This window comes from Lucilia cuprina, chromosome 4 (assembly GCF_022045245.1).
Source record: "Lucilia cuprina isolate Lc7/37 chromosome 4, ASM2204524v1, whole genome shotgun sequence".
Classification (NCBI taxonomy): domain Eukaryota; kingdom Metazoa; phylum Arthropoda; class Insecta; order Diptera; family Calliphoridae; genus Lucilia; species Lucilia cuprina.
In genome coordinates this window covers 29,299,279-29,371,367 of record NC_060952.1, presented here as the reverse complement: position 1 = coordinate 29,371,367, position 72,089 = coordinate 29,299,279, and the positions used below count along the sequence as shown (strand labels likewise).

Below are 72,089 nucleotides of genomic sequence, written 5' to 3'. Positions count from 1 at the left end.
TAGATAGATAGATAGATAGATAGATAGATAGATAGATAGATAGATAGATAGATAGATAGATAGATAGATAGATAGATAGATAGATAGATAGATAGATAGATAGATAGATAGATAGATAGATAGATAGATAGATAGATAGATAGATAGAGATAGATAGATAGATAGATAGATAGATAGATAGATAGATAGATAGATAGATAGATAGAGATAGATAGATAGATAGATAGATAGATAGATAGATAGATAGATAGATAGATAGATAGATAGATAGATAGATAGATAGATAGATAGATAGATAGATAGATAGATAGATAGATAGATAGATAGATAGATAGATAGATAGATAGATAGATAGATAGATAGATAGATAGATAGATAGATAGATAGATAGATAGATAGATAGATAGATAGATAGATAGATAGATAGATAGATAGATAGATAGATAGATAGATAGATAGATAGATAGATAGATAGATAGATAGATAGATAGATAGATAGATAGATAGATAGATAGATAGATAGATAGATAGATAGATAGATAGATAGATAGATAGATAGATAGATAGATAGATAGATAGATAGATAGATAGATAGATAGATAGATAGATAGATAGATAGATAGATAGATAGATAGATAGATAGATAGATAGATAGATAGATAGATAGATAGATAGATAGATAGATAGATAGATAGATAGATAGATAGATAGATAGATAGATAGATAGATAGATAGATAGATAGATAGATACATAGATAGATAGATGGGTTTTGAAATCATACTCTTTTAAGTACATTTCACTCCTTGAAACAACTGCCCAACACCAACGTTTAGAATAGTTTATTATAATTATTATTGTTATTTCTTTAAACTTGTAATCAACAAACATACAAATATTATTACGCCTAGAGGAGTAAATAATTCTTTAGCTTTGTTGGACATTTTTAATACGAAGATATTAATGCGCGGCATTTGAAACATGTGCAACATCTACAAAATGCAAACAGAACATGATTTGCAAATAAAAACATTAAAAAAAACTTATATTCCCATTTAACATAAAAAGAAATACATATATATTCTTATATATTAATTTTTAGTTAAAGCAAAAAGAGCACCAAACAGCAGTTGCTGTTAAAAAAAAAGAAATAATTATAATAAAAAAAGAAATCACATTCCATTTTTATGTATGAGATTCCAAAAGGGGGAAACATGTTGTTATGCAGTTGTGGGTGTTTATTTTAATTTATAATGTTGGGAGAAGTATGCCCTGTTAAGGGAAGTGAATGTAAAATTTAAAATAACAGATTTCTTTCTGGAATCTTTAGCCTTAAATCTAAAATCTAGATATCCAACAGAGGGCGACGCGTATAAGAAATAAAATATTAAAAACTCTAACGTTTTACCTTGAAAATAAAAACTATTTACATCATTTTCAAATCTTTTTTTTTATTTTCTCAATTAAACAAAAACATTTTATTTTGTTCAGAGTATTTTTGTAAAGTTTCTTTCCCTTTTCAGTAATAAACTTAAGTATACTATTTTGTTCATAATTTACTCCATCATCACAATAATTTTGTTGTTATTTTCTCTTAAAGTTCTGCATGAAATTGAAATTGATCGACAGCTGACTTTTAATGTCAAGACTGTCAGAATTGTTTTCTGCTAAAATTCTACAATAATATTTGTTTACTTTTTATGTAAAGTTTGATTTAAAAAAAACTGTGTAACCGCTTAATATAAATTAATTTTAAATTATAAATTCAAAAAATTACACAATTTTATTAGAAAATGTTTAAAATGGTATTCTATATAAAAATATATACCAAAAAATGTTTGTTAAAATTAACAAACTTTTATTTAAAATAATAATTTTGCAAATATCTTGATAAAATATTTGCAAAAAAAGGAAATTTTCCTTTTTGGAGGGACTGATTTAAAAATTTACTTGAATGTCTATAAAATTATATATAAAATATTAATTGGTCTTTTGGAAACAATTTAGATATTTTCAAGCTGATTTTGAAATATTCCAATAACTTGTGATGTTTTTTTTTTTTTTAATTTAAATAAATTATTTCAAAATAGCTTTTAAACCCAATAAATAAAATTTATAGATTTAAATTTGTTTAAAAAATATTAATTATTTTAGAATAAAATTTTTAAATTTTTTGTAATATTTTTTAGATTTTAAAGTAGTTTTTTAAAAATTTTAAGTTTTGAATTAAGATAATTAATGAAATGATTTTAAAAATTTATTTTTTTTAAATGATCCATAAATACATACCTACAATTTTAAAAGACTTTTTTTAGAACAGAAAAATGTTTGTTTTATGGCTTTTAGTTTTTCACTTTTAGACAAGCTGACTGACACTCACTAGCACTCTTTAGTATGCACAAATCGATAGTTAGAATTTTCCTTAACACATACTTTTAACATTTCTTCTTATTTTACGAATTTTTTCCATTATTCACTTATAGAACTTTGCAAAAACAAATACCGATACTTTCATAAACTCATACGTAAGAGTATTTCTTATTTTTTCGCCTTTTTTTCTGTTTGAAATGAAATCAAAACAAAAAAAATAAAATAACCAAAGCACGCTTTAATGAAATAGTTTCGGTCTATATAGAGAAAAAGTATTCATACAACACGCAAAATAGCTTGTGGATACCCGCGTCCGTCGTAACGCGCTGTATTGATCAACTGTTTTCACGTACACACAACGAAATTTTAAATGAAAATACAATTCGCGCATACTACTACACCACAAAACCTCCCCAATTTGAATTTGAATAAAAAAAAACGCACACTACTCAAACATTCGATTCACAGCAGTCGACTCTTCTCGCATTGTACCGTTCAAATAGAGACGATTGAGCGGCCGAGCCAAACGACTGATCAATCGACCGACAACATAAAAAATTGCGAGCAAATTTATTACAAACAATAATAGCAACAACAAAAAATAAACAAAAATATTTACTCACACTCTAAATATGTAGTATGTAGTACTCGTGCAATTGTGTACACATCAGTAGTATCAGTAGCAATAATTTGAATTCTTAACAAATTCAAATTGAAAACCAACAAAACATATGATTTCGTTTTTGTTGTGGCATATTTATGTAGACTACTCGTATACATACCACAATTACTACTCTCTTTCTTACATTCCGTTAGTTTTAATTTTTTTTTATATTTTATTAATGCTCTTGCTGTCCTAACTTCCTCCCTCCCCCTTCCTGTTATGCAGTAATTAAAAATTGTATGTTAAGAAAATTTCTCTCATTCTTTTTATTACTTTTACACATATAGTTACTTGCACTGCATTAAATTAAAAGCAAAACAAGAGCAATTTTTTGTTTATTTTGCTTTATTGTTGTTTTTCTTAGTGTTGATGGGGAGGCTGAGAAATTCCTTTAGTGGGTGGCATGTTAATGCAATAAATATATACGTAGCAACCAGCAGCGGCGTCCTCAACTGTTCAGGTCATGGGTATTTTTCTGTTATTTTTTTTTAATTTCTCAATTGTTCTTAGTAGTAAATTTTTGTATTTATTGTAAAAATGCTAAGCAGATGCAAGGTGTGAAGTTAATTAATTGTTCTTACAAAATGTTAATTTTTGAATGAGAGTTTTAATAGTTTTTTTTTCGATTGCGATTTGGATCATTCTCCAAAGTAATGAAATATAGCAATGTCTTTAGTCATTTCAAGATTACTACTAGTCTGGCATACTGTCAAGACTATAGTTTAGTTAATAGGTCAGACTATAACATAAACTGTAGTTATGACTATACTCTAGTCCATAGTCCCTATTATAGATACAACAATTAAATATAGTTGTCTAGTCAACAGTGTAAACTAAAGACAAGAATACAGAAGTATAGACTATGTACAATCCATGATACAACTAATAAGGTAATAAGATGTGAATCTGATTATCAGCTGTTACAATTCTATATGAAAGTCGAAATTCCCAAGAGTCAGGTATTCCACGTAAAATTTATTAATTATATATTTATATTAATAGTTAAGACATAAAATATTTGTATTGTTGTAGGGACGAGACTATCTTATTAATTGTATTATGGTACACTCAATAATCTAGAATTAGGGTTCTATAAATCGACTTTCGAATAATCGAACAATCGACTTTTTGTCGAAAAACGTCGAAAGGTCGACTATTTTGTTCCAAAAAAGTCGATAACTCGACTATCGTCTATGAAAAAAGTCGAAAAGTCGACTTTGTAAATAAAAGTCGAAAAGTCGGAAAGAGTCGAAAAAAGTCGAAAAGTCGGGTAAAGTCGGAAAAGGTCGAAAAAAGTCGAAAAATTCGGAAAAAGTCGAATATAGTCGGAAAAAGTCGAAAATAGTCGAAAAAAGTCGAAAAAAACTCAAAAAATTGCAACAAATAGAAAAAATATTAATAAAATTTTTTTATTATTAATAATAATAAATAATAATAATAATATAATGTTAAATGACAACATTATAAATTTACGCTTCTGGCAACTTTATAAATTTTTAACTCTGGTCGGAAAAAGTCGAAAATAGTCGAAAAAAGTCGGAAAGTCGAAAAAAGTCAAAAGTCGAAAATAGTCGAAAAAAAGTCGAAAAGTCGACTATTTATAAAATATTAAAAGTCGAAAAATCGACTTTTAATTAAATGAAAAAAGTCGAAAAATCGACTTTTCATAAAATGCAAAAAGTCGAAATGTCGACTTTTCATAAAATGCAAAAGGTCGAAAAGTCGACTTTTCATAAAATGAAAAAGTCAACTTTTCGTTTATTCAGGTTTATAGAAAAGACTAATATAGTTAGGTCTCTAAGTAAGACTATAGTCAAAACTATACTGTATTCTGTAGTCTAAACAATGATCTAGTCTATAGATTATAATTTTAGTATATAATCAAAACTAAAGTCTTATCTGTGGCCAGTCTATACTAGGATTAGTCTATAGTCTATATATGTTCGTTATTTTCACTTTAAATTAAGGACATGAGACTTATTTACAATTTTCATTTGAGCAATAAACATCAAATACAGTGTTATTTAAGGATAATTTTTATATGTAAATTTATTAATGATGATAAACTTAAAAAAGTGGATTGGCATCCGATCAGAATTAATTTTTAGCCTAATGTTCTCCTAGTTAAGATCAATCTGTATGCTTTAATTCATGTTAATCGTTTAAGGTTATTAATGGTAAATTAAAACTAAACAAAAATTCTTAATTTATAACAAATATTTCGATTTACAAAAACATAAAAAATCCTGAGATTATTGAAAATATAACAATTTATGGAATTTTTTTCGCTATCATCATCTGGTAACACATTATTGCATTAAATTGTCATGACTGGCATCATTAATAATCTTTTCATCGCAGACATTAACCCATAAAACTAATATGGCAACGTTTGTGGGACAGAATTGATAATGCCGTGTTTTAGTTACTATTGTTTTTAGTTTATCTAATATTAACAATAACCTAAAATTGTTTTAAAAACTATTAATATTCCTTTTAAAACTATAAACAAATAAATTCGCGTAACAAAAATCGATTTTCTTCCTCATTTGCCTTGATTTTAGCCGGGAAACCGCCTTATCTTTTATTTATTTTCCACCTTCCAATTCGATTAGTCCACTCTTGTTTTTTTTTTTATTCGTTTGTTTGATTGTGCACAAAACAAAATACAATGGCTGTCGTGTCAGTTGTCGTAGAAATCGTACGCAGTTTGCTACTTTTAGAAAAAAAATTCTTAAAAATTTTGCCGTGTCGTGCAGTGAAATGTTATAAAATTGTAAGTTTTGCGAAAAAACAAATAAAAATATACGGTGAAAAATTTTCCATAAAAATAACCTCAAAATGTTTTAGAAAAGGGAGGTTATATATTAAATGAAATACAAATACCCAAAAATTTATTTCGAAAAAAAAGTAAAATAAAAACGTGCTTTTCTTAGTGGTCGCCTAGCGAGCACATGTGATGTAATCAAGATAAATTGCTACGCCTGACCCGTATTTATACATTGGTGAAAATTTCTTTAATTATTTATGTCAGATGTTGAAAAGCGGTGTTTGTGCTGAAAACAAAAATGTAAATAAATAAAAGGCATAACCTCATTTGGCCATAACCTTAAATGGCAATAAAATGGAAATTGGAACAAAAAATATATTGCAATTTTCATAAACTTGGAATTATTAGTTTAACACCAACATATATATGTATATGGATGATGATGAAGAAGAGGAGCAAATCAACTTCGGCTAATTTGTTTCATATAAGAATTTTTCTCTGTGGCCGCTTTCGTTAGTGGAACACGAAGTCGTTAAGGCAGTGCTTATTTAGAATGTGGAATGTAAAGTGTGAAAGAGATAACTATACTGTGTTTGTTAATGTTATTGGAAATTTGTGTATAAATGTTGCCATATTAAAATTTATAGAAAACATGTGTTTGTTGCTATTGTTGTTGAATTTTCCTTTACCACCCATTTGTTGATTTTTCTAATTTGCTTTGCTGTTGTTGTTGCTTAGAAAACATAAAAAAACAAACAAATTTTACAATTTAGCTGCAACAACGTGTTTTTACGTTTATAGTGTTTGTAGGGGGGCAATAAATTTAATATTTTAAAAAATTCAACTTCAGTTTCAATATAAAAATCAAAATTCCCCTTTTTTAGTGCTTTCTCAATACGAAAATCAATTGTGCTTTAATTAATTATGGATAATGATGGCTATGGTGGCATACAGTGGATACAGCACCACTCTAGTAATCACTCTTCCTCCCATACAGGAGATATGAAAACTGCTGGTCAGTTACTAATCGATCCTCAGCCACCGCGTGAAGAGGATCTAATGGCCAGTGCCACCAATTCTTCAGCGGACTTTATGCACACCGAAGATGAAGCGGATTCAGCAACTATTGCCCAAATTGCGGCTGAAAATCTTATATTTATGGCACGTGATGGTCAAATGATGACGGAAATTATAACAAATGCTACGACTGATGCCAACGGAACAGTGGTTGTGACTGCCAGCGATGGCGAACAAATTGACTGCGATAGCATTATGGAACAGGCTGCCTTAATACAGCAACACGAAGATGCTGGTGGTGGAGTTTATACTGTGGAACATTTTAGCGAGAATACACCACAAATGGTAACAGAAGAGGTCATCACTGATGATTGGGTGCAGCATCAGGGAGAAGAAAGGTAAGTTTTGAGAATAAGTATGTATGTACAGTAGAGTGCTCCAAAAAAACTGATGCCGCAACGGCATCAGTTTTCTGATAATCTACCATCAAAAATTGCTAATATTACAAAATTTGTCCTTTGACCTTTAAAGTTTATGAGTTAATGGCGTCCAAATTGCATGAATCTCATGATTTTTATTTAGAAATATGTGGACTAATAAATTTACAAAAGGTTCCATTTAAAATACACAACAATATAATAAAAAGACTAATTTTGCAAAATATTACATAAAAATGGGTTTTTGTCGAAATCCGCTGAATTCAAATTGCAGGTACAGGCAAACTATAAGAGGTATTGACCTATTTTTTTACTGTTTTATTCCCTAATCTGTTGTCCATAAATCCTTATGAGTTCTCCCAAAAATATTGAAATTTGTTTAACAAAGTATCAAAAAAACTAAAATTTGAATTTTGAAACGACCGTTAAAAATATCAAAATTTTTCGACCATAGCTGAGAACAGGTTTACGTTATTCTATAAGGGCAAAAACTCATATTCAAGTAACTACAGACGTATTTTAAGTAATACAATTGTTTTATTAGAATATTTTCAAAAATATGTTTATTTTTTTATCACATTTCGAATTCAAGTGCTCTGAGACACGATAATAGCCTGGGGAATTTTTAATAACTTTTACACTTTTCAACCAATTTTTGTGTTTTTTTATCTTTTTGTAACGCTAATTCTGTGTACATTACAATAAAATGCAAAACAAATTGTATAATGACAAAACTTTTGTGAAAACTGAAAAAATTACATATTTTCCCTTTGTAAATGCATCTTCAAACTTCAGAGCCGTTGCGGCACCAGTTAACGTAATCCTAATGACCTAATTTTTTGCACGACTTATTTTTATAACCCATAAAACAATTCTAGTGGGGGGGGCGGCCAGTAGGACAAAATTGTTTTTCCTTCATACAAGCTTGGAGCACTCTAATGTACAGTATTGTCTGAAACTTTAGCAACTTTTTTTTTGGCATTATATTTTCTATTTTAATTGATTTATTCAAAATTCTATAATTGATAATAATAATATGTGTCTACATTATAATAACAGTAACAACAGTTTAATTCCATTTAGCTGTGAATTACAAGAACAACCTACTTTATTGCGATATTCAGTATGGTAATGAACCAAAGCCTTTGGCAAAGTTGATCTAAGAATAGTTATCATGTAATGAGACTAAACTCTTTGATTGTCCATCAAAATTTCTCGACTTAAGTTCCTTACAGATGCTGTTCGGCATTCTGAAGCTCTGGGTTGAAACTCGCAATTTTAAAAAACAATGCAGCTAACGAATGGCATAAAATGCTCTTGAGATTCATTACGAACTACACTAGTAACTAATCTATTCCATAAAGGTGTTTGGAACTCAAAAGGACCAACGATTTTCATAAGAACATCAGAAAGTTGCTTAAGTTTCGAACAGCTATTTAGGGATTTAATTCAGGTATTCTTGTAACTCACAACGAAATGGAAATAAACTTTTTTGTTGCTTTTAAAATGTAGATACATAATGTCATTATTATCAATTGTATAATTTTGAATAAATCAATTTAAATAGAAAATGTATCACGAACAATACTGTACATTATAAATTTGTGTATAGTGAAAGTGTTTGAAAGTAAAACTGCGATTATAACTTTTTATATGTTAACCTCCAATTCGTTTTAAATAATACGCAAATTTTTCTTATCCCAGAGTTGAAATACCTGCAGAACAAATAATTGGTTCTAGTTCCCAAGTGCTGCTCGATATTGAAGTGCCCCTGCCAACTGTACAAGATGAATACACTGCTCTGAGACCGTATCCCTGTGACTTTTGCAGTAGACGTTTTCGTAAAAAAGCAAGCCTAATGAATCATATGGTGGCGCATCAAACAGATCGGCCACATTTGTGTAAATTATGTGGAGCCAGATTTCTAAGAAGACAAGATCTCATAAATCATCTAAAAGGGCATGCAGAAGAGCCCGCAGAACCGCAAATGGATGATAGTGATTGTAAGTAAAATGAGAAAAATATTGTTAAACGGTTTTTTTTACTTATTTTTTACATTTCATAACAGTCATACATTTTGTTACCGATACCACCTCTTCCTCACAACGCAACTCCAATGATCATTATTATGAACAAGATTGGAGTGTACCAGAAGATTCAGTAACAATACCAACAAAATCTAGTCGTAAACATCAACAACAACAACAGCAACAATTGCAACATATTACCTCTATTTCTAATCAACCAATAATGATGAATGAAAATACTATAACAACAACTTCCTCCTGCAATACACAAGATATACTAACAATTCAGCAAACTACAACAGCACCGCCCAGAGGACGTATAAGTCGCCTAAAGCCTAAAGAGGATACTTCCTACGTGGTGGAAGTAGCCAATAATTGTTCATCAAGTGAAATGATTATTACTTCGGCGTATAGCATTGTAGAATGTGATACGTTGTCTGCCAATACGGCAGCTGTTAAACTATCTCAGGATAATACACCCGCTCTGCATGAAAATGAAGAAGAACATAATGTTCTACACTATCCCGTAATAGACGATAGTAAACCATTTGTTTGTCAACAATGTGGTTTGGCATTTTCCCGTGAAAAGGCCATGTTAGCGCATACTAAGGTAAAAGATTCTTTATAAAATAGCTTTTTTTATTTACTGAATATGATGTTTGAGTTTTTGCAAACTTTTTAGATGTTTGAGGGCTGTGTGCTCAACCTTTCAATGTTACGACTAATAGCACAACCTTGAAATACAGCTGATTCTTAATTTTTAATATATATTTAAAACGTTAAAATAGAGAACAAAATTTTATTTTATATCTTTATTTTTCCTAACATAGACACATCGCAATGACTCTCCCTTTGAGTGCCCTCAATGTAATGAATTATTTTGGGATCAGAATAGTTTACAGGATCATCAGAAAACCCATCAATTTGAAGAAAGTAATTCGGAATACGATCCCAATGAAGGCGAAGACGAAACACAAACAGAATCAGAGTCCGAACAACAATTATATGGTGAATTCTACTGTAGTGAATGTGGCATGTCATTCCATCGTCAGGATCTATTAAAACGACATGCTAAAAGTCATCCCACAGGTAATGCCGCAAATGTTAGTCAGTCTACAAATAATGGTTTGGAAAGTAGCAGTAGAGATCAACATTGTTGTAATACATGTGGAGAAACATTTGCCGAAGCTTTAGATTTATTAGCGCATGCCGAAATACATGCACGTTATCCACCCTTTAAGTGAGTTTTTATTCAATATTTTTTTATTCAAAATCATTTTTATTTATTGTTATTTATTAATCAGATGTGTCTTATGCGGAGAATCCTTTTTCGAGGAAACCACCATTAAAAAACATCTGCAGTCACAGCATCCCAATGAAATCACTGAAAACTCTTGTATATTATGTGGCAAAGAGTGCCGTGATCGCAAGGCTTTAATGAAACATGCCTGGGATCATTCACGTGAAAAATGTCACTCTTGTTCGAAATGTGGCAAAAATTTCCACAATAAAGCCCGCCTTAAACGTCACATGGCTTCACATCGTGATAAATCCGTACAATGTGATGTCTGCCATGAAGAGTTTCCTGATGGTCGTACTCTCTCCAATCATCGTCATTCACACAGTGCTACTTCAGCGGGAAAACTATTTCCCTGTCAAGAATGTGGTAAAACCTTTGGCTCTCGCAGTTCACAACAGATACATGTGCGCATTCACACCGGCGAAAGACCTTATGGATGTCGTTTTTGTTGGAAAGCTTTTGCAGATGGTGGTACACTACGTAAACATGAACGTATTCATACGGGAGAGAAACCGTATGCTTGTTCTGTTTGCCCGCGTGCTTTCAATCAACGTGTTGTCTTGCGTGAGCATATACGTTCACATCATTCGGGTTTGGATGCCAAAAGAGGCACTTATTACTGTACAGTTTGTGGTGCTGAGTTATCCTCATCGGGTGATCTTATACAACATTTAATACAGCACAGTGATATGAATACTGCCATGCAAAGGCAACCCGTGGTAAGTTTTTTTTTTTAACTTTAACATTTAGATTTTTAATTAAATTTTGTTTCCCTTTTGTCACAGACTGGTCCCCGCAAATATAAACGTCGACGCAAATTGAAACCCCATGAACTGGCACGACTTAAACGTGAAGTCAAACATAACGGTGGTGCTGGCAGTGATATTGATTTATCTGATTTTGATATAGACAATGTAGACGATCTGCTGGCAATGACAACAGACAGCAATACTGCCACTGAAACAGTAACAACCATAAATCAGGAATCAGCAAACATCTCCCTACAAGGAAAAACAACTAAACGCAAAAATGCCTCCTCTAACCCACACTCCGAAAGCAATAATAATAATAGTAAAACAAAGGCAACTAGCAACAATAAGACCAACAAATCACACATTGTAGAAGATCAAGAAGATTTTAATTTAGATGTAGGTTTAGATGAGGGTAATGATGAAATTAAGAAACAACGTTATAATTCTTCGAGTAGTGATAAAATCTGGTCAACAAAACAGACTGATGACACATACAAAACCTTGCTGTCAAACTTAGAAACAACTACTTTATTATCTAGCATTGATACATTGGTGGTGGGACCCTCAACAAAATCCTCTTCTCATAGCCTAGAAAATAATACAAATGATACTCAAGCACGTCAAACAAAGCGTAAAATAAAGCAAGAGTCCAGTTCAACAGCGCAGAGAACTCAACAAGTGCAATTAACAAGAGCAGACAAAGATTCCCCTACTGCCACAAATAGCAGAGGTCGCAAAAGTAAAACTGCCACCAATAAACAAACCAAAGGACCACAAATGATACATACCGAAAAATCTACTATAACAACAACGTCAGACAATGCTGGAGGATCAGGCAAAAAGAAAACAAAATCAATTATTACCAGAACACAAACTACAACTTTAGATTTACTGCCAAAAACTTCGACCATAGTAGATGATTATGATATTATATCACCTGCCTTACAGCCACCAAAACAAATCAGCTCTAGTCCTTTGCATATAAAACAGGAACAAGATAATCACAATAACAACTATCACCATCACCAGTCCCACCAACAACAGTCGCAGCATCATTTAATGAAAAATCCTCCAAATACAAATCACAGTACATCTGCACGAACCCAGTCCAATACCCGCCATACAAACGCCAATGATCTCTATGATGCGCACTTATTGCTGGAGGCTTCATGTCTACGCAGCGATCTAGATGAAATTCTAAGATCACCCTCCAAGACATCGGATAAATCGCGGCAACGTTTTACCAGTGAATCCTCTACACAATTTTTAGCCGAACAATCCGAAGAAGAACAACATTTGATTAAAATTGAACCCACTTCACCAGATCTGAGGGAAATTGTCAATGGTGCTAGTTCAGTTAGTACCAGTGCAGCACAAGCTGACCTGGAACTGGAAGTTAACAATAGCAAAAGTCGTAAAATGAATAAATCTTCTAGAATATCGAGAACAAATCGTAAATTTTTAGCTTATTTGGCCGATGATCTGAATAGCGATGAAACCTCTTCTGATCTTAACAAAAGAACTTCAAATTCACTGCATACAATTCACTCAACAAAATCTGCCTGCATTGAACCAGCTAAATCACTAAAATCTGTTCAAAATCCCAGCACTACTACATCGTATTTGGATTACACCATGGTGGATACTTTTAATACGGTAACGAGTTCCTCGGCGAATAATAACAATTCATTCTCTTCCATTTCGGCAGTAGTTTCAGCAGCCGATGCTTCTGCAGCAGCTCAGCAAAATTCATCGGCGGCTGCTGTGCGTAAACCTCAGCGCTATTTTGAGTGCGAAATGTGTAGTGCTATATTTTCGGATCGTGCTCAACTATTGGATCATGTACCCATACATATATAAACGCTTTTGTAATACTACTTCTGCAAATTAAACAACAAAACAATCATTAATGCCACTAATGTTATTTATATTCGTACATAATAATCAATTATTCTACAAACATAGCTCGTAATGAGATAGAAATGTGCTAATTGCTTGTTCTAAGGATTTGTAAACTACATTTAGTATTTTTTAGATTTTGAAAAAACAACCACCACCATAGTGCCAACAACTCGTTTTTGTGTTCAATTTATAAAAAAAAAAAAAATATTTTTGCTTTCAAACTTAATTTGCTTCTAATTTTGTAGATAATTTGTTATTAGATCATTTTTTTTAATTCTCTTTTCTTTCTTAATTGTATATTAAGTACTACTATTTAAAATAATTTCCTTTAAATATGAAACAAAACACACATGTAATGTAGTTTTAGTTTTTAATTGTAGAAAAAAACTTTTCATTACCTTTTATTTAGGGTAATTTATTTTATTTTTATGCATTCGCTAACAAAATTTAATTTGTTATTATAAATTTAATGATTTAAGCGGTAAAAAAAGAAATTTGAAAATTTAGTTTGCTTATTAATCTGTTAAACAGATTGTGTTTTTATTAATTTACTTTTTTTTCTCTCTCAAAATGAACAATAAAGAACAACAATATTTTATAAAAATAAAAAAATATTAATTCCAATGGAAAAATTATTAAATATGAATAGATTGCAGAAATGTTTAAGATAATTCTACTAAATTTTAAGACTATTCTCATTTTTATCATTTAAATAGTCGTTGAATTCCATCACAGCATATCTACAAATTGATTCATTCATTCTCTTTTTAAAATACGACCAATTACCAATATGTGTAAAGAGAAAACTGTTTTATCCTCCTTAATACCCTCTATGAAATACAGTTTACATTATCAAACATATGGTAACTTTTTATAATCTAATCGGAATTTTAGTCAGTCTCGTTTTGTTCTCGTAAAAATTCGCCGGTTTTTAGTTTGTTCCAAATAAAATTATTATTTTAAATTATTTAAGTTACTAAAATGTAATAAATTTAGTGTTAAAACGAAAAGTATTGATTATTCTTCATAATTATTAAATAAAATGTTCAGTTAACAGCAATAGTAAAGTGAAATTTTTAAAAAAAAGTTTGGTGCAAATTTTTATACATGATGTTGTTTGTTAGTAGTGGTCGTTTAATAAAATGTTAATATGAGGCAAACAAAAACAAAAAAAAAAAAAAAGATGTCGGTTAGAAAATGACGGAACATTACATGAAATATAAATGCATTTAGTTTAATACAAAAAAATAAAATAGAATAAAAATATTTTAATAAATAAAGCAGAATAAAATTTTAAATTAGGATGTGTGTGTTTGAAATTAATACATGTCAAAAAATATATGAAAAATAATAAATATCATTAGCCAATCTCCAATCAGAGTAAGAAAGCATGTTTTCTATAGTTTGCTGCAGGATCTTGTTTTAAAATGCCAAATTTTGAAAAAAGTTAATGTGATTATAAAACTTAATATTTTGCCTTATGTTTCATCAGCTTTAAGATACCTATCTCGGATCATCATATTAGGTAAGTGCATCACATGTTTAAAACTATTTATGTTCATGCAAGTATAGAAAGCATTTCATAACAAATTTTCTTGGAATAAGCTATGAAATGGGAAATAATTTATTTATTAAAAAATTTTTCCAAATTTCATCTTCACTTAAACTTAAAAACATCTTTTTAATAAAGTAATCGCCAAGTTAACAATCAATCTTGGTACTATATGGGACATCAGCGTGAAGATCAAACAAAAGCAAGAAAAGTTAATCGAATTTGTTTTAGTACGAAGAAAATGTTTAAAGAAATATTTCAATAGTTTAAAAATAATTTTTTAAGTTGCTGTTTTTATAAAGCTATTTAAATTTTACTTTAATTTAACAATAATTGTAGGCTTAACTTCTTTTATCTCTTTTAAAAGCCATATCAACATATTTTTCTCAAAAAGGTCCAATATAAATTGCCCAGTAAACATTAAGAAAACTGTTTTATCCCCTTAGTAAAACCCTTTGTAAAAGGCAGTAACATTACTTAACATATGGCAACTTTTTACAATCCAATCGGAATTTTTGTCAATCTCTTTTCGTCCTCGTTAAAATACATCGGTTTACAATTTGCTGCAAATTAAATTAATATTTTTAATTATTAAAAGTTATCAAATTATTATAAATTTAGTGTTAAAATGGCCGTTATTAATAATTCCACATATTTATTAAATAAAAATTTTAGTACACTACTATAGTAAAGTAAAAATATAGAAAATAGTTTGTGCAAATTTTCATACATCATATGTTGCTAGTAATCGTTTAATGAAAAGTTAAAACAAGACAAAGAAAGAAGAAGAAAAAAAGATGTCGGTTACAAAATGTCAGTGCATTAAATTAAATTTAAATGCGTTTAGTTTAATATGAAAATAAAATATAAAGAAAAGTAATAGTTCTTATCATATTTGTGTCAACTTTTTAATAAAAAAGCCATTTTAAAAATAAAGTGTTTGTGGTTCCTTGCATTTTAATAATTATCAAAATAAGTAACAATTTCAGTTATTTAATGTTTCATCAACTTTAAATCATATTTTTGGAAATATTTAAGTTTCTAAAATAAAATAAGTATATAATATTTGATAACTATTAGGAAAAGTTAATAAAGACAAAATTTCAAAAATTGGTTGTTAAAAGTTTGTGTAATACAAACTTTAAAGTAAAGATAACAACATCTGTTTGAAATGATAATGTGTACGATAAAAACTAGTATATAAAAAGAGAGAACTGTTTTACCATCTTCATTCATAACTTTACATATGGTAACACCTTACAATCCAATCGGAATTTTTGTCAGTCTCTTTTTGTCCTCGTTAAAATTCGCCGGTTTTTTTTGTTTGCTCCGTATAAAATTAATAATTTTTATTATTTAAAGTTACTAAATTATAATAATTTTAGTGTCAAAGTGAATAGTATTATTTATTCTATATAATTGTGAAATAAAATATTCAGTTAACAGCAAGAATAAAGTGAAAAGTTAGAAAAAAGTTTGTGCAAAATTTTCATACATCATGTTGTTTGTGGTTGTCTAATGAAATGTTAATCCATGGCAAAGAAAAAGAAGAAAAAAAGATGTCGGTTAGAATATGTCAGTGCAACATGAAATACAAAAAAAAATTAGTTTAATATAAAATGAGGCAAATAAAATATAAAGTAAAAAAATAAATGAAAAAAATTAGGCAAAATAAAAGTTTAAATTCTATTAAAGTAGTGGGTGCCTGTTAAAAGTTAATGCAATATGAAAAATTACATAAAATAAAAAGAACATTTGTTTTAAATCCATTTTGTAAATAGTGTTTTATAATGGTCAAAATGTTTTATAATATGTTTCATCGGCTTCATCATCATATTCGGTAAGTGAATGACATTTTCAAAACAACTTAAGTTTATATATTAATATAATTAATATTTTGAAAATATTAAAAGTTATTTTTTTATTAATTTTTTTTACAAATTATTTTACATTGTCTATTTGTTTACCCTTTTTACTGTTACTTACATATAGGTATATACAAGAGTATTTAATATAAATATCAAAAACCTTTTACTTAACAACAAAATGACTCAATTTTACATAGTTTACTTTTTTACATTAGTTTACGCCGGCATAATGGGAAGAGTTAGCTTTCGTGCTGAAGTTTATAGCAAAAATATTAGCCCTTATAACCTTATTCGGTTTAGAATTTGAAAACCAAACCATTCTTCAAATGGTACCTTTAAGACTCTCTGTAATGGGAAACTGGAGTTTATAGAGGGAGTTTGTACTTTTTCGTTCTTTAAATGGTACATTTCGATCCCTACTGAAAGCGAAGTTACGTTATAATTTTAGATTCTATTCAACGTAAGAAACAGAAAAAAAGCCTTTAATCAATAAATATTGTTTATATCTATTTAATTTTATTTGGGGTAGCGAAGCACACATGGTATTCTAGTAAGTCTATAAAATAATAAAAAGTTTGGTAAAAATGCATTGTGGTACATGTTAGTACAGATGTATTTGGCTATAGCTCCAATATTTCTGAAAACTACTTAATATTGATCTGGGGTTTTAACAAACAAAACCTTCCAACTACACAACTTTAATGGGAAGGGTACCTATAATGGCTTTTTTCTGATGATTGTAACGCACAATAATATTAGTCCTATATCCATCTTAAAGTATACCAATCGGCTGAGAATAATTTTCTCAGTCGATTTATCTACGTCCCTTCAATTGGCTGAGAATAATTTTCTGAGTCAATTTATCTATGTTCGCCTTTCTGTCCGTCCATGTAAACACTTTAATCAAACTACAGGTCGCAATTTTGGTGATAATTCAATGGCAAATGATCTTTTTTGGTACCGTAAACGAAGCCTATTGAAAATGGTTAACATTATTTCAGCTAGCCCCCATGCAACTGAACCCGCCGAATAGGGCTTTTAAGTTTATAATTATATTTAATATGTTCGTATCTCGAAAAAAGCTGCAAAACCAAGTTCTATACTAGACTTGATGACCCTCACGAATTCTATAATTATAGGACCTCATATGACGACCTTATCCCCATTAAAATTTCACTTAAATGTCCACAATTTTATTCAACGATAAACGGCTTAAGTGTATCTGAGGCAAGGTACAATTCAACTTAAAATCTTTGTTATTACTATGTGATTTAACATTTTATTTTTGTAAAAGGGTATTATAAAAATGTCGGCCTCGCCCGACTATAATTTCATATTTGTTTAAAATAAAAATTAAAATTAAAATATTTTGACTTTCTACTTTATTTAACACATTTATGTTTAGAGAAAAACTAAAATTCAACCAAAAATCACTCCAAGTAAAGGAAAATATTGTTGGCGCCAAGTATTAATATATAAAATATATGTATATATATATAAATGTAGTGTAGCCACAATATTGTAAAAAAGTGGATCGTAAAAAGCGTAATACCATGTTGTTAATTTAAGAATATTATTAAATAACTTCCACAACCTTTAAAGAAACTGTATTATCATATTACATACTTCCTATTTCCTCTTGTGTGTTTTTGCGACAAATTCCATAAAATATAAATAATCTGGTAATAGTTTTTGATATATAGGAAACTATAAAACAAACATGACCAATTGGAGGTGATATGTTAAAGATTAACGCTAATGTTTAAACACATTTCGTTTTATAATTACAAAGAGCATAATATTTGTTTGATAATTTTGTACAAGTTTTTATCATTTAATATTTGTATTTTTTTTTAATATACGTACTACAGTAGCGAAAAAAGTTTATAAAATCACTATACTACAAACAGACTTAAGGTACAAAGTCCCGAGGAACTGACTTTTTAAAAAAATCATATAGGAATACTTGTCGATGCTTATTTATACATCACAAAAAAAATAAAACGAACTTCTTCCAAAATAATCGCATTTATCACCACTTCAAAAGTAGCATTAGGGGATTTTTTTTCTGAGGAAGTGATGTTTATTTACTTCCAAAGAAGCGAAAATGTTATTTTGGGATTTTATGTTAAATCTTTTATTTATGTTAATATTATTTAAGTCAAATTACTCCAAAATTTCCAAATGTCATCTGGAGAATGACTTCAGAAGTTGTGAATTTGCAATCAAATATGAAGGACATTCCTCCTACGACTAGCCTGCTCTATTGTGAAATGAGTACTTTTTTAAAAATTAGTAGTTTAAGAAATTTACTCGCCATTTGCCGGATATTACTAACTAAGAGCGGGTTTTGGAGTTGGCAATCAAACGCCAATCAATAACCAGATTAGTTAATCTGCTAATTAACTGATTCTAATGTTAATCCTCCTTGATCATGGATGAATGACTTCAGAAGTTGTGAATTTGCAATCAAATATGAAGGACATTCCTCTACGACTAGCCTGCGCTATTGTGAAATGAGGACTTTTTTAAAAATTAGGAGTTTAAGAAATTTACTCGCCATTTGCCCGATATTACTAACTAAGAGCGGGTTTTGGAGTTGGCAATCAAACACCAATCAATAATCAGATTAGTTAATCTGCTGATTAACTGATTCTGATGTTAATCCTCCTTGATGTTTTTGAGTACAAGATTAAACTGCGTAGTGTTGACGTTTGTTATCAAAACCATGCATGTGTTATAAAAAAGAAGAAGATAATTGTAAATGTAATAAGAAAATCAATGAAAATTTATATATAAAACAAAAAAATATATTGTGAAGTCCCCATAATTTATACTAATAGATAAATCAAATATTTTAATGTTTATTTAAAAAAAATATTATTTTTTTGGCATCAGCTGTTTACACTTTTTCATTTCTTGTATAAGTTTAAACCACCTCCATTGTGCGCTTAAACTACCAAACAAGATTATTTTGAATTTAATCCTTAATCCTTCGCACAAAAACATAAAGATTTGCCCTAACTATTATAAAATTAATACGAAAAATAATGTTCTTAGACATAAATAGTACCTTATGATATTTATATAATTACCTTGGAGATCACATTATTCCATGCAATAATAATATTTTTGTGAAAATTAAAATTAAATTACTGTGTAAGGTTAATTCCTCAATAAAGTACGAACAACCTTTTCCACTTCCTACGAAAACTACCTATCGAACATTTAAGAATAAATAATTTCATCTCTCTCTAGATGAACAAATAAATAGATTAGTATATATTTACAGAAATACCGGCGTGTAAATATGTATACATATGTACACATAAGTACATATGTATGTATTTATATAGTAGATAATGTGTATTTTAAAAATAAAGATTTATGTTTCAGTCGAATGCTTAAATACTCTCTAGTTGTACTCACTTTCCATCAGTTGTTGACAATCGTTCAACAGCCGAAGAGTACGTTCAGTGAAGTTGATTTTCTACAAAAAAAAAATATTGTTATTGTTTATTAAACAAAGAAAAATTAAAATATCAAAAAATACAATGTTTTGTACCAAATTATTTGTAGTATTATTCGCTCTAACTGTAACCATTATCAACGCAATGCCGAATGAGGTAAGATGAATTTAAAAATATTAAAACAATAACTGCGTAAATGAATAAATTACAATCAATATTAAAATAACTAAAATTTCAGGAAAAGATAGTAGGTGGCGTTCACCCCACTGATTTAAAAAAAGCTGAAGAACAACTAAATGCATCTTTAGCTAAATTAGCTGCTGGCGATGGTCCTAATTACAAGTATGTATTATATTCGGAAATTATTCCATTCCAATTCCTTTAAATGATAATGAATTCTTTTTTTTCCTTACTCTCATAGACTTGGTAAAATATACTCGGCTGAGACACAAGTTGTTGCTGGCACCTTAACTAAAATTGTTGCCGACCTTGTGGATGCTGATGGCAAAACCAAGAAATGTAATGTTTCCATCTGGAGTCGTCCTTGGTTGCCCAATGGTATTGAGGTCACTTTTGAGTTTGATAGTGAAGACAAAGTTGTTAAGAAACACAGTGCTTAATTGGGGGCAACTTTTATGGTGTGTAAAGGGAAATTGTGATAAAGATTTCTTTTTATTTAACAAACATAAAAAAATAATTAATCGGTTCTTTTTTATATGCATAATAAACTACTGAGTCATAACATATACTCGAAATATAACTTTATATACATGTATTTAATATTTAATTATTGACGAACGGAATTTATGTTACAAAGAATTTTTTTTATAAAACGTTTATTGAACTTGTAATTTTGTTTGTTTTATATTCAAATTGTTTAAACTTTAAAGACGTAGCTTTATTTAAATTTTTTGTTTATATTAAATACATATAAAATTTTTAATCGTAAAACCTCTATAATTTTATTTGTATAGATATGAGGATATATTGGAAAGAATCTATTTCGTAATAAATTTTTTAAATATATTTAAATAGTTATCAATTCTTCTAAAGCATTCCTAAATTGTAGTAACTCGAAGTGTTTCAAATTCGGGTGAAAAATGAATTTTACATTAGAGGCATGTTGTTTTTTTTTGGCAAACTTTGAAGTAAATCTAATCTTAGTTTAACCACATACCCGGGTATGTTTTTCATTTTTTAAGTGATATATATCGAGATCTATATATCGTATCGGCTTGAAATTTGGATTATACTTTCAGAGTAACATTTTCCAAAAATTAGTTTGATATACATATATATGTATATTAAACCGATTTATGACCAATTTTCTATTCTTACCTCGTGTATCAATACCCAACATACCTGGGAATGTATACAAAATATATCAGTTATCGGACAAAAATTAAGTTTTATTATAAATTTTATGTTTTATTATTAGAATTATACATATTATTGTATCTTATGAAAAAAATTTAACCAAACAAAAAATTTAGTTCCAAATCATACATGGGAGTAGTTAATTATATCGATTAATTAATTTACGATTTCATTAGCATTAAATTGAAAAAAATTATAATTATTTTTTTTTTCATTAGCATTATTTTGTCTAATGGTAATGGTTTTTAATGAAACGATTTCATTAGTAATTACTTAAAAATAAATTTTCATTACCATTATTCAATGGATTTTAAAAATGTTCAAACATTAGTTCTAATTTCGAATATCCGAACATTATAATGTATTGTCATTAGGTGAAATCATGTAATGCAAATTTCAGCACATTCGGTTTAGAAAATCTAGTTTTAACAACTTTAAAAATTTTTCGAACACGAGTTCGAATTTTCGAAAATTTTTTTTTAGGTTTTATGACACAGAGATTAATTTAAAAACATAAAAAATTTTTCGAAAATAACTTCGAAATTTCGAACTTAATTTCGAATATTCGAACATATTATTGTATTGTCATCAGATGTACTTATGACTGCAAAATTTCAGCCAATTTGGGCTACGGAAACTGGTTTTAAAAGCTTTCAAATCTCGAATCTTCGAAAAATTTTCCTTAATATATTTTTCGACAATTATAAATACTAATTAAATTCGTTTTTGAAAATTCTTTATCAAATTCATTACCATTATCAAAAAAAGTTATAATGAAAAAAATATAATTTTCATTAAATGATACTTAAAATATTTTTCATTACAATTTTTTTATAAATGGTAATGAAATTTTAATGCTTAATGAAAATTTCCCATGTATGTTCCAAATACAGAGTCATGTGTCTTTATTCATAAATTTGAATGTGATATATTTGTGACCCTGACCCACTAAGAAATATGGACCGATTTTGATGGTTTCTTTTTAACCAGTAGATATTCAGTTGTTGAAATATTTTTTGTATGAAAACTACCTATTTAACCTTCCGGTAAAATATAACTAGACATTGAGATATTGTGGGGTTAGAGTCAAATAGTATTATGGCCCAAGCGGCTTTTCGAACATATTTTTTCATTCGCACACACACTACACAAACATTACTCGTACAAACACCGTTTTTTTACGTTTGTGTGGACTTTCAAAGATACAGATTACAATTCTTCTTAGAAATGTAAATTTTTTTTAAATTTGTTATTAATAAATATTAACTTATATTTATTGGTTTGCAGAAATTCGATATGTTAGTGTAAAAATCAATTTTTTTTTTTAATTTTTGTACAAACAGCAAGCATTTGCACAAACACGTAATAGCCTCACTATTCACCTCACACTACACTACACAACAGGCTTGCAAAAACGTAAAATATTGGTATGTTGGTGTAGTCTATTTGGCCTTTAGTTAAGAACGTTTAAGTAATTTCCTATAAAGGAGTTTATATAGTATACAGCTTCCATAACTTCACACAGAAACAGATTAATATATTAGAAAGTAGTTATATAACACATTAATAATTGGAAGTTATTAAAGTACCGCCTTGTAGTAAGAACGAAATGTAGTAATCGAAAGGTCATTTCCAAATTTTTGATGGGTACACATATTCGTAATAACTTAAAAGTGAGTTTTTATTTTCAATAGCTTAAGTCGAATTTAAGGTATAATCATACTAGGGAATTCTTCAGACTGCAGTTTCAACACTTTATTAAAATTTTGTATAAAAAATTTAAAAATTTTAAGAATATCTCCATGTGACTTTCGGTTAATATAGAAAGACAAAATAATAGGAAACATTCATCTTAAATTTCACTAAAATCAAATAATGTTAATACATAGACAAATTTCACTGAAATTTTATTAATGATTTTAAAAAATGTCCTTAAAATATGAACTAAATATTCGATGTCCTTTTGAGAAAAAATGGTGGGTGTTCGTGAAAAACTGATACTGAGTTATGGTTTCAGCATTTAAAAATACATACAATCGATTCAGATTAGTTTTAAAAGTTTTTACAAAACCTTTATTTCGTTGGCCTGTGTTATTAATCTACATTATTAATTTAACATCAAAAACAAGCCTACATTTTACTAATTAATTTAATTTAAATTAAAAAATAAGTATATTTAAAATGTTATCATTTAATAAACATAATTCAACAAAAATTTACTTTCTACTTAAAAACAACTGATAACATAATTCATTCCACTTAATTGTACAATTAATTAAATATTTTAAGTAAATACAATAGTTATGCTTATGTTTTATTATTTTTAATAATTTTATTAAAAAACTATAATTTTTTTAATGAAAGGTATTTCCTCAAGAAGTTTCTATTGAAATGTTTGCAGACAACAAACATACATACGTAAATCTTGTATAAATATTTGCTTAAACTATTACAATATTTCTATTTTATGTATTGACATACATTCATATATTTTTTGTGTTTATGTCCAACCAAAAATATCCAAAGTAAATATAAAATTTAAAATATTTAAGATTATTTATCAACTTTACATTCAGTTATCTTAAATCTGTCGTTTTATCAACACTCTTTTCGAAATGTTTAAACAATTTTATATTCTTGTCTTTGTTATTATTGGTGATTATATTATTTTAGGGCAATATTTGAATAATTGTCAAATGGTATGATTAAAAAATGATTTAAATTGATAGTTTTTTTTTGTTAATTCTTTATTAATGTCTTTATTATATAGGGTGGTTATCGCACGAGCGGTAGAAAGGTATTAAATGGTCCACTTTTAATGGAAGCTGAACATGAATTGCGTACCGTTTTAATGAAAATAGCTGAAGAGGATGAAGGACCGTTTTATAGGTAAACTAGTCTGAACACCTCTAATTTAATTTTTGATTTAAATTTAAATTTGTTTTCAGATTCTAACATATTTGTCCAATTCAAAATTGCTGTTGTACGTTTATATCGCGATATGTCGTTTTTTGGATATTATTGATTTGTTTTTGTCTCAAAAAAAATTATTTGAAAAATGTGTATGACATACAACGATACGACATCAAATTGTGAATTGGACATTTGTCTTCGTAAATTCGAACGAATTGTTAAGGGCCAAATAGACTACACAAGCGGCTTAACAAACTTACCAATATTTTACGTTTGTGCAAGCCTGTTGTGTTGTGTATGAGGGTGTTTCGTGTTTGCACAAATGCTTGCGGTCTGTTTGATCAAAAAAACAAAAAATTTAGATTTTTACACAAACATATTGAATTTTTGTCAATTCGTTTGTATTGTTTATATTCATAAATAACCAATTTTTTTTTTCAAAATTCATATTTCGAAGATAAATTTACATCTATATCTTTGCAAGTCTACAAAAACGTGAAAAAATCGGTGTTTGTACTAGCAATGTTTGTGTAGTGTGTGTTGAAGTAAAAAAGGTATGTGCTTGTGTAGTCTATTTGGGCCATTAAAACAAAAAATAATTCGTTCGAAATTCTGAAAGTAGGTCCCATATTATCATTAGAAACCGATTAGTTTTAATATCTTATGACAATGAAATTGTTTCACATTTTATCATGCAGGCTCCTACATATCGCATTTGACCATTCATATTACACAATCCATTATTTTTAAATGCTGATGGGTAATTTTGATGTTTCAGTCTCTGCTCATTAAAATTTAACACAATCGGTTAAGCGTTTCTCAAGGTTTCTTCTGAACTTCAACACAACTGATTAGCAGAAAGGTCTAAGGGCGGGTTTCTTACTCATCAGTTAAACTAGGCTTAACTTGCTGTTAGATTAAAATCGGAACAAATTTAGGCGGACTTTAACCGATAATTGTGTTTTTCAGTTTTAGATTTAAGCCAAGTTTTCACTAAAAAACATAAACAATGAACAGCTGTTTTTTGCAAACAATATTTTTGTAAAATAGAAAATTTTGGAAAAATGTTAAATAAACATTTAAAACAATAATTAATGAAACAAAACAAATCAGAAAATTGCAATTTACTTAAAATATTATGTTTTTGTTCTTCCGAAATAATTGTTTTATTGTTTTTGTTAATTGTGTTTTCTCACTTATAACTTGAGTTTAATTGTCCAATTACACTCAGTTAAACTAAGATAATAAGTAACTTTACTGATAACTGAAAAACACGAAACATATTTTAAACCAGGTTTAACCAAAGAATGAAGATTATCTTTATCAGAAAAATTCGCCCTAAGTCTATTGATGTGGTCACCCAGAGTAAAGGGGACAAAATACCTCCCTGTTTAGTTCCGTAAACTATCATTCCCCATAAAAGTTATATCGTATAACTCGCTTTTTATATATCTGCTCCTTGGAATATAATAGATCCAGTATCCTTAAATGGATCTAAGACAACCACATTCGTTTTTAATTTCGACGTTAAAGATACCGTGTGATCTTTTGATTGATTTCTTAAATGGATATTGTTTTCCCAAAATTGATTCTTAGGCTGCCTATCCTAAGTATTTATCTGTATTCAAAACACTCTAACAGATCAAAGTGTCCTTCCACTCCAAAATAACTTTGTGTTTTCTAGATGGATTTTGTTTACAGTTTTTTTTTATGATGGCATATAAGTTGTTTTGAAATTATCATATTTTTACAGAGTTGGCATTGTCTTTGGTGGATCCGAACAATTGGTGGCAGGTTCCTTAAAAACGGTAGCTGCTGAATTAATCGATTATAATAACATGAAACACAACTGTGAGGTCGACATGTGGACGAGACCTTGGTTAACGGATGGTACTGAAGTGACAATAAGATGTGAATGTATGCGTACCGTTTTTAAACATATTGACTTTTAAATGTAAATAAATTTCATTTTTCAATATTTTCAAACAGAAAACCTCTATTGTTTGGGGGGCGTTTTTTTCTACATGTTTTTGTGGTTTTATTAATAAACTAATTAGCATAACGTGTGAAATTTATGTCACCTTTTACAATTAATTCAAAAAATGTTATTTACTCTCATTGTGTTGTTAATATACCCGTTCGTTTCCTCACATTACTGTTCTATATGCTATAGTTAAGTTTTAATTACTCATGTGAAACTAAATTTTTTGTAGTGACTATAATATTTTAGTTAAATTTGTATATACCCTATAGTTGCAGAGTAAAATAAATATCAAATTTGATTATATAGAAACAGGGCAAATAGCATCATTCGATATTAAACGAAATTGTTATTTGATTGTTATCAGGTATTAAATAAAAGATATCGAACGCATCAGTTTGTCCTGCTTTAGATTGTGATCTGTTGCAACCTTTCACCTTTTAGGGTAAAATCTAAAGTCTTTATATTCACCTACAAATCTCCTTCCGTTTAGTTTAAATTTATAGGTTTGTACAACTCATATTTTTTGTATAATACAAAAGGTTTCACCTGTAATATTTATTAATAAATTTTTTCTCTTGTTGTTGATTCATCAAATTAATTTCACTTTTAGTTCTGAAAAGGTATTAGTGTTGTTAACACATTATTTTTTGAGTATTTTTTAATTTCAGTTTAAAAAAAAATGTTTTTATCAAAATTACAAATTTTAATTATAATTGTCATGTTTGACACTATATTTTCTCCTTTAACCAGTGCTGTAAGTTAAAGTTTGTGCTGTGGTTTCTCTGGTGGGGGTTTTGTGTGATAAAATGTTTATTTTTCTAATTGAAATTTATCTTGATGTTGTTATTTTTATAGAGTGCTTTATGCATTGGTACTTTACCTGCATCGTGCTTAACTGAAGTGAGTAAAAAAATTTAAATTAATATTTAAAAAGTTTTTTATTTTAATTAAACTTTAGTTTTTATAAATATTAATTAAGCTAATTATATGTATTAGTTGTATAAAATAATTTTATTTAAATTGTGCAATTTACATAGTTGGTTAGCTAAGAAATATCATACATTTGTTTCAATATCGATGAACACAAATATTAGTAAAATCCATGAAAGGTGAATTTTTCATAAAAGATGGTAAATTTAAAGTGGTCAAAATATCAAAAATTAACTTTAAAAAATTAATTTACTTTCAAGATGGGTCAAATTATTCTCGTTATTGTCAAACTTAAAAAAAATTTATTTGGGTTTTGAAATCTTAAGAATTACATATTACACATCTTTATTGATTAGCGAAACGCAATTCAATTTTCAACATTTATTTAAATATGTTTTTCCAAATAACAAAATTTAAATAATTTCAGAAGATTTTAACATAACTGTAAAAGAATTAAACCGAAATCCCAAAAATGGGAATCCTTTCGGAGAAAGTATAAAGATTTCCACAAATGTTTCCCATTTTCAAACGGTGACAGTGTTGTTGTACGTATGAATATACTTGACAGCGGACGTTATTAAAAAAATTGGTGTCGATTTGGAACAAGGCGTGTATAATTTGTTTTTCCTCCAAAAATATTGGTACTACATTAAAGTCCCCCCGGGGGCATGTTACCTTGGTGATTGAAAGAGATCACAGCATAATCTGGTACTATGGGTGGCCAGTTGCCCGTAGGACTATGTCCTGGCTGGTCAGTTTGTTGATGTTCCTTCGGGATCCACGTAGTGGCTATGGTTTAAACCCAAATTCGCGGGAAGAGTAAGTTGCGGTTAAAAGACTGATGTAAGGTATAGTCAATATTTCGGAATAAGTTCGGTGCCCCACAGAGGAGTGACTGTGGGACTAAGCGTTGGAAATGGGTTTCCCGCCTACCTATAAAAAATGTGTCTTATGTTTTTCTCTAATGAACGTGTTGGGTTTTATGATGATGAATGTGTTGGGTTTTATGATTATGAATGAAAGGTATCAAATACAAATAATACCATAGAATTTTCCTATATTGTCCAGATATTTTCGGAGTATATATAAACATCAGAAGTTAAGCAACGGGGCTGCAATGATCAGATATTAGGTAGCTCGTGTACTTCAGCAAAGTGTTTGTACATGGACCTGCCCAATCCATGTACAAAAATTGCCACCTGAGTTCTCCATTGAAGGATTCAGGGGCGATGGTAGACCGTTGTTCAAGTCAACCTAGTGGGTGAAAAATTAAATGATTTAAATATTTTGATTGATTTTTAGTCATTTATGAGCCTTTAAAGATAAACTAATTATATAGATATAAATAAGTACTTATCCTCATGTAATTAGCAATTTATTAATAAAAATAATTTATTATTTTTTTTTGTAATATTATTTAAGTAAACAAATTTATCTATGACTTTAAAAATTATTTCTAACACTGTCGTGTTTTTAAATAAGAAACAGAATTTTATTTTTAAGTTTTTAAGTGTTTAGGTATTTACTGAAATTTAATTATAACACAGACTAACGAAATTAAGTTTTGTTAAAACCTTTAAAACAAATTCGACTTATTTTAATGTATTTTTAACAGCTGAAACCGAATGTAATACAAAGGTTGAAAATTGTTAAGCCTTAATTCAATTTTTTAAATCAAATTAAAAATTATTACTTCACCATTCTATAATATCATTCATTCGAATTAATTCATAAGTTGAATTCTTTAGGACTTTAAAAATGTTGAATTCATTACTTGTATAATTCATTCTTTAAAGGCTTAATTCCTTGCTGAATGATTTAAATTTTTTCGAATTCAAATCTATTACAAAATAGCTTTCATCGATTTTTCTTTATTCTTTTTGTAGGGGATTAAAGAAAAATTTTTAAATAAAAATGTATATACATTAGGGGGCTATGTTTTTAGAAATTTTATTTTGTATTTTACAAATACAATTTTGTATTTTAATTTCAGCTAATGATTAAACAAAAAACAAGCCCTATATTATAGATAAAATTTAACTAAAATAAATATAGCCCCTATTTAAATTTACATAAATGACAAATCTTAATCGAAACATATTATTTATAAAGTTTTTTAAAAAATTATAAAGTTTTTGGAAAATTTTAATAATATTTTCCAAATATAATTTTCATTCGAAAAAAGTTTGAACATATACGTATAAACAGAATTATAAATATTTCAAATTTTAAATTTCAAATTAAAAAATATATTTTCAAAATAATTGCTATCATGAGTAAATTTGAATTTTCATCTGATGAATCCATCTAAATTATGTGGTTCCTAGGCAAAAGCTAACAAGAAAGGTTATACGAAACCAAATATAACAACTGATATACATATGTATTATTTAAGAACTATTTTCAAATTAAACATTTATTTGAACAATCCTAATATACACATGATTTAATATTTGTCAAATAAATTATAATTTATTTTTTTGTAATTTAAATTTTCAAATGTATTATGTATTGGATATCAATGGAATGATAATGAAAACTTACAGAAAACTTACTATAAAGCGTATAAATCCTTATACTGCAGTAAATGCAATATTCTGTTCTGAGCAAACTTCAACGGATTTGTTATGTTTTATGATCATAAACCTATGGTCACATACTATGAATGTATGTTTGTATATTGTACATAAATATTATGTATCTTTATTTGCAGCAATATTGTTATAACTAAAAAATAGAAAAATTTTCTTGTGCCCACAACTTGACATTATTATTAGTCAGAATTATCATTCTTATTATACAAACATACAAATATCAACTGTAAACTAGGCTATTTAAAATTTTTACGCAAAAATTTTTTTATATAGAGATAAAAACATAAAAATTTATGAACCTTATAAGTTGAAATTTTAGTTTTTGACATACAACACTCTGACTGCAAAGGAAAAATTTTTCATTCAGTCTACTACAAAATGAATTTAAGAAAAATTTCGTAATTCAATTTGGAGTAGATTTGAATTAAAGAAAAATTGAATCATTCAAAGTAGAATGTAATTCAAACATGAATGAATTCAGTATATGAATGAATTAAAATAATCTGAAAGTCTTTGAATTAAGCTATTGAATTAATTCCTGAGAATTAAAAAAAGGATTGGAAGATTAAACTTTATATTTCTGAATTCAGATTTTGGTGAATTAAGCTCAAATTGAATTGATTAATTCGAAGCTCTGATGTAATATTTGGTTAAAATGTATGTATATTTACGTTTAAGGTTTAATTTTGATTTCTTCCGATACGGGTCTTAGTTATATATTTTTTCAAAGTTTTACTTAAGTAGGTTGACAACCAGTTATTTCAAATTTTATATTCTGAAAAGATTTTATATAAAGTGCATAACAGAAAGGAATTAAAACTAATTTTAAAAAAATTATTAAAATTTTGATGATATTTTTATTACTTAAGTGGTAAAATTTTAGCAAAAACCATTTGCAATCGTCCGGAATTCTTGGGCATGTTCGTGGAATGCACATTCTTAAAATAAGGAGGTAGTGAATATTTGTAACTTCTTTCCCACTGGGGGCATGTTACCTTAATGAATGACCCTATTTGGTGTAATTACAATCCAGGGAACAAAATACCAATACCTCTAGTCTGCCGGGACTATAAACTGATCTTTTCTATGAATTCCACGCAAAGTCTGTGGTTTTACTCCAAACTTGCGGGAAGAGTTATTGCCGTTAAAATGACTGAAGCACTGTGGAATCTACAATTTCTTCCTTGTATGTTCAGAGAAAACTTTGTTCATACCAGATTTACCACAATGTATTCTCTGAGAACAAAGTCATAGGCTTATTTGATGGATTCTTATTTCTTTCGGTCTATCGAATAACAGTTCACCGTCCTAGATATAAACACATCACTTTCGTTTACTACCACGTCATGTACAGAAATTACCACCTGTGTGTAAAATATACAATGGTACGGTTGTGATTCACCAAAGAAGCTCACCCAGTAATTGAATAATACGGTTTGTTTGGTATTGAAAATGGGCCATATCGCTTCACGCTTTTCATACAAGTGATCCTCGGAAAAACAGTTTGATTGGGTATTAGTCACAAAAAAAATTTGATAATTTTTATAAGAATTAAATTTTTCAAATCAAATGTATGGGAATCAGTTCTTAATTGAATACTTATATAAAATCGTTTTCAGAAAATTACCTTTATTGCGATGAAATCGTATTAACAAAATTTTTATAAAAATATTAATAACATTTTACCATTTTTAAATAGTTTTGAGTGTTTTCTAACAAGTTTTTAAGTAAACAAAATTTGTAAATAAATAATCAATAACACTCACACTATTATTTTAATGTATTTCTCAGCTTCTACTAAGTATCTTCTGCCCTATGTTTCATTATCAGAGACCAGTGACGGTATTTGTGCTAAATGTGTACTTTTTTAAGTACTTTTTAATAACACAAATTAAACATTTTGTAGCAAACTATTTGATTCAAAAAGGAAACTAGTTAAAAGTTAGTTTGAGTTACTGACTAAAAACATGCATTTGTATAGAAATCCTTATCCTTATAACTAATCCTTTGATTAAACAAACTACTGCTTCAGTCTCTCAAGTAGAATTTTATAGCATTAAGTTTTTTTATAACGAACTTGAAGAATTATATATTGAAATATAAGAAATTATTATTTGTTAAGATATATAAGTATATGAAAAAACAAAATCAATGTTGATTTTCGTAAAGAAAATGAAATAAATTTGTACGAATGAATATGAAGTAAAATTATAATTTAATCTACAAATTCGAATTCGTTATAAACTGGCTTGAGTATATCTATAATTAAAAACTTTAATACACTGACAACGAAAAAACTTTCTTTTAAACCAAATTTTTCTGTTTTGGTTTACTTTTGAAAATATTTTGGTACAAAATATAAATAATCTCAAGCCATCACTGATAGTGAGCAGAGAGTGTTAGAGCGGAAAAGAGAAAGAGTGTGTTCGAATGCGAGTGATTTTACAAACCTTATAAAAAGTATGATTCACTATTGTAGCAATCATCAGTTGTATTTTGTTTCTAACATAGCAAACATTAGACAAAAAAAAACTTACAATGAAATACGTTTTAATTTTGTGTTTAATTTCTTTGGCCACTTTTGCTTATGGATATCCAGAATCATGTGCGGGTTGTCCCGTAAAACTAACTGGTAATGATATTAAAATATCGGAAGATGTTCTCAACAAATCTCTTGCAAAATTGGCAGCCGGCGATGGACCAGTCTACAAGTAAATATCAAAACATTTAAATATTTTTCTTGGTATCAAAAACAAACTATTTTTTGTTTCTTTCAATTTAAGACTGGTTAAAATTAATTCAGCTTCTAGACAAGTTGTATCTGGTTCTAAAGACGTAATAAATGCTGATCTAATGGATGAAAATGAAAAAATTAAAACTTGTGATATTGAAATTTGGTCTCAAGCCTGGTTGGAAAATGGTATTCAAGTAACGTTCGACTGTCCCGGTGAAGAAAAATTAGTTAGGAAACATAGTGCCTAAGGAGAAAGTGTGTACTCCAATTATGGTTGTTTTGTTAAAATAATAAAATGATCTTAAGTGCAATAAAATTTTAGAAATTACTATACCTATAAACAGTTTGTGGTTTTTGATTAAATTGAATGCAATAATATTTTTAAAGATTTCTTTTAATGTTGTGTCTGTAAATGTATTCTTAACCTGATATTCATAAAGTCATAAGAAGATTATAATTGGCCTCTGATAAAGTTATCTGCCCGTTAAAAGTCAGAGTTTGAATGTGAAGAGCTAAGGGGTAAGGGGGTGTTGATATTAAAAGAATATGCTTGGTATTGATGTTAATATAAACAGTTTGCGGTTTTGATAAAATTGGATGCAATAATACTTTTAAAGCTGTTTTTTTCAATAAGTATCGTGATTGTTAATGTAATAAGCTATTGTTATCTTTTATGTCTGTTTTCTGTACAATACATATGTTAGAGAGTGTAATTTTATGTGAGTTTTTAAAATGGTTTGTTAGAAAAACATGTTAATTAGTAGGGTATTCAATTATACGGATTTTTGTCTTATTCGGTTTATTAAAGAAATTATTATTTTAGGTTTTAGGTAGTTAGTTCGAAAGGAGGATGTAAATATATACATCAAATCCGAAGAAATACACCTAGGTCTCTATCGGGCATGTTGTGCGCTCCTTAACCAGTGTCTCAGGAGGGAGTCGATCCCACCACCTCCGTTCTACCAGACTAGAACACTAACCAATAACCTACCGGAGGCCGGTTAGCCGGTTAATAATAGGTTAATTAATAAAGGTTTTTTCTCGAATATCAGGCATTTTTCTTCCTTTTCTATATAAAAAAGTTTTAAATAACTTTTTATTGTTTCAAGGTTTCCTTTTAACAGAAATGTTTCCGTTTCCACCCATTCTAGAAGTGAAAAATTTTGAAATTTTTTATTCGAGCGATTAATCAACAAAAATTTATCCATTAACGATTAATCGTTTTGTTACTTAGTTAGTGCTTCACGCAAAAGGTAGTGTTTTCACCGAGAAAAAAATACACGCCTGGTTAAAATTGACACCAAAGTGTTTATATTTTTTCAATAACATCCGTTGTCAAAATATTTTTATTCATACATTGACAACGAATATTATTGAATACGTACATCCAATTTTGTATATCTGTGCCCGTTATTCTCAGAATGCATTCTAACATACTAACCTTAAACTTACCCATTTTGAGGAGATCTTTTTCTATCATCAAGCTCATCCGCGTTTCTTTATCCCAAGAGGTCTTACAGAATTATTTCATCCATATTTTTTATTCCATTGCGTCGAATGGTTTTGCGTTCGTCAGGTAAACTTTCCTTTATATTTTTATATATTTTTATTGTATGTTGATTCTTTTGTGGACAATGTGCCGCTTAGTGACCAAGGTTGAGACCAGGACTCTGAACAAATTAAGGGGGACTTAAACTGATGATTGTGTTTTTCAGTTATGGATTTAACAACGAACAGCTTTTATTTACAAATATCACGTTTGTAAAATGTAAAGTGTTAATTCTTTTATTGTTTTTGTTGGGTGTGTTTTCTTACTTATAACTTAGTTTCAATTGGCCAATTACACTCAGTTAAGCTAAGAACATAAGTAACATTACTAATTAATGAAAAACACAAAACATATGTTAAACAAGGTTTAATCAAAGAATTAAGATTATCTTTAGCAGAAAACACCGCCCTAAAAGTCTTTGTTTGCTGGATGTTGTCAATAAAGTCGGCAATTATAACATGTTTAATACCAGCAGCAACTTGTGTAGAAGCTGCATTGACTTTAAGAAGTCTTTTATGGAAATAAAAGTTACATATCGTAAATAATTACATATCGTATGGTTCATCTTTAGCAGCCAATTAACTTTAGGAAAAATGTATTGTTCCTTCTGCTTCCTTCAGGTTGTTGTGCGTGTAACACATCTAACACATCCCAAACTAACCAAAACTACTGCAGTTTAACATAAAATTAAAAAGATTTTCAGAAGTCTTTAAACATCATTTCCTCAGAAGGTAAAAAATTGCTACTTTTTTTGCCGGGTATATTTTACCTTTAAAAATGTTAAAAATTTAGATTGAAACAAACATCTCTTTATATTTTATGATAAGAGGTCTATATTTGATCCGAACCCTCCATAGGTTTCGTTGAATACATTTCTAATAAAAGTAGTAAAACAAGAGATGAAATAAAAATTATTTTCTCTTTACACCTTGAATAAGCTTTTCTCTTTGACGTGAGTTGACTTATAATTTTTTCTTTTGGCATATAAATATTTTATTTCAAAACAATTAATATAAATCCACTTAAACGGCAAACGATCATTCAACCTATGGTGGTAATGATTAAAGTACTCTAAACGTAAATACAATTTAATTAACAACATCAATTAATATATTTTTATATTATTAATTAAAATATACATTAGAGTATCACTTTAATACAAATTTCTTATCTACAATCTATTATTTCTTTCATGTTAAGAATATGAGACTGAGTTCAAATTAAAGAACTACATGTGTGGTTCTAAAAAATCATCTACACCATCTCCAATCATATTGTCTGCATACATGCAGAGAAAAAACATGGTTGTGGTAACCATGTTCTAAGTGAGAATTATTTCAACTAATTTTATTGTCGCTTAAAATAACACACACACACAAGAAATGATATGTGTGAGGTGTGTGGCTTAAGTTGTTTTGTTGTTGTAGCAACAGACATAGAACAACCCAGCAGTTCGACGGGACAGTCCCGAACTGACCACTTAACCTACCACTTGTGGTGGCCCCTAGCCACCTGACTACCCAGGTGACCGACCATTTTAACATGGGCTTGTCCTACGAGGAAGTCAATCGTCTCTCTACACCTTACAAAAAGACAGTAAAGAGACGATTGCCTTCGCTCTCGCTTACAAAAGGGACACTGAAGTGACGACTGTCTTTCGGAAGTACAAAAGAGAAAACTTTTAAGAGTATAAACTCTAGGTTACTTGAGGACAGTAAAAAGACGACTGTCTCCGCTTCCGCTTACAAAGAGGACACTAAAGTGGCGACTGTCTTCATTCTCGATTACAAAGGGTACATTCGTGACGAATGACCCAAAACATACGAATTACGACCATCCAGGTGGTTAACTATTAGTGGAAATTACTGTCTTTTTCGTATGTATTGACTCTTTGTCGAACTGCTGGGAATAAAACATATAATGGTTACTTATAACAACATAACATACAATGCTTATATAACATATAGCAACATAACATATAATGGTTATTTTTGAGTTTAAATATTTGTTAGTAACATAATATGTTTTTATCGGTTCCATTACTTTGTTATTGAAAAAATTATTATTTTTCAGTGAATCATTTTCAAATTTATAATTGCCATGAACATGAAAATGATTACAGTAACAACAATATTGTTTAAATAGAATTAAAATAACAATTATATGTTTTTGATAACAATATATTGTTACAGTGAACATAGTTTAGTTATAGTAACCATGTCGAACTATTTTTTTTTCTCTGCGTGTACTTATTATATGTAAATTTATATAAATGTGTTAGAAATATTATCTGAAATGCATTCGAAAACTTTTGAAATACAGTAAGAAATAGTGTCGTATGATTTACTCTAAAAAAGGACTGACCATGTAATTACGAGCAAAAAATACCTCAAAATGTGTACTTTAATTAAGGAAAGTACAATCTTAGAGAAAGCTTTAACAAAGTTGGATGCCTTTATAGTAAATAATCTAATAAATTTAACACATTCGTTTAAAGTAGAGTATTCAAACGTACTTAAAATTTTATTAGCAACATCATTTAATTTGTTTGTTTATTGATTAATATTATTGAGCATCATTTAGTACAAATGTTTGATAACAGTAGTTATCAGTAATATATTTGTTATTACCATGGAGAGAAATTAAGACTCTGATCAAGTCACACAAAAAATATAAAAAAAATCGGAATGTAAGCATAAAAACAAGAATTTCTGAATGCAGTTCTTATCAGTCGGTATTTGAAATTCAAAACGAAAATATCATTCATCCTGGTCTTCGTTTTCTAAATATAATGAAAATCGTTTTAATTTTATGTTTAACCGCAGTAGTTTTGGTTAGTGCGCGACCCGGTTGTCCGGGATGTGTAACACATCTAGCGGGCAATAAACTAAAGGAAGCAGAAGGTACCCTAAATTTTTCCTTAAGTAAATTGGCTGCAAAAGATGGACCATACTATAGGTAAATAAATTCATAAAAACAAATTTGTATAAATAATATATTATTATTTATGAATTTTTCCATAAAAGACTTCTTAAAGTCAACGCAGCTTCTACACAAGTTGTTGCTGGTATTAAACATGTTATAATTGCCGACTTGATTGACAATAGCCAGCAAACGAAGACCTGTAGAGTAACAATCTGGTCCCAACCTTGGTTGCCCAATGGTACTGAAGTTAATTTTGAATGTCCCGGCGAAGAAAAGATCACTAGGCGACATGGTTCATAATTGTCCATTGAATAATCACACTCATACAATAAACATGTATATATAGTTAAAATCTCTCCTGATGTTTTTCCAAATATACATATCAAATGTGGTTTAAGGGTTATCAATAGTTTTAATCAATTTAAGTAATAGTAATAAGTCAAAATGTCTACTTTTGTAATATTAAATTTAAAGGATTGACGACTGTTGAAACCGCAGAAATCTGCTGACTATTTCCTTCTTAGACATTAAAGTCCAAGGGTTAAGATTTTTCTAACTTAGTACAGTTGAACATTAGCAATTAGGGCGATATCTGGTAATAAAATTCAATTCAATTAATATGACCTTATTGGATTGTAAGAAAGCTTTAACCAGATGTAAAGTTTACATCGTAAGGGTATCAGGCCACTCGGAAATAGTCGGCAAAGAGAGGCCGAACGTATTAGATTTAAAAATAGTTAATCTGAGGAACGCAAAACTATTCTACGCGGCGAAAGCTGAATTAAAAATATGTGTAAGAATCCCTAAATCCTGATGAAAGCAAGAGATTTCCTCAAAATCAGAAAGTGTAAGACAAGTATGATGGTGCGTATTCTGAAAATTACGGGCAGAGCTATGTATATAAAATTGGGCGTCCAGCCACTCGGAAATAGTCGAAAGGGCGAATGTATCAGCTTTTAAGGGAACTTGAGCTATCTAATCTGACGATGGCAAAACTATTCTACGCAACCAAAGCTGAATTACAAAAATATATGTAAAAGAATCCTATAAAGCCTCTTGGAATAATAAAACGATGGGTAGTACCACGAAGATCCTATGGGTTAACCCTAATGAAAGCAAGAGATTTCCTAAAAATGAGAAAGTCTAAGGCAATTATGATGGTGCGTATTCTAAGAATTACGAGCAGTGCTATACAAAATTGGGCGTCCGGATTTAGTGGAATGTAGAGCATATGGAGAGGATATTCAATCTAACACGTTCTAAATATATTCGAGTCCCTATTGTGCGATCAAATTTTTTAATAAAATATTTTAAAATTAAATTAAGGATTTAATCACTATCGAATTCGAAAGTTGGCCCTTGGTTTTTATAGGTTTTAAATTTCGCTTAAAAAAGAAACTGATTTTATAGAATTTTGGGTTAATCAATAAATAGGATTTCTCAAATTCTGGGTAAGAAGATGATCTAGTCAAGTTCATTTGGAAATTATCATAGGGTGTGGATCGAAGGATATTTTTTTAAAAGAATTCTATTGAAAGTTTTGTTTGGTATTTTATAACTAGTCCCAAGTACAGGTGAGGATCCAGCTCAAGCGTTTGGGGGAGGGGGGAGTCGGTAAATTTTATTTTTTTATGTATATTAATTCCTTTTTTCCTCATTTTTATGTTTTGTATGAAAATTTTTTGGTTTTTTTTGGGGGGGGTGTAGAAAATCCTTTTCCCACACCTTGGATCCGCGCATGTCCAAGTATAATAATTCCATAATATTTGATACGAAAAAGTTTGACGTTGTATAAACTAAAAACTGTCGAAAATTATTACTTTTAACTTTTTATAAAGTCTTACACTTATTCGACTACAATATTGCGATAATATTCTTAATGGACACCCTTATTAAAGATTCATTGTATAGGCCATAAATACAGTTGAGATTGTTCAAAGCCGGTTTATTATTATAGAGATTATATTAGAAGAGATTAACTAATAATAATTAAAATTTTTAAAACTGGCTTTATAATGATTTTGTATTATTTAAAATTAACAAATGTTCTATTAACACTTTTTTGATATTACAAAATAAATGATATTTTCAAAGAAATTTATAAAAATTTTCAACATGACAAGTTTATTTTCAACTAATGCATGAAAATATTTTTAATGTTGGATAAAACACACGATTAAGATAATCGTTACGCATTTAAATGACTAATGTGACACAAAATCTAATAAATCGAAAAATACAAAAAAAAAAAATAAGAATAATTAAAAATAAATTTAAAATAACAAAACATCACAAACTGCTTCTCTCTTTGTGAGATGTCGTAAAAACAAGTGAATTAATATAAAATGCAACCAGTAGCACAACTTTAAACAGTCTAGTCTAATATTTTAAGAAGAAAAGAACAAAATAAAAATAATTATTATTTTTTAAAATGAATAAATTTTTAATTTGTTTATACTTGACTTTGATTGTTGCGATTTCCAGTAGCACTGCCCGACCTGTAGATGAGGTAGGAATTTTTTGAAATAACAATTATATGAAATACTATGTAATAATTATTATGCAATAATGACAATAATTATACATATTTAGCAAAATGCTGAACACCTTAAAGTACGGGGTGGTGTGCGAAAAGTAGATATTACTGCTTCTAATGATGCTGAAAAAGCTTTGCTACTTTCTTTATCTAAATTAGCTGCAGGCGATGGACCATATTTAAGGTTAGTTTGTTGCTTCTTAATTAACTAATTATGATCGAAATTAGAATAAAATTATAAAATTTATTTAATAGATTGGAGAAAATTCATTCAGCTACCACACAAATAGTTTCTGGCTCTAAATATCAAATTAATGCTGATTTCATTGACAATGATGAAAAACTAAAAAATTGTGATGTTACAATTTGGGCTCAGCCCTGGCTGGAAAAGGGCATTCAGGTGACTTTTGAATGTGTAGGCGAAGAAAAAGTTGTGATAAAACACGATCCTTAAAATATTTTCTAAATATGATTTTTCTTGGTGATGTTTTTTTTTTAATTATCGATAATAAATTGTATTGTGATTGCAAAATAATACTAAAAATAAAAAAGTTGTTTGTATTTAATGAGAATATCTGAAGTTTAGTGTCATAACTTGTTAAATCTATAAAATACTTGTATTTTAAAGCAAATGAATTCTAAAGGTTAATCACAATTTAAGTACGTAAGAGTGGTGATGTGTTAAAATTATGCATATCAAAATGGAAATTTCCATTAATTTTTTAAATAATTTTCTTTTAAAAGTTGAAAGATTTTATACTTTTCGATTTTAAATGCAGATAGACGGACATGTTAGATTGTTTAGACTATACGTACTTTTTTGGGTTTGTGATAAAAAATAACAAACACAGAAAAAAATACAGGTAGTTTATTTTTAATAAATATGTTTTCCTCTTTCTTTAATTTTTATTTAAACAATTTTTTTCTTAATTATCTCGTTGCTGGAATCCTAAGTATACAGTTTTGATTAAATTTTTAATTGATTCAATTAATTTAATTGATTAAAAAATTATCTGGCCTACTTTTCTATTTTATTTATGTTTTATTTTGAATTTCTGTGCTAGGAATTTTACGCCTATAATATTCAAGATTCTTTACAATTTATGAAACACTTTATAAGTTCAATTGTGACAGTAATGACATATTTTTTGCAAATGCTGAACTCATTGTTAAAGGTCGAGTTTTCCTTTAACGTTGTGTGTAATGGATTAATAATTTGATTGTTCTAATCACCTTCTTATTTGATTTTTAAAAAAAATCTCTACCAAACAGATTAATTCATTTGATTAATAAAAACATAAATTTTATATTAATAAATTAATCACAGTTAAATCTTGTCTCAATTATTGACATTAATTGTTCTGATTAATTCGTTATTTGAAAAAAAATTTATTTTTTATTTTATTTTACAAATTTGTTAATTGATTTTGGTTATAAGTGCAAAACTTTTTTGATACAATTTTTTGGGTAATTAAAACTTATTTTAATTTTTTTTTCTGTGAAATATAATGACAAAACTGTTTGCTCCGGTAGGCTAGATGATAGTGTGCTATCCTGTCCGTCTGGAGGTAGTGGGTTCGATTACCACCAGCGCCTCTGGTCTGTTGCACTTTAACGGGCGTATGGTCATCGCCAATCGGTGCTCGGCAAATTAGGTTAGAATCTAAATTTCAATTGTATTGTAATGGATAAATAAAAAATTAATGACAAAACTGTTATGAAAAGTACATGAGTCTAATTTTTAGGTAACACCCATTTTTCAAATTGTAATGCCATTCAACAGAAAAATATATGAATATATAAATTTTGACTTTTATCGAAATAGATTAAATAATATAGAACTAGAAGATTATATGAATAATAATACTATACTAATTATGTATATTATATAAAGAAAATTTAAATTAATTGTTTAATTCAACTGACATGTTTGATTTTAAAATAAAATAATTATTTTTTATTTTTTCATTGCAGTTGACTGAAGAAGAAGCTAATGAAACATTAAAGTATGTGATTAGTAAATATGAAGAAGTCGAAATGAAAATAATTGGCGAACCTGTATCGTAAGTATAAGAAAATTTACATTTATTTGGAATTTGAATAGAAAATGCTTAATTAAATTTTACAATAAAAAATATATTTATGGGACGAGTAGTTGGTTATTGTCATATAGACGATTGAATAGTATAAAGAAGAAGACTACATTTTTGTCGAATTTTATTTTACTTTCAAAGCAGAATTGAAAATCTGTTAAATGTTAATAAAATTTTGTAAAGGTCATATGAATTACCCAGAAAAACTAACATTGAAAAGTAACGAGTAAAAAAGCGAAAGAAACTTCTTTTCATATTTACACATATTTATTAGCATTTTATGGCCTTCATTTTTCACGGTTATTGGAGGCAAGTACTTTCACAATAGCTTTCAAATAGGCAGTGATACAAGTACTTGGAATTTATTTTACAAAGTACTTCTATATCAGTAAGAAACGGTAGGCAGTAATAGTTATTGAAAAGTAAGTGGTTATGTAAGTACAACTCATTATCGAGTTTTGCTAAGTATGTATCCGTATAGAAATATTTGTATAATCTAAAATATGTAGGAATATTTGTATAATCAGAGCATCAAAATAAACATTTGGAAAGAAGTAGCATATTTCCAAAAGTGTACATGGCCCCTCCAATATAATACTAATATCAGTTAGAGCTGTGACGTAAAACTTTGACATTCATATGAGAAGTGAAAGATCTGTAAATAGTGTCTAAAATGGTTAGAGTTTTTAAATTATGTATAAGTTTTTTTGCTATAGATATATATGCATATTGTAAGTGGTCCTTCCAAAAAAAAGTATTTAAATATTTCTACTCGGTGCATATTACTGGGTAGACTAGAAAAATAAGAGAAAATTATTTCGTGATTCTTTAAGATCTTTATTTCTACAACATTTTCAGAAAATATATTTAACCAGATTTTTTCTTTTTTCTTCTAATTATTGATGTTCTGTGAAATGTTAAATTCCTAATAATGAATCTTCTTTTATTCCCACTTGTCGGTGGTGCAGGAGTTGGCACTGGTACAGCAGGACCTATAGTTGTAGCAGGTTCTAAAGTTGTAACAGGACCTTCTGTTGTAATTTGTCCAACAACATTCTGTATTACAAATATGAACAGAATGCCTTTACTTACGAAGAGACTGAATGATAACTTCATTGTTCTTAGTAATTTAAAGACTAAACAGTTTAATTGAATTTCTTTTATACCTTGGTCCCAAAGTCTTTTTATATAATATGGTTTTATTTTTTTTTTAAATATATAAAACGTACTAAACATATTTGAACAAATTTTGTTTATTTGTGTTTTTTACAGTTAAAATAGAATTTTAAAAAGTTAAATATTTACATAAAAAATATATACCTACATACTGACTTCGTATTGCTTTGGAAGAAAATTAAAAAAGAATTCTTAATTTACACTAAAAATTACTCTTTATTTATTAAAAAAATATTTATATTTTTTTCTTTTTATATATAATTTGTTTATCCTGACTACGCCTATGTGGAATCTATATAACTCAAACAAAATTTAAAAATACAACGTCACTTGTTGAACAAATTTATAACTTTAAAGCAACTTTCCTCACGACCCCAATAGAGTATTTAAAATTTTGTCTTCATTTAGTGCATTTGTTCCTGAGTTTATCGATTACAAAAAAAATACTTTTTTCTTTATAAAAAAGATAAAATTGATTGTAGGTTTCTAGAGTAGATTTTTATACCATTAGTGGGGAGGGTATATTGGGTTTGTACTCATGTTTGAAACATACAAAAATATTCGTTCTATACCTAACGATCGGCTTAGAATCGAATAAACTATGTCCTTCCGTCCGTCTGGCTGGCTGTCCATGTTAACCTTGTGCGCAATGTACTGGGTCTTCAAGGCAATTGGATAAAATTTGGTACACATGCAAAGGACGAATCCTATTGAAAATGGATAAAATCGGTATATTATTCCGCCTAGCCTCCATTCAACCGTATCCCTTGAATAGGACCTTTGGGCTCATAATTAAGTTAAATGTTCTATTATGTCAACAAAAGTGGACAAAACTTATTTTTATATAGCGTTAAATGTCACTACCGAATTTTGTAATGATCGGGCCTCATTTGACCCTAGCCCCTAGACTTGAAGGAAAAAATTCACCTATAAGCACTAAAAACACTTTTAAATTTTACATAAATGACTTTGAAGTTGTCGTAAATTCCTCAACAAACATCTATAGGGATAGGTCCATATTTACCTCTACTCCTCTATAAGTCCTCTTGTAATTTATTTTTTTTTTTTTGTCAAAAAAAAGTAAAAATATTCCGGAATAAAGTTCAAAAACAAATCAAATAATAATCCGCATTTTTGTCTTACTGACTGGTGTAGGGTATCTTCTCAATAAGGAAGACGTACAAAATTAAAAAAAACTTTCGCCAAAATTTAAGAAAACACAATACTTTTATTATTTTCATTTCAAATCAATCAATTTCACTTAAAGAACATGACGATCGTAATCTAATTTTGTGACAGCGTATGTACATAAATATGTATATTTATTTCATCAAAGCATTTGTAGCATTTAAACATTAACCATTTAAACAAAAATGTGATAAAAAAAAATATTCACCATTCTATGCATCTGACCACAATTCATTCATTCACTCAGTCATCACAAAACAAATAAATTAAAATTCTATTCTTTTCCTTAAGGATAGTCAATCATCCACTAATATATGTATGTATGTATGTATGTACATTTGAATACATTTTCTTCTATTCGTATCCTTTTTCAAGCATCTACGGTTTGCGTTTGTCATACGGCGATATTGAGGAAGAACTGAATATTCATTTTAAATACATTGACAATACTCAACACGACATCATACAGAATTGTGTTTTTGCTTTGTATCATCGTCAAAATGAATGTGAATTGATTAAAACTATTTGCAATACATTTCTGCCGATTACACCGCGTCCTCTATTGCAACGTAAAGATTTGCGTATTTGTAATGATGGCAGTGATGTGCAACTAGTTGAAAAGGAAGATGATGATGACGAGGAGGAAACGACAATGGTGACAACAACAGATGCCGAACAGGTTGCTTCAAAAGCTAACAGTGTTGCTGAAGGTTCTGAAAATGATGGCGATGATGATGATGATAAGCAACAACTGCGACAGTCGGCACAGCAACGCAGTATTGAGGCGGAAAGTGAATGAAATGAATACCAGTTGACGACATGAAAGAAAATATGCGTGCTGAGGACACAAAATATGTTTGTTATCTGTAATGTTCAAGAGGATGATGTTGGTAATTTAGTTGTAAAGAGAAAAGTTTTCAATATTATTTTAGTTTTACTTTTTTTTAATATATATTTATAAATGCAATAATGTCTTCTTTTGTTTATGCATTTGCTCATAATATGAATTCACATTTAATAAATGAAAACAGTTTATTAAAAAGTTATTGTTTTGTTACTTTGGAGTGTATTTCGCTTTTAAACGAACTGGACACAAATATTAAACTGATTGTTATTTTTTTTATTATTTTATGTTTATAAGCGATTTAGTATCAAGTGACTCAACTCAAAAAATCCATTTGGATGAAAATTGGATTGAAATTTGCACCACGATTAGTGCTCATCTCTATAGGTCAAGACCTACCGGACTTAGAGGGGTTCAAAGTTGGTCATTTAGGTTATACAAGGTTTTATTAACATTTTTTAAAATCCCTTTTTTGCTTAAAAGAAAGTTTATACAATTTCCTTTAACTATTTCATGTATATGCGACCCCGGTATCCCAAGATTTTTTTTACATTTTTCTCAAAATAGAGCATAATTTTGAGTTCACATAGTGGAACGCGATTGGGATATCTTTTAAAAACTCAAGAATAAAATTTATTTTATGGAATTGTCTTTATTTCATTAAAACCTTTTTTTTCGAAAAATAAAGTACAACCGTTTCTGACGTATAAAAGTTTGAAATATACATGTTTCAATTCCATTCAATTACAATATTACAATTTAAAGTAACTTGAAACACCCTGTTGCGTTTAAGAATTTACTTTTACCGCAAATAAGCAAAGAGTTGCCATATGATTTAAATTATGATTATGGAAAAGTTTAACGAAAAATTATATTATATTCAAATATTATAAAAAATTAAACGAGAATCGAAAAATTTTACTTTTTAAACAAAATCTGGCAAAATTAATTTAATTTCATTAACCCATAACACTTTTTTAATTTACTCTGTTTATTAGAATTCACTGTTAACTTATATTTGCATGTTTCTTGTTCATTTTGTTTCTATTTTCAAATAATACTGTCATCAAAAAAAACACACACTCTCAAGCCTATTACTCGTATTTACGTTAAAAAATTGACCTTCCCCCACATTTGTTGTATAAGTTTCTTTAATGAATCTTGTCAAGAATTGCTAATACCCCGTTTCACCTAATTCCCATACACAACTTGTTTAGTTATATTTTTTATTTCGTTTATTTATTTTTTTTATTTGGAGTATTTATTATGCTAGTAGTACGCAAAAAGCTGCTATTAGTGAGTTATTAGGGGAAAAAGAGCCAAATAAAGACAGAAAAAGAGATTGAGCGAGAATTTAATTTGGGTTTGTTTTTTTCAAATATATACTCATTGAATATGCAAAGCGCACGCTCACTGAGTGATTAAATTTAAATATGTTGTTCCGGTTTAGTGACATGTGTTTAGCACTTGTCACTTAATAACAGTGGGTAATGTATGATGTAATTAGTAGAAAAGAAGTGTAGTATTTCGGAAATAATGATTTGTCTTTCATATAAAAAATAATTGTATCTTATAAAAAATTAAGGATTTTATTAAAAATTCTGAAATTTATTTAATATTTACGAATACATTATTTGATTTTTTCAATAACTATAAATATTTTTTAAATATATAACGTTAAATATCACTTAAACCGAAAATATTTGTTTTTTTTTGTCCCACTGTTAATGAAAATATTTTGACCAGTTTAACTTTTCATAAACAAAAGACTTACCCCCATCGGTTACTTATGAATGGGGTTAACTAGATTGAAAGAGAATATTATTGAACAGAGTTGCCACATGTTTTGTTATGGAATATAGTTCATTGTATATATAAATTAAAATCTTATGTCTGCTCGTAATCGATAAAATCCGGAATTTTGGCTCCTATTGAGACAAATTTTTAATAAAGGTTGTATTTATCTAATGAATTTGGAATCTTTAATTAAAGTCAATTTTACCTAAACCACGGAAGCTTACATTTTTAAAGTCGACGACGCGAGACACAGTTAGTTTTATTATTAAAGTATTTTTAGGATTGAAGACTACCAGTTTTCAATCAAAACATTATTGGAGTACATGATCCATTTAAGTAATTGGCAAAACTTTAATAAAAATTATAAGTAATTGTAATTGGTTATTGAACAATTACACATAACATGTAATTGTAATTGATCATATAATGAATTACTTTGTGTAAACAGTACTTAACATGTATGATGTATTGTGTGTTTTTAATATGCTCTAGCAGGATCTATGATTAGTTTGGATTTAAATTATTTCTGAGGAATTCAGGAGGTTTTAATAAGTACCAAAGTGTTTCTTGGGATCTTGTCGATATTATAGAACAACGGTTCTCTAATGAGGATCTGTAGCAATACAAAAATATGTACAAATTCCTCAAAATATTGTAAATGACTTATAAATTCCGTATAACATCGACATTATCATAGTGACTGTCGGATAATCATATAATAATAATCGTGTAGCAGTAAATGAAGTTCAAATTCTTTTTTCAATTACCCGATAACTATGTCTGTGTACAGCTCACACCAATTAGACGAATTTGGACATCCGAATTGTACGCGGAATACAAAGTTTATGTGATCATGAAGGTGTCATTCTTACTTCAAAACTTATAGATTTAGGTGGGGTTTAACAAATAAAATAAATGGTCAGAGGTCAACTTAGGAAAAACTATGAGAAAGTTATATTATGAAGTTAGTGTTAGTGTCTTAGTGTTGAACAATCTTCTCAGCGGATCTTCCGGTCTCAGACATTACTGTACAATTACATTTAAATGGATAGTGGACCTGTTTTTATCTACATTATTCCCGTTATTAGATCAATAGGAGTTTAACGAATAAAATAAATTCGTCAGATGACTATGAAGAAAAAACAATGGGCAAGTTATAGTATGTAGTTATTGTTGGAGACTCTAGAAATGTTGAACAATCTTCTCAGTGGATACTTTTGGTCAGACTTAATGATATAATTGGATTTTAATGGAAAGTGGGCCTGTTTTTATTCGATATTATTCCCGATATATTAATTTCACAATATGGCAACCTATACCATAGAACACCCACTAGCTGAGTGTGTGTGTTTTCACATAAATAGAGCAAAAAGGCAATTTTGCCAAAACTAACAAAATACATACATATATAAATAATGAGAGTAAATAAAAACCTAAACAACACTCACAAAAACTCGTGCACTCTCTTTTACGCACTTAGAACGACACAACAAAAACAATTGTGAAGAAAATTTAAGGTGAAAATAATGCTTACAAGACAGTTGTAAAATTATGACTGGAAAAAGCAGACTTTGCACAATTCTTAGGTCCCTAGACTTTAGCAGTCGCAATGTGGCGCCATAGCTAAACGGGAGCAAAAATAAATTATCGAAAATATTCTATATGAAAAGTGAAATAAAGTAAACTAAACAAGTATTTAGCAAAATCAGAAAAAAATAATAAAGAAAGCTAACTAAGTGAAATATTAAATAAAACAATTATTGTTGATTAAAAAGTAAAAATTGCAACCGCAATAATAAATTAAATTAACAAAACTTTAATAAAAAAATTACAAAATAATACAATAATTTTAAATAAATTTTTTTTGAAGCAATAAAAAATTTAGTAAAAAACTACTTTGTAATACAATAACGGTATTTTTCGGGTTACTTAGTTTGTGTGCGAATTACAGAAAAAAAAAACAATTTTAAAGAGAGTAAAAGTGAGATAATATAAAATAAGAAGAAGAAAAACAAAAAACAAACAATCAACCGACCGACCGACTGACACCCCCCCACTTTTGGGAGTCAAATTTGAGTTTTGTTATTTTTCTTTCTTTTTAGTATACGTAGTAAAGTCAAACGTTTGACATGTTTTATTAGAAATTACGGGGATTTTGCTCCTCAAAACAGGAAAGTTCAAAACAGCAGTGTTATTGTTATCTAAGGCTGCGAAGAAAATGGTCATTATTACCGGCGGTTTTTGAAAAAAAGATTGAAAATAAATTTTTAATACAAACAAGTAGATTTTGGTGTTTAAAAAAAAATTATTGAAAATTAAAAAAAATATATATAAATACGTATAATATTTGCTAATAAGTAAATAAAAGAATTCCAATCAATTTATTATTGCAAAGTAATTTAATGTGCGTTTTAATAAAATAATTGTACTAATAAATATATTAAATTTAGTGTTATCATCATTAAAAAACAAAACAAAAATAAAACAAGCTGCATACGTAAAAAAAAGTGTTTAATTAAATGTAAACAAAACAAAATTAAAAAAATAATAACATAAAGAAAACAAACAAAATAAATAAAATAACAAACAAGCTGTGTTCGGCTTTCAAAATAACATAATATTAAATACAAAAACAAAGTTCAATTTTTAACAAAATCTCCAAAATATTTACAAAAAAGGTTTGTGCGAAAATTGCTTAAGCCAACAATTATCAAAGATTTTTGTTATTTAAACCCTCCTTTCCTCACGTTACGTTTTAGCACTTTTCGTGATCAAAAACATAGCTTTTTGTAAATTTTTTTAAAATTCTATACTTGTCGTTAAAGAACAAATTTTTATTTTTCTATTTATTTTTTTTCTCGAAAAAATCATTTGTTTATTTTTATGTAACCAAACATTTTTATTTATTGTTATTATTTTTGCCGTTATTTTGACTTCTAAAAGTTTATGAATTTTGAAAAGAAATGTTTTTAAAATAAATTATTATTGTGCCAGGGTATTAGCTGTTTTTTTGCTGTTGTTGGTCTTAAATTACTTTTTGTTGCCTTGTTTTTATTGACTTTTTTCCTTTTTTGTAAAAACAACAATAACAGAGACACTGGTTTACGTTTTTAACATTTCCTTTCATATCCCTCCCACATTTTTTTCATTATTGTCTTTGTTATTGTTTTTCTTTATCCCAGTACGTAATATGTATAAATATTATTATAATGTACCCTACATACCCCACAGTTTCCTGGACGTAATTCCTAAGAATTTTTCATCCGTGAGGAATGTTATTTCCGGAATAATATCACTTCCAAGATACTTTAATCTAATTTTGAAGTCCTTATCGACTCTCTTCTGAGTCCGCAAGTCCAATTCTATAGCAGTACCCTGTGTGTCCACATATACTTATCATACTTTCTTCAGACTTTTTCATTTTGAGTAGATCTCTCGTCTTGCTTTTATCAGGGTCAACCCATAGTATATATAAAATTAAAGAACAACATTTATCAACACTTTAAAAGTAGAACTAAGTGAATAATTTACCTTCTGTGGAAGTGATGTTTAATGACTTCCAAAGAAGCTGAAAATTGCTATTTTTTGCATTCTATTCATATATTTTTATGAATTTAAAAATCTTATTTTTGTGTTAAAAAAAAACAATTTCACTTCCAACTAACTTCCAAGAAATGAAAATAACATGACATCTTGAAAATGACTTTAGAAGTAGTGAATTTAGAATCAAAGTTCATCTCTCCTATGACAAGTCTGTATTAAAATCATAATTTCTTCATGTCTATTTCAGCACTTCCATGGAGTTAATTCTACTTCTTTTTCGCTTCTTTAGAAGTTCTTTTTTTAGTTGAGGTTCCATCATCATCCAAATTCTATCACTTCCAAGAAATTAAAATAATCATGACACCTTGATAATGACTTCAAAAGTAGTAAATTTAGCATCAAAGGTCATCTCTCCTACGGCAAGTACGTGTTAAAATCATCCTTTCTCAACGTCTTTTTCAACACTTCCATGGAGTAAATTCTACTTGTTTTTCGCTTCTTTAGAAGTTTCTTTTTTTGGTGGGGGTTCCATCACCAATATTTTTAATTCAGCTTTACCTTTTTGATCTGTTTAAAGTAAAAAGTAAAACTAAGCTCTGAGAGAGTATTCAAATAAACAACTTTATCATCTGATATCGCTCTAATAGCCTTCTGGCCAAAATGTTCAGCCTTGTGGACACCATAATTATTTTAATCCTTGGATCAGCTTGGATGCTAGTGTTGTGATGATTTTCCGATTGACCGATGATTGTGTATAGTCTTCTAATGTGACTAGTATAACACAGTTTGCCTAAAGTCGATGCGAAGACCTTATACTCTAGGTTATATCGTCTTGGCTATGAATTCATTATCCGTATATCAATAGCATATTAGCTTCTTAGTATCGGTAATGCCATGAATTTGTACAATATTTCTAGTCAGATAGACATAGCTTAATCATTATTTTTTTTATCACAGAAAGGACTTTTCAAGTAATAAAGGTAGAGAAACATTAAAATATATTTTAAAACTTCTTTTGACATTTAAGTAATAACTTTCGTGGTAAGGCTTTAATAACTTCTACTTAGCTGTCAGTTTTTTATTCAAATATTTATATACGTTTGTTTTATTTACTTTTGCTAGACCCTCTTTTCCGTTCATCATTTGTAGAATTCAATTTATATTTTTTTCTTCTACGGCTGTTTTTTCGATTTTGTTTTTATTATCAACGCAATTTTTCTTAATTTTTATATTTTGTTCTTTTCATTTTTATTCTATTACATTGTTCTTATTTGTTTGTTTTTTTTTTGTCGTCATATTTTCCTGTTTATATTTTTATTGCCATTTTCGCAATGTGAAAACTTTGTCTTTTTTATGATTTCAGTTTATCCTTTTTCCTGCTTTTGTTGTTTTGTCTTTGGAGGGGAAACGTTTTTGTTTTTAGCTGACATTTGTCTAGTGTCCTTTTTTCCTTTATTTTTTTCGGAACATTATTTATCCTCAATAATTTTATTGCTTTTTACATCCGTCATTTGTTACTTGAATATATCAAATACAACCACACATTCAAATATTTACTAATGGATGTTGTTAATTTTTTATAAAGTTTACTGTGTGGGTGCGTAACCCAACAAACATTAGATAAAAGTTATTAGAACAGGTAACTAGTTTAAAGTGTACAAATGTCAAAATTAGTATGATCATTGCTATTAATAGAATAACTTTCACCATGAAAATTTGTGGTTTCTATTAAGTGAGGCAGCTTCTTGCAATTTATTTGCCCTATTAACCTATGCATTTAAACTATTTAAGTAATAAAAGTCAATGGGCTTTAAGTGAAACTCAAAACTTTACTCAAAGGAAAATAAGTAATATACACGTCTGATAACAAATTGACACCAAAGTGTTTATAATTTTTCAATACTACACTTTTGATAAACAATCCGTTGTCAATATTTAGCTTAACACTTTTTTTGTTGCTGAAAAATTGTAAACACTTTGGTGTCAATTTTGTACCAGGCGTGTATATTTTTTCTCTCTGTGTTAGTACATGGAAACTTTGTTTTCTGGTTAACAGATACATTGTTGCTGTTGCGGATTAGCTAAACAGTCAGTAAGTTTAAGTTAATCGTAGACTCGTAGAAATTGTAAACACATGATATAAAGATGGTAAAAACTAAGAGAACTAGTGTCAATTCATAAAATATCGGTACAAGTAAAACCATTTAAAATTATTGATTAGTTATTTATTTCAAAAGATAGAATATTGCTATTAGTTTTATATCATTAAATAAAACAATTTCTCAATTCAGCTTTTTTGCTGGTTTATAGACTACGTAATTTTTTATGTGCATATTTTCTACATCATACGATTTCATATCATTTTGGTAAATTGTGTGAAGTTTATTGCGAAAAAAGAAGAAAAAGAAACGTCAGTATGTTGTGGTAAATTTATTTGGTTTCTTATGATTCCGTTCGCATGCCATAGTAATACAGTAAAGTTTTAAGGATGTATTAAACAGATTTAAGAGAAATTTCAAGTTTTTTTTACATTTGTATGGAAGAATGTTTAATGTAAATGAATGTAAAAATGCATTTCTAAAAAATGGAATAACTTCTGTAATGACATTTTAACATTATATAAATGTTGTAACAAAATGTAGCTTAAGTCAACAGCAAAACGACCCAACAAAATCGATTAATCGTCGATCGGTTAAACGATCAATTTTTGACGAATAACCGTTCAAATAAATTAAAATTAGTAATATTGCAGCAAAGTGTATCTATTCGACGATTACCAACAAATAACTTGTTTCGAATACTCTATACTCTATATTCATTACCCTATTCTCTTATTCAATGCTAAATTGACAAGTTATTATTCTATCTAGAATGGTTTTTACACAAATGTAATAATTTAATATTGACTTAGGGTTAGAAGCACTAACTAATTTCTTATCAGCCAAACGCTATAGACAATTGAATATACTTCCTATTCAACAAAATGAATTAACATTATTAATAACGACCACTCATTACCTAGTAGTGCATGAAATAACTAATTCTTTTAATACTCACTACTCAAATTTGAAAATATTTTTTTACTGGTTACCTATTCACACATGCATTTATGAGAATAATGTAAATTTAGTTTTATATTTTCCTTGATAAACTCCCACTATTGGCATTTGATATAGCACGCAAATAATGTGGCATAAATGTTATATTTTCAATATAACTTAACTTTACAAAGTAATTAAATTAAATTAAAAAAAAAATAATTGAATAAATTTTACTGATGTGGTTATTTTTTGGATACAATTTCTTATATGAATTTAAAATTAATTAATTTTGAATTCATATATATTGTATCAAGTAAAATATTGTATATTGAATAAAGTAAAATGTAACTTTTTACTTCATAGTAAAAATCTGGTAATGACTTGTTAATACTCAACAACATGATTTGCAATGACAACAACTTACTATATGCATTACTTAGAAGCAATGTATTAAGTATAACATTTTACTAACAAACCGAAGCCTGCGGTACGAATTATAGCTGTTTTTGCAATTAAAAAAACAACTTCTTTGTAAGCGAGATTGTAAGTACTTCTATAATTCCCTTGTATTTGCCTTCAGTTCAGGCTCATAAGTACGTTAAATGTTTTATAATGTCAACGAAAATCAGCAAAAATTAGTTTTATAAAACAATAATTGACAATACTAATTTGTATTGTGATCGGTCCTCAATTGACCCTAGCCCCCATATAGACTTCCCTTCAGGAAATGACTTGTGGTCAAAATTAACTTATAATTACTTATAAAACGTTTAAAATCTACATAAATGACTTTGTTTACCCCTTCTCCCCTATGAGCCCTCTTGTAGAAAATCTCTCCTTTTTGTCAACAATAAGTAAAAATATTCACAATAAAACAAATTAAATGCTTTATTTAAAAAAATTCAAAATTTTAACATACTGTGTAGGGTATCATATGGTCGGCAATGTCCGACTAAAAATTCATACTTGTTTTAAATTTAAGTTTTTCCTTGGTTTTATAAGGGATCTACATGGAACTGGATAAGGATCTACATTCTCTATTTATCCTCTGCATTGAAATGAAATGTTTGAATGTGTAGTCTATTTTATGCAAAAAGTTTGAATTTTTTTTTAAATTTATTTTATTGTCACTTTAAATAAATTTTAAAATAATTTTCTTAGTAAACATGAGGTCATCATATATTTACTTATATCCTGTATTTGTTTAATGAGGAATAAAATTTAGTGCAAATCATCTTGTTAATATTATTATTGGTTACTTGACATTTTCATTTTATGGAAAAAGCGTAATCTTTACATTATTCTCTCCTCCTAAGGAAATTCAACATCCTTTACAATTTGAAATTTTATTTACGTAATAGTATTTTCTTTATTATTTTTGTTGTTTTTTTTCGGTTCAGAAAATAATAACCAAAGAAAGTTTTATAAAAGGAGAAAAACTTAAAATCTCTTTTCATGTGCATTAAGCTTAATGTTTCCTGTCTTATTTGCACTTTGCTACTACATCTCTCTCCAGTAAAATTATGTAAAAATAGGAAAAAATACATGAAATATTATTTTATTTTTAATAAAACTTACAACACAGCATTTTTATACAATTTATACTTTATAATAAAAATTATGTTAAAGTTTTAAGGAGATTTTAAATCTTTTAAAAATAATGGATGTTCAACACCTTGGTATTAAATTAAATAGAAAGTGCTTTAACTAGCAGAATTCTCAAAAAAATATTAGTTAAAGTATATTAATCTTACTGCCGAAAATGTCTTTAAGTTAATTAACTTCCATATTCATCAAATATAAAACGAAGTACTTCCAAAAGACTAACATTTATCACCACTTCAAAAGTAGCACTAATTGATGTTTGTTTACCTTCTGAGGAAGTGAGGTTTATTAATTACAAAGAAGCAAAAAGAATCTAAAATTTATTTTAAATTGAATGCATATATTTTTGTACTGAAATTTTTTGAATTAAGCAAATTTTATTTTAGTGTTAATTGATAAATGGTAAATTTATTTATTTATGTTAATAGTATTTGAGTCAGGGAATGACATCACATGTAGTGGATTTGAAATCAAAAAAGGACATCCCTCCTACGACAGGCCTGTGTTAAAATTATCATAACTTCTACTTCATTTTCGCTTCCTTGGAAGTTCTTTTTTTGCACGGTATTCATAAAATTATAAATGGTTTATTAAACTTTTTGGTTTATTAAACAATTTCAGTAATAAACCCTTAATAACTTTATTAATCATTTCTTAATATGGGTTAATTCTTTATATCAAATTTTAATATGATTGGACCCTGTCCCCTTCAGTATTAAGCTAATTTTTTTGCAACTGTGCGATATTATCTTTATATCATTTAGTTTTTATCAACTTATCATATTATCAACTAAACAGCGTTGCAATTTTTTTTTTGTAAGAATAATAACATAAAATTAACCCAGACATAAAAAGTGCCTTTTTTTACCCTTAACAATATTGTATGTTTGTCTTTTTCTATTTTCTTCATCTTATTATTGCTCCATAGTGACATTAATTATACGCAACAATGACAGTGGATCGCCGTCTAGTGCTTATTATAAGAGACATCAGCAGACAATCTACAATTAACACAAGGAAAATTCAAACAAAACCAAGTTAGCAGTTCGCTTATTCACAGGGTTATTTAATTTAAACAGATTTAGGAAGACAGCGAGAAAACAAACCCCATTTAAAATGTTTATTACGACAATTATAAAGAAAACGAACGAATGAATGAATGACTGTCTGCTAAAAGTGACAACTGTTCGCTCATTTGTAATAAAAACAGTAAAATTATTTCATTTTATTGCTGTAGCATGTTTTTCTCTTGATGTTTCTATTTTTTTTTTGCTTGTTTATACAAAACACAAAAATGTCTACCGCAAGTTATGATGAAGCCAACATCTGTAAAAGAACAAATATAATTGTAACAAAAAACCAAACCGAAAAACATATTTTTTCTTGTTTATAGCAAAGCAAGGCATAAATATAAAGAGTTACAATTCAGAAGGTGTGAAGAGGAGACTCTTTTTGTCAAGTTTTGTTAAATGTTTTATTTAAAGTTCAGGGTAAGTTTATGGAATTGTTTTAAGTTTTTGTTTCTGTCTTTAAACATAAATTAAGTAGCATCTAGATTTTCTTCAGTATAATTGATTTCAAGATCCATATCCAAAAAATAGAGTCTTCCCACTTCAATAAGCATGAAGTTACATAGAAGTATGATTGTTTTACGTGAGTAACTGTATTATTGTCCTATCACACAAACACATGCTTGGCTAGAAACTACTTTACATCGCCATGTTGTGACTTGCAAGTGAGGCAGTAATCAGACATTTTTTTGAGTCTTATACAGAACTAAGTTATGCAGATTTTGTAGACATATATTTAAATGGTATTAATGTAATTTTTAATAGACTTCTTTCAAATTTCATTAAATAGTCTTAACATAATCGAATCAATGATTTTAGTATACTTAAAGGTGGGTGGAGGATCATCCATTAATGTTTTGGGTGATACAAATTTCAGGACAAACGCATTATAACCTCACCCTGTTTTTAGTGATGCATGGTATAAATCACGTTTGGAAAACTCACAATTTGTACTTTTTCCACTATTTGACATCGAAAAATACCACAGTATACATACCCAGAAAAAACTCGGCAATGGGTTGTACTTCCATAACCACTGACTTTTCAATGACTATTTACTTGCCGTCTGCATTACTTTGAAGTACTCGAGTAATGACTTTCTTTCAATTTATATAGATGTACTTTATTTTCGGCTTCGTCATTTTGCTAGCACATTTTATTTAATTGCGTTTTAATAATTTTGTTTTATAAAAAAACAACCCAGTAAAAACTCTGCAATGGATTGTACTTCCATAACCACTTACTTTTCAATGAATATTAATTACCGTCTGCATTACTATGAAGCACTGACTTTCTTTCAATCTAATATAGAAGTACTTTATTTAAAGAGGTGTAGTAAGTGAAACATTTAACTAACAAACCGAAGTCCCTGGTTCGTATTCTCTTCACTGGTTTCTTTTTATTATTAAAAACAAAACAACTTCTTTAACAATTTCTTTCCCTATTTGTAAGCGAGCGTAGAAGTACTTGCCTTCAATGACATCACCGTGTTAAAATTACTAGTTAAAATGCTAATAAACAAGTAGGAAAGTATAGTCGGACATGGCCGACCATATGATACCCTACACCATGAGTATATTTTTACAATTTTTACTTTTATAAAATTTTTATTTTTTTTAAAGAAACTGTTGAATATTACCATAATTCCAAAATATTTAAGCCATTTATTGATAAAAAACTAAAATTTCTAAATGAGGCTTTATATAGGTCAAATATGGGCCGATCCTCGGTAAATTTGGGAAAAGAATATATTTCTAAATAACAGTTAGTTTTGTTGAGTTTCATTGCGATACAAATGGTTACAAGTCAATTTTAGACGTTTAAGTCATTTTTTGAAGGGGGGTTTGTATGGGGGCTAGGGTCAAATATAGGCCGATCCTTACGAAAATCTGCAGTATCATTTATACTTATATAAAATTTATTTGTGTCAATTTTTAGAGAGATAGCAGAATATTTGACGTAATTATAGCATAAAAAGTTCAAATCGGGAGGTACGGTTGTATGGGGGCTAGGTGAAATAATGGACCGATTTCAACCATTTTCAATAGGCTTCGTCCTTATGCCAAAAAACATGCTTGGTCCAAATTTCATCAAATTATCTTGAAAATTGCGGCCTGTACCTTGCGCACAAGGTTTACATGGACAGCCAGCCAGCCGGACAGACGGACGGACGGACATGTCTTAATCGACTCAAAAAATGATTCTGAATCGATCGGTATACTTTAAGGTGGGTATTGGACCAATATTTTTGTATGTTACAAACATCAGCACAAACGTATAATACCCTCCCCACTATAGTGGTGTAGGGTATAAAAAGTAGTGAAAATAGGTTTTATTAACATTTTAACTCATTACTTTTCAATGTTAGTTTTTCTTGGGTAGTTTAGACGTGTTCATAAGCATTCAATCGTGTAGGTAATAGATAAGTACGTAAGATAATCAATAGATAAGTTCATAGAAGAGTCAATAGACTATTAATAGTCTATTTAATTGAATATTACTCAAACCACTCGAAAGTCTAGTTAATAGAGTAGTCAATGGACTTAATATCTTTCCTCAAAAAATCGTTTAAAAATCAGATATTAATAGAAATTTAATAAAAATTACTAATATTTTTTATTAATTGCTCTCGAATTCTGAAAAGTTCATGTCTAAATTGGAGCTAAATCCCCATAAAAGGTCATCTTTCGACAATCATCTTATCAAGATGTTGGTGGTAAATTTAAATTCGATATGTAATCTGATATAAATTTTTGAAATATATGTACATGTATTTTATTTTAGGCGTGGAACCGTTATTTGGGGTCTCAAAAAAATTCAAAAGAAAGCCATTCTATGGGAGGTAGGACCAATTACATAAAACCTATTCAATGTGTTACAAACAGAATGAGAAAAACAGTAAACCATTTACCTTTTTTTTGATTGTGGGTATAAAAATGACACCTACCTTTACTTTGCAAATATCAGAAAAAAATTTTATGAAAAAGAACCTCTTAAGTGTTTTAACCAAAAGATTTACTAACTGCAGGCAAGCAATCCACTTTAAACTTGTGCTACTTAAGAGATGTAAATAAAGTTTTTATATACATTTTAGATTTTGTTTTTCAGCAACTAGAGAAGTAGTTTTTATTATCGCTTGTTCACTCTTACAAAAAAAACGAGTCCTTTTTTTCTCTGACCGCAACATTTAAATACACATTTGTTAATGAAAAAAGAAAAAAAATTTTAATAAATTTTTCGTTATTTTAAAAGCGAACAAAAATATCTATAGGACTGTTTTTGGTTAAAAGTTACAGTTTTTTTGACTTATTTACTTTTTTCAAAATGTATACATTCATGCTTCACAGATACGAATACTACAACACCTGAAGCAATATATATGTATGTTTATTTTTTATTTTATAGTTGTGTGTGAATATAAATTATTTAAGATTTATTTTCACTTTGATTTATGTTTGAATGTATAAATAAATATGTATAAGGTTGGGTTTCTTTACAGTTCAACTCCCTGAGGCTTTTTCAGATATACATACTTTGAATGTTCGCAAATATTTCCGTTTTTTAAGGAATGAGATCCTTTTAAAATCATAATCAGACATAGAGCATTACAGTTTATTCATTCTTTTGTTTTAACAACAAAGGTGTTATAAAAGAGTGATGTGGTAGTTGCTAAAGATTGTGATGATAACAATTTGAATAGAAATTTTAAGAATATTTATTAAAAGTAAAATTTATTTAAAATTTCTCTTTTAGTTTAAGCTATGATATATTTTCATATGCAAAGGATATTATTAGGATATTCTGTTTGTAACACATAGACTTAGAGGACTGACATATACATAAATAATCAATCCTCTACATACTTAATTTCATGTTTCTAGGTTCAATATTATAGGAAATTCAAAAGGTACCTTTTGAAGAACGAAAAAGTACCAAAATGTCCCCTTTTATAGATTCTCATTTACACCGGGCTCTACATGCTTAATTTCATGTTTCTAGGTTCAATATTATAGAAAATTCAAAAAGTACCAGTCGAAGTACGAAAAAGTAGCAAAAAGTCCCCTTTTAAAGATTCTCATTTACTCCGGGCTCTATATGCTTAATTTCATGCTTCTAGGTTTAATTTTAAAGAAAACTCAAAAAAATACCTGTGTAGAACGAAAAAGTACCGAATAGTCCCTTTATTATTAATTTCATGTTTCGATTTCAATATCAAAGAAAACTCAAAAGATACCAGATGGAGAATGAAAAAGTACCAAAAAATATCACTTGGTACCGGGGTTCCAAATAACACCTCATTAGCATATTTAGTGTTTCTAAATCTAAAAATTTTATCTAAACTGGATCGTTGTGTTTGAATAAAATCAAATTTTCCGTTTTTACCCCTTTTGGTACTTTTTTCTACCCATTAACGAAATAAAAATTCTATTCCAAAATGTTGCAGCATCGTAGTGGGAGCCCGTTATTATGTATTTATATGTATAAGTTAATAAACCAAAATCAATGTTTTATGAAAAAAGTACCAAAAATAAACATCCGAATATCCAAAAAGTACTAAATTTATATTTTTATTTTTTCGTCAAGTTATGAAGGAGTAAAAAATATTGTTTGAATGTTCACTGGTTTAAAAGATACATGGGGTGCAAAAAAAGTACCAAAATACAGTTTTTACCCGTTTATTCCCTAAAGGGGCCGAAATTGAAAAAAGTACCAGACACCTGTCCGCTTATTTTTTAAAGGAACGACGATAAGCTTTAAACTATTTTTGTATCTTTTCTAGTTTAGGAGATATGAGGTTACCGATTTTACCCGTTTTTACCCTTTTTTACCCCCTAAACATTCGAATTTCCAAAAATCCCGTCTTAGTGGATCTATTTGGTGGGAGATCAACCCCCTGTCCAAATTTCAGCTTTTTAGCTTTAACCGTTTAGGCTGTGCGATGATGAAACAGTCAATCAGTCAGTTAGTCAGTCAGTCAGTCAGTCAGTCAGTAACGTTAGAATTTTATACATATAGATTATAATTTATTTTAATTTTAAGTTAAATACTACAAGTCTATAATGAAATTATTTTTTTCTTCCTTTTTTCCAGGAAAAGATCATCAATTTTGTTTACTACGGTAATACCAGAGTAAGTTTATGCTGTTTTATTTTATTTTATTTATTTTAATAATTTTTTTCCATGTAATTATTATTATACATAAAGTTTATTTCAAGGAATTATCTTATTACTAGAAAGTCTAGCAACTGCTTATTATATGAGAAATATTAAAAACTAAACTTTGAAATTAAATAACTTGAAAGTTTTTCTTAAAAGATGTCTGTTCTTAGTTAAAAAAAACAATAGAATTTTAAATTTAAATTCAAATTAAAAGTAAAACTGTGATTTGAAAGTGAAATAGTTGTTATATATTTTGATATGATTGCAATTAATCTAGTTATGGGATATATTGATTTCTTCATTCCGTAAGTTATCCGTAAAAATATTGATTTTAAGGTGCCAAAAGTATATTTACCCAGGAAAAACTTACATTGAAAAGTAATGAGTTAAACTGCTAATAAAACCTCTTTTCACTACTTCTTCATTAAATATGAAGTATTTTGCTTACAAAGAAGTTGTTGAGTAAGTTGTTTTACTTTTAATAAAAAAGGAGCTATTGAGAATACGAATCAGAGTTTGTTATTTGAATGTGCTATGCACTGCACCACTTATTACTATTTTATTGCGCGTCAAATAATGGTTTTCAGATACAAAGTTAATTATACCCTTCACCTTCGTGAGAAGGGTATATATAAGTATATATAAGTTTGTCATTCCGTTTGTAATTTCTATAATATAATTTTCCGACGCTATAAAGTATATATTCTTGATCCTTATAGATAGCGGAGTCGATTAAGCCATGTCCGTCTGTCTGTCTGTTGAAATCAGTTTTTAGAGGACCCCAGATATCGGCGAGATCCGAATCTTCAATAATTCTATTAGACATGCTTTCAGAAGATCGCTTTTTAAAATCAGCAAAATCGGTCGGTAAATAACGGAGATATGAGCAAAAATCCGAGACAACCTCTGAAAATTTCATCAAAAAATTGTAAAAAAAGCAACAAAAACACTGTAAATAGAAAAAGATGTACACGTGTGTGTGTAGATGTATTTGGTTTTATTCAGCTGTGTATTTTTTTGTATGTTTGGAATCCAAACATACAAAAAATACACAGCAAAAAAAATATGATTTGCATTTTTTGTTAAAATAAAATAATTTCCCTTTTGTTTTGCAAATATATTTTTTAATGAATAGAAAAAAGTATTTAAAACGATTTCAATTATATGAGAGTAGATTGTGAGTTATTGTACAATAATTTTTATGCGAATAATGTAAGTTTCAAATTTAAAACTAGCACAAATTTTTTCCAAGTGCTTTTTAAAACAATTTTTTTACGATAAACAAAAACAAAATCTACGTCTCTTCAATGTTTACCAGCAATGAGCTTAGCCGCCGAACAATATTTAGTTGCGTCAGCCGCCGCCGAGACATTCGGCTTAAATCGACTCAAATTTTTTTTAATGTTTTTATTAACTAGACTGTAAGATCAATTATGTTTAAAATACACTATGGTGAAGGGTATATAAGATTCGGCACAGCCGAATATAGCACTCTTACTTGTTTTATTTATAAAATACAATTCTTAACACGCAAGTAAATAAAATGTGCAAAAAAAAATGACAAAGCCGAAAAGTAATACTTCTATATTGGATTAAAAGGAAGTCATTTCACGAGTACTTTAAAGTAATGCAGACGACAAGCAAATAGTCATTGCAAAGTTTTTGCTGGATATTCTGTGTGTTTATGAGATTTTTATGTCTGCCACTTTAGGAAGCAATTGAAGACCTAAACTTTTCATAATTCAAACTAGTCAGTATGTATGTTAAAAATGGTCATTACTTAAAAAATAAAGCATTTGATTTTTTTTAACCTTATTTCTGAATATTTTTACTTTTTTTTGGCAAAAAAAGATATTTTTTACAAGAGGGCTCAAAGGGGAGTAGGACATTATGGCCCTATCCTTATAAATGTTGGTAGGGGTTAAGTCTATTTCAATATTATTTATGTAGAATTTAAAAGTGTTATTAGTGTTTGCGAATTTTGACCTTTAAGTTATTTCCCCACTAAAGTGGTGTAGGGTATAGTTACGCAACTTGGCTTTAATTAACTAACTAACAAACTAACTAATTAACTAAATAACTAACTATATAACTAACTAACTAACTACCTAACTAATTGATTAACTAATGTTTAATAGCTCAACAAAGTATAAATCCTATTTCTACAATTAATCTGACGATCTGGGATAAAGTTGTTATATTATAACCTTTGCTTTTATTAGTAAGATTTTTTATTCGCATTTTTATCTTCGTTGGTTATAATGATCCTTTCCAGGCTTCTCAGCTTTCATTTGTAAGGATACACTTATACTATTTTTCTTGTGTTCTGTTGTTAAAATGGTGAGCATTGAAAATTGAAAAATATCTTTTTAGAAAAGTAAAAACCAACAAAAACAAACTAACGTCATTACGTAGTTTGTGCTTGGATCCCTGTAAACGGATGTATTCATTTTAACACCACAGACTTATTGACACATAATTCTATTACTATTTGAATTCTTTCCTCCCACATTTGTGTAAAAATTTACACATAAATAAAAAATACAAATTGTCGAATTGTAAAGTTAGTACAAAAAAAAAATAGAACAAACAAAAAAATAAATAAAAACGTGGTATGAAAAATGTTCCATTTTAAAACTTTTACGTTAAGTTTACAATGTAAAAAAAGTTGAAGATGCTGTTGTGTCCTTAAAGAAAATAAACTGAAAGAAAAATAAACGTAAACTACAAAGTTTGTCTTCATTTTATGTGTCTGCCTTCTACGCTTATGTAAGGATACTTTTGTTAGTCTTCTGGCAAGATGTTTGAAAAAAGAAAAAACAGTAAGATGTCTGGATTTGAGTAGAAGTGAAGTTTTGTTTGCAGCTGTGTAATATATAATTTTATGTTTTAAGTAAAAGTTAAACAATCAATATCCATTTAGCATTGAAATATATGTATTAAATGAAAAGTAATGTAATTTGTTTCAAGACATAGAAAAAACTTAAGAAACTTTTTTTAAGATCACAGGTATGATTTTAAAAAAGTTTTTAAAAGTTAATCATTATAAAAATAAAAAAAAACTGACAGTGTTGATTCTCTTAATTTTCAAGTTTAAACATACCAAATTTCATCAGCAGAGTATTTAAACTTTCGTTGTAGATGACCTTTTTTAGCTTCTCATGCTGTTTTTCCAAATATCCTTACAAAGAAAACAACAAAATGTTTTAACTTTTTCATAGTAACTTTTTCTATTATTGATTACATAAGTTAGTTTGTGCAATCATTAACTTTTACAACATTTTTTACATGCAAAATGCAATTTAATACTCCTACTTGCACTTGTAATTTTTCTTTTTAGCTTAAACTGTGAAACACGAACAAAATTAGCTTGTGATGAATTATAAAATAAAATGTATGGCTGTCACTATAGTGGGGAGGGTATTATACGTTTGTGCTGATATTTGTAACATACAAAAATATTGGTCCAATACCCACCTTAAAGTATACCGATCGATTCAGAATCATTTTTTGAGTCGATTAAGACATTTTCGTCTGTCCGGCTGGCTGGCTGTCCATGTAAATCTTGTGCGCAAGGTACAGGCCGCAATTTTCAAGATAATTTGATGAAATTTGGAGCAAGCATGTTTTTTGGCACAAGGACGAAGCCTGTGAAACACGAACAAAATTAGCTTGTGATGAATTATAAAATAAAATGTATGGCTGCAAAAAATATATATATAAAAAGTTTATATAATATTTTGTCCGAGAAATGTGTTTTTATGCTTTCCTTCTATTTCAATAGTAAACCACTATACATTATGTTGAAAAATATATTTATACCCTACACCACTATAGTGGGGAGGGTATTATACGTTTGTGCTGATATTTGTAACATACAAAAATATTGGTCCAATACCCACCTTAAAGTATACCGATCGATTCAGAATCATTTTTTGAGTCGATTAAGACATGTCCGTCCGTCCGTCTGTCCGGCTGGCTGGCTGTCCATGTAAACCTTGTGCGCAAGGTACAGGCCGCAATTTTCAAGATAATTTGATGAAATTTGGAGCAAGCATGTTTTTTGGCACAAGGACGAAGCCTATTGAAAATGGTTGAAATCGGTCCATTATTTCACCTAGCCCCCATACAACCGTACCTCCCGATTTGAACTTTTTATGCTATAATTACGTCAAATATTCTGCTATCTCTCTAAAAATTGGCACAAATAAGTTTTATATAAGTATAAATGATACTGCAGATTTTCGTAAGGATCGGCCTATATTTGACCCTAGCCCCCATACAAACCCCCCTTCAAAAAAATGACTTAAACGTCTAAAATTGACTTGTAACCATTTGTATCGCAATGAAACTCAACAAAACTAACTGTTATTTAGAAATATATCCTTTTCCCAAATTTACCGAGGATCGGCCCATATTTGACCTATATAAAGCCTTATTTAGAAATTTTAGTTTTTTTTATCAATAAATGGCTTAAATATTTTGGTATTATGGTAATATTCAACATAAAAGTTTCTTTACAAAAAATAAAAATTTTATAAAAAGTAAAAATTTTAAAAATATACTCATGGTATAGGGTATTATATGGTCGGCCATGCCCGACTATACTTTCCTACTTGTTATACCCACCATCAAAAAAGATGGGGGGTATATTGTTTTTGTCATTCCGTTTGTAACACATTGAAATATTCGTCTAAGACCCATAAAAGTATATATATTCTGGGTCCTTATTAGATTCTAAGACGATCTAGCCATGTCCGTCCGTCTGTCCGTCTGTCCGTCTGTCTGTCTGTCCGTCTGTCCGTCTGTCCGTCTGTCCGTCTGTCTGTCTGTCTGTCTGTCTGTTGAAAACACGATAGAGTCCAAACGGAAGTAGCTAGCGAGCTGAAATTTTGCACAGATACTTATAGTTGATCCAGTTTGTATGGTATTGAAAATGGGCAATATCGGTCCACGATTTCGCCTAGCCCCCATATAAGGCCCCCTTTAGAAAATGACATTATCGCCAATAACTGACTAACAAAAGCATCAATAGCGCTGTAATTCGGCACAAACATGTTTTATGGGGACATAAATCTTTTTATAGAATTTCATAAGGATCGGCCCATAATTGACCCTACCCCCCATACAAAGTACCCTTCAGAAAATGACTTTATCGTTCACAACTGACTAACAGAAGCATTAATAGCGGTGTAATTCAGCACAAACATGTTTTATGATGACATAAATCTCTTCGTAGAATTTTATAAGGATCGGTCCATAATTGACCCTACCCCCCACATAAAGTCCCCTTCAGAAAATGACTTTATCGCCAATAACTGGCTAAGAGAAGCATCAGTAGCAGTGAAATTCGACACAAACATGTTTTATAGGGACATAAATCTTTTCATAGAATTTCATAAGGATCGGTCCATAATTGACCCTACCCCTCATACAAAGTACGCTTCAGAAAATGACTTTATCGTTCACAACTGACTAGCAGAAGCATCAATAGCGGTGTAATTCGGCACAAACATGTTTTATGGTGACATAAATCTCTTCGTAGAATTTTATAAGGATCGGTCCATAATTGACCCTACCCCCCATATAAAGTCCCCTTTCAGAAAATGACTTTATCGCGAATAACTCGCTAATAGAAGCATCAATAGCAGTGAAATTCGACACAAACATGTTTTATAGGGACATAAATCTTTTCATAGAATTTCATAAGGATCGGTCCATAATTGACCCTACCCCCCATACAAAGTACCCTTTAGAAAATGACTTTATCGCTCACAACTGACTAACAGAAGCATCAATAGCGGTGTAATTCGGCACAAACATGTTTTATTGGGACATAAATCTTTTCGTAGAATTTTATAAGGATCGGTCCATAATTGACCCTACCCCCCATATAAAGTCCCCTTTAGAAAATGACTTTATAGACAATAACTGGCTAAGAGAATCATTATCTAACCCCCTAATAAGGTGCCCTTTAGACAACGAATTCAACGCTCATTACTACAAAATTCTACATACACAAGTTTCGTGCGAGCCAAAATCTCCCTGTCAAATTTTATAAGGATCGATCCTTATTGAAAGTAAGAATATCGGTTCACGTTTTCTCATATCCCTATTATAATGCCCCCTTCAGAAAATAACTTTATCGCTAAGAGATGTATCAATAGCGGTGAAATTCAACACAAACATGTTTAATGAGAACTTAAATTTATGCTCATATCTGCTCATAACATACATATATAAAGCAATAAAGTTCGACATAAAAAAGTTTTATAGGAAATAAAATCATTTTCATAAATTTAATGAAAATGGATTTATAATTGACCTTACCAAGGTCCCCTTCTGAAAATGACTTTAAGACTTATTACTGACCCAAAAATGTGAGTACATCAGTAAAATTCTACATAAACATGAATGATTTGATGGTGGGTATATAAGATTCGGCATGGCCGAATATAACAATCTTACTTGTTTTATTTTAAAGTTTGTCTCCGTATTCTATTGAAAATTTAAATAAAATTAAAAATAATATTGGATAATACAGATATGAAATTTTCATTTGTGGTCACATGGTAAGGTTGATAGGATATTAAATCCGAAGGAATACATCTAGGCCACTATCGGGCCTGTCATTGTTCATTCTTTTTTTGCTCTCATCAGGGTCAGCCAACCCAAGGATCTTTGTGGTTCTGCCCACCGTTTCATTGTTCCAAGAGGCCTTATGAGATTCTCTCATTCATTCAAGCTCTTACGTTTGCCCTTTTGTTGCTGATTACTCTTGAGTGACTTGGTACCCATTTGATGTAAACCTTATCTTTGAGAGAATATTTAGTTAAAGTTTTCTTACAATCCAATACGGTTTTAGATTTAATTCTTACACCTGTATATCAATCATTGTAGGCGTCATATTTATTCAAATCCAATTTACACATTCCATTATTGCTTGGACTTCTGCCTGGAAGCTTGTGTATTCGCTGAATTTTCCGACATATTCTGTGACTGCAAGTCCGATGATTGTTATAACCTTCCAATGTGTCTAGTATACATTGATGACATGTCCTATAATCGCTTTTGGCCACTTCTTTACTTTAGGCAAATTGGTAACATAAATTTTGTTCTGAATTTGTTGTTTGAATAATTTCCCAATAAAAAGGAGTTAAAACCCGATTTTCGCTACTTCTTCATTAGCATTTTGACTTATTATTTTAACACGGTGGTTACATTGGAGGCAAATATTTACCAAGTTCGCTTACTTATTACTACTTATAAAGGTACTAACAAATAGGGTGTTAATTGAGACCTGGGTTTTTGGTTCGTTTTTAGTTGTCCCACCAATACTGTGTGTGCTTAAAAAACAGTTGTCATTATAAGAGTATTTTAAAAGAATTACACCAAAAAAGAACTTTAAAAGATGCGAAAAAGAAGTAGAGTTTACGCATTTATCAATTAACTCCAAAATAAAATTAGTTTGATTGAAAAAAATCGTTACAAAATAATATGCCTTCAATTTAAAAAAAATTGGATTCTTTTCGCTTCTTTGGAAGTCAATAAACATTACTTTCACAGAAGGTAAAACAATTCACTGAAAAGTAAGTTATTGTGTAAGTGCAAGTGATTACCAAGTACTTCTGGGTATGAAAGTAAATTTTCATGAAAAATAAAATTTTAATTTATTAACAACAATAATCCACTTGCACGTGTTCGTATCCTTAAAACAAATTTTTCAAAGAATCCAATTTTGTGACACTAAATTTTGTATCATATGTTTCATTGATTTTCTTTAAATGTTTTTTTCATTATTTTCATACACTACTTGAATATTTAAAAACCATGAATCAGCAAAGAAATCATAAAATTCGTTTAACAAACTTTTATTTATTCGCGTTGTTTTTTTTTAAATACTAAAAAGAAATATTTTCTATCGATTTATTTAATGTACATTGTACAAATATAATTTTTGTTTTTGTTGTTATTTTCAATATTAAAAAAACTCGTACATATTTAAAGGTCTTTGAAAGGAAAAGTTTTATTATACTGTCAATCATAAATGTTTTATATGATTTTTTCCCCATTTATCCTTTGCCACATTTTAACAACTCAATAGGCAAAAACAAGAAGAAAAACAATTTTAAATGAAAATTGTAAGCAATTTTCCATTTTATAATCGCAATAAAGGCCTGACTACAAAATTAGTCGAGAATGAACAAGAAAATCAAGTTTGAAAGTAAAAAGTTTTTACCAGACATAACAAATTCATTGTTTGGTTAACCATTGTTACAAATGTTGGGTGTGGGCAAAAGTGTTTTATAGTGGGGAGAGTGAACAAGTGTATAATGTTGAAGTAAAATAAAAATTTACATAATTGTTTTCTGCTATTTAACATTTCTTGGAAGTTATTATTATTATTTTTGTTCTTATTTTAGTACAAACAAATTTATAAATTAAATTATATGAGTTTATTGAATAAAAAAAATTATATTTATGTTTGTATTTGTAGGACAATGTTATAGAAAGTGAAAGTAAATTTAAAAAAGCCATTATACAATTTTTAAATGAAGGCCAATGAGTAAATAATTGGTAGTACTTTACTTTTTAAAGTTGTATGAAAGATTTGTTTGTAATAAGTATTATGACATTTCTCTAAAATATTTAAATGGTTCCAGCAAGAACTCGGTAATGGATTGTACTTATATAAACACTTACTTTTTAGTGATTATTTTAACCGTCTGCATTACTTTTAAGTACTTTAGTAATAATATTCTTTTAATCTGATATAAAAGTTTTTTATTTTGGCTTTGGCTTTTTGTTTGCGCATTTGATTAAAAGTTTACCTTTATACAACAACTTCTTTGTAAGCAAAATTGCAAGTACGTTTTTAACTCCCAAGTTTTTCTTAAACTTTTTGTCGATTCAAATTGTTATTTTGAGTTCGCACCTACAGTGAATGGTTATTTCAAAAAATATCCTGCGATATCCTTCGAAAACACCTTTTCCATTTTTCATCGAAAATGATCGATATATGTCAAATGAAGGGTGTGGTGAAGTCATATCTATAAAAAGAAAAGCGGTTTAGTTTTGTGCGTGAAGGGATTAATTACCTGTTTCTAAACGAGCGTAGATGTACTTGCCTCCAATATCATCACCATGTTAAAATAAGTAGTTAATAATAAGCTAATGAAGAAGTATTCGCTACTTCTTCAAAAAAAGGTTTAATATTAAAATCTTAAACTTCTCAATATGAGTTTTTTCTGGTAGTTGTGATAATTCTCAGTAAAATATTTTCAAATTTTGGTATTTAGTATTGTAGGTAATGTAGTTATTTCATACATTACTTGGTAATGAGTTGTCGTTATCAATAACACAAATTTATTGTCTTAAATAGAAATTGTGGTCAATTGTCTATAGCGTACTTATGACCAATAAGGAATTAGTTATTATTTCTAACCGTAGTCATTGAGATTTGGAACCAGTTATTTTTTGGTCATCTTCCAACAAAAAAAGGTAATCACCCAAAAAGTTACTATTTAGACTTTTCTCCAATATTACTTGCTTACTTACCGGATAATAAAGACTTTTCGGTTCTTTTTAAGCTTTATAAAAATTTTTAAAACAAAATAGAAAAATAAATACATTCATGCTTGTGTAATTTGTAAAAAAAATAGGTGGGAGCCCCGGTACGTTAGATGCTAGTGTACTAGACTGTCAGTCTGGGGGTTATGGGTTCGATCCCAAAGTAATTGAGACCTGATGCACAGGCATTGCTAAATAATTCAGAATTTTTTACAATGTAAGTATTTTTTTCTGGGATTTTTATAACAATGTTGCAAAATATATTATTTTTTAAGGTTTTTTTGATTTTTTCAGAATTTTTGAAATTAATTTATCCATTTTTTTGGGCTTCTAAGAGTTAGCAACACTGTTCCTACGCCCTTTGCAGTTTTGGAAACTTTGATCTATTTTATTTTTATACCCAAAGTATTTTTATATAAATGTCGAAATTTATTAAAGAAAAATTTCGAAAATTATTAAAGAAAAATACTACGACTTAGGAGAACTTAAGCTATCAAAATTATACACTAACATTTAAAGGATCGAAATATTTTTTTTTTTTTTGCATACCAACGTAATCTATGAACTTTTTAACTGTCCATGACCAGTCGATTTTTATGTGACAAAACCTTTAAATAAAGAAATTCTGTAATTTCCAAATTTTTTATGTAAAAACTCTTAAATTTTATGAATTCTCTGGATTCGACATATCCATAAGTGTATTAAATATTGATAATAATATTTATTATAAAGCCGCATTTTAGCCTGACAAAAGTATTGTTTTAATACAATTTTATTTGAAACACTTAAAGCATCGCACTTACTTGAATTTACTAAAATAATAGATCCTTTAAGTTTGTTAAACATTTAATATAGAATGAAAAAAAAACACAAAATAAAATATATTGTCTAAGGTCGTATAAGTTTATCAGCCGTGTGTTAGTTTCATTTCGTTTGGTTGAATGTTATTTTTTATTATTATTTTATTTTTATGGGAAAAATCTTCACAACCACATGTAATTTTGGATTATTTTCAGAATTTTTTACAGTTATTTTTTATTTATACATATATGTATACGCAACCATCGTCTTTAACAAATTATACACACTGGAGCAAATATGCTTATACCTACATACAAATATGTTTGTATAACCCTGCAGTTTAAAAGGTATATAAAAAGGACATATCTTCTATGACAAGCCTGTGTTAAAAAATCACATTTTTTCGTTTCTTTGGAAGTAGTTTTGGGATGCTACAATTTCACTTAAAAAATAACGTAAAAATTACATCTTGAGAATGACTTTAGAAGTAGTGAATACGGAATCATCACTTCATCGGGACTTTTTCAATATT

General features: G+C 28.7%; 8 protein-coding genes across 10 annotated transcripts in view; 7 read left to right on the top strand and 1 right to left on the bottom strand.

Annotated features, from left to right (window-relative positions):
* The window catches only part of LOC111676505 (phosphoinositide 3-kinase adapter protein 1), a 91,067-nt gene extending 88,314 nt beyond the window's left edge, over positions 1-2,753 (bottom strand). For both annotated transcript variants that reach the window (XM_046950355.1, XM_046950356.1), the window contains exon 1: positions 2,288-2,753. The gene's annotated coding sequence lies outside the window, so the exon portion shown is untranslated. The remainder of the gene's footprint in view (positions 1-2,287) is intronic.
* Positions 1-13,846, top strand: part of LOC111676508 (PR domain zinc finger protein 15) — a 46,344-nt gene extending 32,498 nt beyond the window's left edge. Inside the window, exons 1-7 of one of the 2 annotated variants that reach the window (XM_023437469.2) lie at positions 5,666-5,808; positions 6,687-7,217; positions 8,961-9,259; positions 9,325-9,893; positions 10,114-10,523; positions 10,588-11,302; positions 11,369-13,846. In XM_023437469.2, the coding sequence (XP_023293237.2) occupies positions 6,727-7,217; positions 8,961-9,259; positions 9,325-9,893; positions 10,114-10,523; positions 10,588-11,302; positions 11,369-13,195 (4,311 nt within the window). In that variant the 5' untranslated portion in view covers positions 5,666-5,808; positions 6,687-6,726 and the 3' untranslated portion in view covers positions 13,196-13,846. Of the gene's footprint in view, positions 1-5,665; positions 5,809-6,686; positions 7,218-8,960; positions 9,260-9,324; positions 9,894-10,113; positions 10,524-10,587; positions 11,303-11,368 lie in introns of those variants that run through there. The other variant, XM_046950353.1, reaches the window with a different exon arrangement.
* Positions 13,847-20,084: 6,238 nt separating this feature from the next.
* On the top strand, positions 20,085-20,892 carry LOC111676510 (sarcocystatin-A-like). The gene is made up of 3 exons (XM_023437470.2): positions 20,085-20,283; positions 20,366-20,469; positions 20,549-20,892. Exons 1-3 carry the CDS (start codon positions 20,212-20,214, stop codon positions 20,745-20,747), a joined length of 375 nt encoding a protein of 124 aa, XP_023293238.2. The 5' UTR covers positions 20,085-20,211; the 3' UTR covers positions 20,748-20,892.
* A 1,388-nt stretch (positions 20,893-22,280) lies between these two features.
* LOC111676503 (sarcocystatin-A-like) lies at positions 22,281-26,395 on the top strand. The gene is made up of 3 exons (XM_023437464.2): positions 22,281-24,203; positions 24,275-24,393; positions 26,171-26,395. Exons 1-3 carry the CDS (start codon positions 24,120-24,122, stop codon positions 26,367-26,369), a joined length of 402 nt encoding a protein of 133 aa, XP_023293232.2. The 5' UTR covers positions 22,281-24,119; the 3' UTR covers positions 26,370-26,395.
* A 623-nt stretch (positions 26,396-27,018) lies between these two features.
* Positions 27,019-45,186, top strand: LOC111676502. Its single transcript, XM_046950371.1, has 4 exons — positions 27,019-27,155; positions 27,257-27,301; positions 41,644-41,732; positions 44,502-45,186. The coding sequence occupies exons 1-4, from the start codon at positions 27,081-27,083 to the stop codon at positions 44,923-44,925; spliced, it is 633 nt and encodes a 210-aa protein (XP_046806327.1). The 5' UTR covers positions 27,019-27,080; the 3' UTR covers positions 44,926-45,186.
* On the top strand, positions 32,402-33,000 carry LOC111676500 (sarcocystatin-A-like). Its single transcript, XM_023437460.2, has 2 exons — positions 32,402-32,636; positions 32,709-33,000. Exons 1-2 carry the CDS (start codon positions 32,464-32,466, stop codon positions 32,905-32,907), a joined length of 372 nt encoding a protein of 123 aa, XP_023293228.2. The 5' UTR covers positions 32,402-32,463; the 3' UTR covers positions 32,908-33,000.
* On the top strand, positions 36,927-37,536 carry LOC111676501 (sarcocystatin-A-like). Its single transcript, XM_023437461.2, has 2 exons — positions 36,927-37,166; positions 37,235-37,536. Exons 1-2 carry the CDS (start codon positions 37,000-37,002, stop codon positions 37,431-37,433), a joined length of 366 nt encoding a protein of 121 aa, XP_023293229.2. The 5' UTR covers positions 36,927-36,999; the 3' UTR covers positions 37,434-37,536.
* Positions 39,487-40,213, top strand: LOC111676499 (sarcocystatin-A-like). The gene is made up of 3 exons (XM_023437459.2): positions 39,487-39,642; positions 39,726-39,853; positions 39,925-40,213. Exons 1-3 carry the CDS (start codon positions 39,565-39,567, stop codon positions 40,121-40,123), a joined length of 405 nt encoding a protein of 134 aa, XP_023293227.2. The 5' UTR covers positions 39,487-39,564; the 3' UTR covers positions 40,124-40,213.
* Positions 45,187-72,089: the final 26,903 nt, after the last annotated feature.

What these genes read in the sequence shown, in the direction of transcription:
- LOC111676510 (XM_023437470.2), top strand. Translation starts at nt 20,212, where the DNA reads ATGTTTTGTACCAAATTATTTGTAGTATTATTCGCTCTAACTGTAACC. An exon ending in TCAACGCAATGCCGAATGAG is followed by an intron (nt 20,284 to 20,365) that starts GTAAGATGAATT and finishes CTAAAATTTCAG; the next exon opens with GAAAAGATAGTAGGTGGCGT. An exon ending in GGCGATGGTCCTAATTACAA is followed by an intron (nt 20,470 to 20,548) that starts GTATGTATTATA and finishes TTACTCTCATAG; the next exon opens with ACTTGGTAAAATATACTCGG.
- LOC111676503 (XM_023437464.2), top strand. Translation starts at nt 24,120, where the DNA reads ATGTTTAAACAATTTTATATTCTTGTCTTTGTTATTATTGGTGATTAT. An exon ending in ATTTGAATAATTGTCAAATG is followed by an intron (nt 24,204 to 24,274) that starts GTATGATTAAAA and finishes TTTATTATATAG; the next exon opens with GGTGGTTATCGCACGAGCGG. An exon ending in GATGAAGGACCGTTTTATAG is followed by an intron (nt 24,394 to 26,170) that starts GTAAACTAGTCT and finishes ATATTTTTACAG; the next exon opens with AGTTGGCATTGTCTTTGGTG.
- LOC111676502 (XM_046950371.1), top strand. Translation starts at nt 27,081, where the DNA reads ATGTTTTTATCAAAATTACAAATTTTAATTATAATTGTCATGTTTGAC. An exon ending in TTTCTCCTTTAACCAGTGCT is followed by an intron (nt 27,156 to 27,256) that starts GTAAGTTAAAGT and finishes TTATTTTTATAG; the next exon opens with AGTGCTTTATGCATTGGTAC. An exon ending in ATAATTGGCGAACCTGTATC is followed by an intron (nt 41,733 to 44,501) that starts GTAAGTATAAGA and finishes TCCTTTTTCAAG; the next exon opens with CATCTACGGTTTGCGTTTGT.
- LOC111676500 (XM_023437460.2), top strand. Translation starts at nt 32,464, where the DNA reads ATGAAATACGTTTTAATTTTGTGTTTAATTTCTTTGGCCACTTTTGCT. An exon ending in GGCGATGGACCAGTCTACAA is followed by an intron (nt 32,637 to 32,708) that starts GTAAATATCAAA and finishes TTTCAATTTAAG; the next exon opens with ACTGGTTAAAATTAATTCAG.
- LOC111676501 (XM_023437461.2), top strand. Translation starts at nt 37,000, where the DNA reads ATGAAAATCGTTTTAATTTTATGTTTAACCGCAGTAGTTTTGGTTAGT. An exon ending in AAAGATGGACCATACTATAG is followed by an intron (nt 37,167 to 37,234) that starts GTAAATAAATTC and finishes TTTCCATAAAAG; the next exon opens with ACTTCTTAAAGTCAACGCAG.
- LOC111676499 (XM_023437459.2), top strand. Translation starts at nt 39,565, where the DNA reads ATGAATAAATTTTTAATTTGTTTATACTTGACTTTGATTGTTGCGATT. An exon ending in CTGCCCGACCTGTAGATGAG is followed by an intron (nt 39,643 to 39,725) that starts GTAGGAATTTTT and finishes ATACATATTTAG; the next exon opens with CAAAATGCTGAACACCTTAA. An exon ending in GGCGATGGACCATATTTAAG is followed by an intron (nt 39,854 to 39,924) that starts GTTAGTTTGTTG and finishes TTTATTTAATAG; the next exon opens with ATTGGAGAAAATTCATTCAG.